General features: G+C 38.4%; 3 protein-coding genes across 3 annotated transcripts; 2 read left to right on the top strand and 1 right to left on the bottom strand.

Annotated features, from left to right (window-relative positions):
• The first annotated feature begins 24,995 nt into the window (after positions 1-24,995).
• ccdc28a (coiled-coil domain containing 28A) lies at positions 24,996-29,103 on the top strand. Its single transcript, XM_014976541.2, has 6 exons — positions 24,996-25,239; positions 25,453-25,686; positions 25,781-25,959; positions 26,035-26,189; positions 26,914-26,936; positions 28,262-29,103. The coding sequence occupies exons 2-6, from the start codon at positions 25,523-25,525 to the stop codon at positions 28,314-28,316; spliced, it is 576 nt and encodes a 191-aa protein (XP_014832027.1). The 5' UTR covers positions 24,996-25,239; positions 25,453-25,522; the 3' UTR covers positions 28,317-29,103.
• Positions 29,104-30,344: 1,241 nt separating this feature from the next.
• Positions 30,345-35,976, top strand: ect2l (epithelial cell transforming 2 like). The gene is given in 13 exon segments (XM_014976538.2): positions 30,345-30,568; positions 31,416-31,528; positions 31,618-31,780; positions 32,139-32,394; positions 33,234-33,435; positions 34,623-34,747; positions 34,830-34,848; positions 34,850-34,920; positions 34,993-35,178; positions 35,252-35,355; positions 35,436-35,549; positions 35,630-35,639; positions 35,642-35,976. Coding segments are annotated over 13 exon segments (1,707 nt in total). The 5' UTR covers positions 30,345-30,424; the 3' UTR covers positions 35,842-35,976.
• A 10,678-nt stretch (positions 35,977-46,654) lies between these two features.
• filip1l (filamin A interacting protein 1-like) lies at positions 46,655-63,902 on the bottom strand. Its single transcript, XM_014976539.2, has 2 exons — positions 63,744-63,902; positions 46,655-53,720 (listed from the first exon to the last, which is right to left on the bottom strand). The coding sequence occupies exon 2, from the start codon at positions 53,603-53,605 to the stop codon at positions 50,885-50,887; it is 2,721 nt and encodes a 906-aa protein (XP_014832025.2). The 5' UTR covers positions 53,606-53,720; positions 63,744-63,902; the 3' UTR covers positions 46,655-50,884.
• Positions 63,903-72,089: the final 8,187 nt, after the last annotated feature.

The raw sequence follows: 72,089 nt of genomic DNA, 5'->3' as shown, positions 1-72,089 counted from the left end.
CTTAGTGTCTGAGTTATTACGCCACTTTGTTCTGCCTCAGTGGGGAGGCTGCACCCTGCACACACACACACAAATTATTATCAGCTATCAACACTCAAGGTGCAGATATAAAAGGCTTGATTTGATAATGGATTGAAAGAGATGAATAAAAGAATGGGGATGAATAAATGGTGGGGGAAAGGGTCTGTTTGCCGTTTCTTTGCATGTGTGCAGAAGTTTGCAGCTGCTTGGCAGAGCCGCCTTTCTTTCACTCTGCTCCCCCCCATCTCTCCGTCCATCTAGCCACGAATGCTCGACAATGGCGCGAAACATCTGCGGCTGCCAGGTAATTACGGTTGAGGCGAAAACGGTGGGCAGTGCCACTCGAACGTGCTACGACACCCCGCAATTAGCCCCGTATCTCCATCTCTCTCCGCGCCGCTGCGCGTCACGCCAATGCCTCCATGACCGGTGTATTATCTCTCCGAAGAGAGTGGAGAGTGACCTCAGAGGGGATAGGCAGGACGCTACGCTACCCATCTGAATGAAACTACTGTAAATAGACATGAATGTTTTAGGGCCAGCTTTATTAAAATATTTGGGTAATTCAACAGGAAAAGGGACTTTGTGCAGCGTCGAAGAACATGTTTCTGATGACTAAAAATGCATTATTTTTTTTTTTAGCATTTTAGCTACAGCTAAGTGTTACAGGTAATAATAACAGAATGCGAGAAATCGAAACTATTTGTTGGTCTTGTACACATACGCTAGGATTAGCATTGCTAGCTAGTTTGAAAAGTAGCAGGTATTATTCATTATGGGGTTTTTTTCTCGATAATTTCTAGGTATAGGTTGTTAGAGAGTTATAAAACAAATGAGTGACAAAGTCTCTAAGTTGATTTGCTATTTGGTCTGGAGTCTGGACCTGCTTTGGGTTCAGATTGTAAGAATCAGCAGCCAGACGATCAGAAAATCTGCCTGTCATAAACAATATGTTTATGACATATTTATGACATAAATAATATAAGTTTTTTAAAATTCTAAAACTTTTCTCTCAGATGTCAGAAAAGTTAGATAAAAAAATGTCAAAACTTGCAGTAAATCTGGTCAAGTTGAGTAAATATTAAAAGGTAAATCTCAGAGAGTGATGCTACAAGATGCTTTGTTCTGCAAATAAACAAGTGAGGAGAAGCAGATGCTGACAATTTTTCTTTGTCTTCTCCAGTTGTTTTTATCTCCTATCTTGAAACATAATTGGGCTGAGCAGAAGAAGATTTGTGAAGGACTCACCTTTGCTTATGTTGTAGTGAAATTCAGAGAAGCAGTTCAGGCTCAGGTCAAACTCAGTTCTATGTGATTTCACTTTTGATTTTCATTAGAAACAGTAATTACAACATTTTAGCACTGGAATTAAACATTTTAAACTTTTTGCTGAGTTTCATCTTTTTTAATCTGTTTAAATGTTTTTAGTTGGATCATTTTAACGATTAGGATATATTATTTTATTATTCTGAAATAACAGAACAATGAACAATAAAACATTTGATATTACAAGTTGCACATTTTGAACATTTTAAAAAGAATAGAATTACATGTTAACATGCGTCCCTGAGTCTGTGTTAGCTTTGTGTAGCTGTGTTTACTAATGGATGTTCCCCTAAGAGAGTATGAGTGTTTTTAACTGCGGGTGGATTTAGCAACTGCTGGAATCTTTTTTTTTTCTCTTCTTAGTCCAGGAGTCCCCCGTCAGGACCCCTAGGCTTCCCTGTGCCTGCCTGCCAAAAACGTCTGCATCTCTTGGACCCCCTGGAGGCAGAGGACAGCCAAATGTCATTTGGACCCTCTTATAGAGTGACGAGGGGAGGACAGGAAGCGGCCACTGGGAGGAGTGGGGGGACAGGAGTCAGGGACTGGAATGAAAGAGAGATCCAAGGATGTGGCCAGGGAGTGTTACACAGTTTGAATGAAATATTTAATTTTACTTTATGGCTCACTTTATTTTCAGACCCTTACTGTTTTGCTTTTGCTTTTCCAGATATGAAATATTAACCAAGTCAAAACACAGCAGCGTAAAAGGAGCATTCCTGTTTTCCTCTGATTCCCATTTTGAAGAATGCAGCCTCTGTGTGTCACATCATATTTACTCCCCAGAACAAAAAGGAAGTTATTCATGACTAATTTTAAAATCCTCATCCCAACTCCTGTTGATGAATTTAATTAATTTCAGTGACTCACTTGACTGCCTCAATCCCTGAAAAATATTAAAATCTGACAGATTATTTATTTAGGGAATATTATTTGTTTTACTTTCTAGATAAATCCTCAAATTCCAGTGACACTCTCGCTCATTACTGAAAAGAGGCAGAGCAGAACTGAAGAGAGAAGGAGAAAGTTCAAATGAGGAAGAATCATATCCCTGTCACCAGACGGAGATTTAAAGAGGAGTGATAAAAGAGCTGGATTAGCGGTTCTTGTTAACAGCTGATGATGATGTCATGCAGTACATGTTGTTTAATATCGTCTCTGCTGCCCGATTGTTGAGATGTTAGCATGTCATACAGCAAGAGTCTTCAGTCAGAATCTTCTTCAGATTTGTTGCACGACTGACTGATCCATCATCCACAACTCTCTGGAGATGCTTGGATGATATGAGTTATGGCATTTAATTTTCCTTTGGGATGATTAAAATTTTTTTAATGAAGCTAGCCCAGACATGGGCAAACTATGGCCCCCGGGCCATATATGGCCCGTTAGGCTTTTTAATCCGGCCCTCCGAACTTTTCCAAATTATCGTAAAAACTCATGATTGTGTAAAAACCGCATTCATTTCCCTTTCTCCTGCAATACCCCAGTTGCCCCGATAGATGGCGCACTAGTCAGACACATTTATCTTTATTGGAGTAACTTTCCAGCTGCCATCCCTCCCCCTTCAATAAAAATGAGCGGACCAAAGAAAAGAAAAGTGGACACGGAGTGCCGAGTGTTTAAAAAAGAGTGGACAGTAAAATATTTTTTCGCTGAAGTCCAATTAACGGCGGTATGTCTGATATGCCAAGAAACGGTTGCAGTTTTCAAGGAGTACAATATCAGCCGTCACTTTGCCACAAAGCATGCTAACTACGCTAGCAAGAAATCAACACAAGAACACGCGGCTATTGCTCAGAGGTTGGTAGCTATTTTAAAGACTCAGCAGAATTTTTTTCACCGACAAACTGCGATTCAAGAGTCAAGTACAAAGGCAAGTTTTTTGCCGGCATTCAAGTTAGCAAAGGCTAGCAAGCCTTTCTCTGAAGGTGAATTTTTGAAAGAACGCATGTTAGAGACAGCAGATCACTTGTGTCCGGAAACCAAAGGCAAGTTTGAAAAAATCAGCCTATCACGCAGGACAGTGACTCGCCGTGTGGAGCTGACTGAGGAAGATATAGTCAGCGAGTTAAACAAAAAGGTGGAGTCTTTTAATTCATATTCACTAGCACTGGATGAAAGCAATGACATAAAAGACACTGCTCAGCTCCTAATTTTTATCCAAGGCATAAATGACAGTTTTGAGATTATGGAAGAACTTTTGAGCATGGAATCACTGAAGGGGAAAACGTGTGGAGAGGACTTATATGAACAGGTGTCTGCTGTTATCGAGAGAATGAAGTTGCCTTGGAGTAAACTTGTCGGTGGATCACCAAATTTAACTGGAAAAAACGTCGGGCTGCTGAAAAGAATTCAAGATAAAGTGAAAGAAGAAAACCCTCACCAGGATGTTATTTTTCTTCACTGCATCATTCATCAAGAGTCTCTGTGTAAGTCTGTATTGCAGTTTAATCATGTCGTCGATCCAATTGTAAAACTTGTTAGCTTCATACGAGCAAGGGGGCTTAATCACCGTCAGTTCATAACTGAACTCTATGAGGATTTTTATCCGCATAGAGCAAACCGATGCGGATCACCAGGACTTACTTTACCACTTTAAGTTTGGGAAAAGTGTGTTAACGAGTTTGGGAGCTCGAAGAGGAGATTCTTTCATTTTTGGAGCTCATGGGGAAATCTGATGAATTCCCTGAGCTGAGAGATGAGGACTGGCTTTGTGACTTTGCATTTACTGTGGACATATTGTCACACATGAATGAGCTGAATGTTAAGCTGCAGGAAAAGATCAGTTTGTGCACGACATGTATGTGAGAGCCTTCAAATCCAAGCTGGCTTTATTCTCCAGGCAAATGTCAAACAAATCTTTCACTCATTTTCCCACACTTGCCATGCAGAAGCCCACCCAAAACGTGAAGAAATATTGCAAATCACTGGAAGACATGCACAGAGAATTCTGCCGTTGGTTCACTGATTTTGAAAAAATTGACAACTCACTTCAGCTGGTGTCCTGTCCCCTGTTACAAGACCCTGAAACAGCACCTCATGAGCTTCAATTGGAGCTGATCGATCTTCAGTCTGACTCCATCTCAAAAGAAAATTCCAAGTCTCTTAAACTGAATGACTTTTATGCTTCAATTAATGAAGCCATGTTTCCAAACCTCCGGAGGATTGCCAGAAGATGGCATTGTTTGGTTCGACCTATGTCTGTGAGCAGACTTTCAGTGTCATGAACATCAACAAAGCCCGTCACAGATCCCAGTTAACTGACCAACACCTCAGATCTATTTTGAGAATTGCCACAACAAAAATAACCCCAGACTTTGATGCGCTGGCAAAAAAGGAGGACAACATTGTTCCTACTGGAATGTGTGTTTCTCTACCGTGTTATAAAAAAATAGCAACTTGCGCATTTATGTACAGCAGCAGTACAGTAGCTAAATTAACATGCTGCACATCGCTCTCAATTCATAGACCCTTTTCTTGCTGGGCAATCATATGTTTTGAATGTTGAAAGTGATTTCATTGATCTTTTTCCACTAAATGTTGATTTCATTAAATTTGCACCTTTATTTGTGTCTGTTTTTCTGTAAATTTTAACCCCCAGGTTTGAGAAATTACATTGCGTGTCCAAATGGTCCTGGGCCGGCCCCTCTATCAAATTTTAGAACCTATTCTGGCCCGCAAGTCAAAAAGTTTGCCCACCCCTGCTCTAGCCTCACCTGCCTCATCAGTCGGCGCCTCCGTCTCATCACCCTGGATCTATCAGCGCTGGATCAAGCCACGCCATGCACTCTAAAAAGTGTTTTTGGCTGTAGTTCATCTTATGGACTTATTTACATTAATTTAACTTAATTATTTTGCTTTTGCTATGACAACTTACTTTTTTGTGTTCATTTAACTCAAAACTTACAAATCTTTAACCTGAAGGAACTTTTCACTTTGACTTTACTTAAAACAATTGAGTTCAACGCCAGTTTTGTATCCTAAGTCTGACCAACTCAATTTATTATGATCATCCAACTCAATTCACTAAGTTCTTCCAACTCAATTTGCTAAGTTTTTATAACTTAATTCATAAGGGGGTTTAACGTGACAAATTTAAGTCATTCTTACTCAAATCATTTATTTTGTTCTAATAAACATTTAAAATCTCTTTGATTTAATTCTACAGAAAGTCAACTCAAACTTTTAAGAAGTTCCAAACTAAATTTAAATAATCTTTTTACAGTGTCATCTAAATACACAAATCTTTTCCTTAAATAACCTTTTTCACTTTGACTTTACTTGAAATAATTCACTGTCCCATGTCTGACACAATGACTCAAGCTTACAGGGACACATTCCCAGTAAGTGACTGTGGCTCTGTGGATAGAGCAGTTGCCTTGTAATCGGAAGGTTGACAGTTCAACTCCAGCTTCCTCCTGCTGTATGTTAATGTGTCCCCTGGGTACTAAATCCCAAGTTGCCAACCAATCTGAGCATTAAATAAATGTGTTAATATGTGCTTTCAGTGGTCAAAAGTGCTATTTAAGTTTATTTACCATTTTTGAAGTAAACTAAATGATTTGAGTAAGACTGACTTAACAAATTGAGTTGGATGATTATAATATATTGAATTGGTTAAACTTAATAAATTTAGTTGGATAAACTTAATTGAATTGCTTGTTACTGTTATGTGCTTCGGGCACATTATGATTTTTGTCTACTTTTTTTTTGTTGTTTTTTAATAGACCTTGATTAAATGAGTTTCGTAAATATATTTTGGAGTTTGGATAATTTCTTTTTGGATATTTAATTACGTTAATTTGTGGGGCTGTTGGTCCGCCTATAAATAGGCTGGCTTTCAGCATGTAGGGAGCCTCCCCTCCATTCCCGCCTGGGCTCCGCCTTTCCGCACGCTAGACCAGCCGCTGTGGGCCGCAGCTGAGGCTTCCAGCCTGCCATGTGGTACCTTTTGTTTGTTTTTTCCGTTGTGTGTTTGGCCTGGTGGGACCGGTTGTCCTGTTTTCGATTTTTCTTTTGCATTAGGTTCTTTTGTTTCTAGTCCGGTACTAGTAGGGGCTTCGACGGCCCTGTATAGGGTTGGCCCCCTGCTGTACCGTTTTGTTCTGTTTGACCGGCTCACCAGGTCCAACTTTCTGTTACTACTTTTGGGGTTTTGTTTCTTTATTTTTTGGGACACGGGATTTGAGGGCTCGAACTTCATTTTCTCCTCAGGAAATCAGAAGATGCTGACCCGAGAAAATCAAAGTTAAGAGAATTTATAAATAAAAACATTTTGGTTGAACCCTCATCTGTTGTCTCGTGTCCTCAGATATGTTGTGCCCTTGGTGGACGTAACATATTTATGGGGGCTCGTTTAAACAAAATTTACCTTTACAAACTTGTCGTGTCCTAAGGTTGTTTCATGTTTTGGCGATTATGTTGGGTTTAGTGGGCATTTTTGCGCAGCTGGCGCGCGTTGCGCTGTTTAATTAGGACATTCGGGTCTGGTGTTCTTGTGGCTTTGTTTGTATATGAGTGTTCCTGATTAAGTGTGGCTTGATTCTAAGGGTAGATATGGAATTTGACCTGGATGAGTTTGTTCAAAAGCCCACATTGGATACTTTAGGTAAATGTACAAAAGATCAGTTGCTGTTAATAGCCGAGCATTTCAAGGTTACAGTAGATAAACGTGTTAAAAGAGGAACAGTTGAAGCTGAGTTGTTAGAAGCACTGGTTCAGATAGGAATTTTTCCTGCTACAGTTTTACCAAAAAGTCCTGTTGGATCGCTATCGAAAGCTTCGTTGCCAGATGACCCGGTTCGTTTGAAGGAACTTGAAGTTGAATTAGGACGGCTTGCTTTGAGAGAGAAGGAGCTGCATCTTGAACAACGAAGAATGGAGATACAAGCCGAACTGCGTTTGAAAGAACTTGAGCTTGGTGCTGGGTCTTCGCAACCCAAATCGAATGATTTTGATGTTAGTAAAAATGTTCGTTTGGTTCCTCCATTTAATGAGCGGGATGTTGATAAATATTTTACATTGTTTGAAAGAGTGGCACTCACACTTAAATGGCCTAAAAATGTGTGGACTTTGTTGTTGCAGTGTGCATTAAGTGGCAAAGCGCAAGAGGCGTATGCGTCTCTTTCTGTGGCTGATAGCCTTGATTTTGAGAAAGTTAAAAGTGCTATTTTGAGGGCGTATGAACTAGTACCTGAAGCTTATCGTCAAAAATTTCGTAAATTAAAAAAACACTACAATCAAACGTATGTGGATTTTGTTAGGGATAAAGAAATTCTCTTTGATCGTTGGTGCTCTGCTAAAAATGTTGCTGACTTTGCACAACTTAAGCAGCTCATTTTAATGGAAGACTTTAAAAACAGCTTGCCAGAAAAAGTTACCACCTACTTGAATGAAAATAAAGTGTCGGATGTGTCAAAAGCTGCAGTGCTCGTTGATGAGTACATGCTGACGCACAAAGGTAATTTTGAGCGCTCACATGTCTTTAATAAATTTGACAAATCTGAAAGTAACGGGAAGGAGTGTGCCAAAACTGTTTCACTTGAATCAGATATACCTGCTGCGCTCGGTGGCATTGAAAGCAAATCGGATAACAGGTTGGATTTAAAAACTAATGTAACGTGTTTTTATTGTAAAAAGAGGGGACACATTGTGGCCAATTGCCCGGTTTTACTGAAAAAGAACGTTAAGCCGGTCGCTCTAATTAAAACTGTAAATCGCGTTACTCAGTCACTTTCAACAACAAAGCCTTGCGAGCATGCTGATTTTAAGCCTTTCGTTATGGATGGGTTTATTTCCGTGTCTCTGACTGGTGAAAAGATCCCTGTAAAAATATTGCGAGACACCGCTGCCTCTCAATCTTTTATTTTGGAGGGGATCTTGCCATTAAATAGTGATACTGCGATTGGTTCTGTTGTGCCAGTTCGTGGTTTTGGCATGCAAGACATCGGTGTTCCGCTGCACAAAGTCGTGATCCAGTCTGAGCTGTGGTCTGGTGACGCTGTGGTTGGGGTGCGTCCTAGTTTCCCAATAGCAGGCGTCTCCATGATCATGGGCAACGACTTGGCTGGGGGTCGAGTGTTGGTTACTCCAGACGTTACACCTGTTCCGGTGCTGCGCGACTGTCCAGATGAGCTTGCTCGTACCTACCCAGATGTGTTCACGTCGTGCGCAGTTACGCGGGCAGCACGTAAACGTCAGCAAGAGGAAAATAAAGATGAGTTTGACTTGAGTGAAAGCTTTTTGTTCAATACTGAATCCGACCATGTTCCATTAAATAAAACTGTGGGTGATATGTCTGATACAAATACACTGTCATTCTCTAGACAGCGGTTGATCGAGCTCCAAAAAACTGATAAAAGTTTAGCGCTGCTGTTTAACGATGCATTAACTGATAAGTCTGACTCCATTTCTACTGGCTATTTTTTAGATGATGGGCTTCTGATGCGTAAATGGACGCCGTTAAATGTATCGCCTGCTGAAGAGTGGAGTGTGGTGAAGCAGATTGTGGTTCCGTCTCCATATCGTTCAGAAATTTTGCGGTTAGCACATGATAATCCCTTAGCAGGTCACCTCGGCATAAGAAAAACCTATGATCGCATTTTGCGTCATTTCTTTTGGCCGGGTTTAAAGAGTGATGTCGTGCGCTACTGTAATTCGTGTCATTTCTGTCAAGTATCTGGAAAGCCAAATCAGACGATTCCTCCTGCTCCTTTGTATCCCATTCCAGCTATCGCTGAACCATTTGAAAGAGTATTAGTTGACTGTGTGGGTCCGTTACCTCGAACCAAAGCAGGAAATAAGTTCCTGGTAACAGTAATGTGCACTTCTACTCGTTTTCCAGAGGTTTTTCCGGTGCGAAAAATATCTACGCCTGTAGTGGTAAAAGCATTGACGAGGTTTTTTTCAGTGTTTGGTTTGCCTCGGGTGGTGCAGACTGACCAGGGGTCTAACTTCATGTCTAGAGTATTTGCGCAAGTTTTACATCAACTTGACATAAAGCACTGTCACTCTAGCGCGTATCACCCGGATAGTCAGGGCGCACTCGAGCGTTTCCATCAAACCTTGAAAACAATGCTTCGCACCTACTGTTTGGAGTTTGACAAAGACTGGGATGAAGGGGTACATTTACAACTGTTTGCTATTCGGGAGGTGGTTCAGGAGTCTCTCGGGTTTAGCCCGTCGGATTTGGTTTTTGCTCACACTGTTCGCGGTCCTTTAAAGCTATTGAAAGAGAAGTGGTTGTGCGAAAAATCTGACCAAAATTTATTGGACTACGTCAGTAAATTTCGACTGAAGCTGAGCCGTGCGTGCGAGATAGCTAAAGAAAATCTTAAAACTGCACAGGCTAAAATGAAGTCTTTGTTTGACAGAAATGCAACTTTGAGAGTTTTTCAGCCTGGGGAAAAAGTGTTGGCTTTACTTCCGGTTCCTGGTTCCAGCTTACAAGCACGCTACAGTGGACCTTATACGATCACCAGAAAGGTTGGAGATCGCGATTATCTGATCTCTACTCCTGATCGGAGGCGGACTTCACGCTTATGTCATGTTAACATGTTGAAGCCGTATATCGAGCGTGCGCCCACTTTGAATAAATCTGTCAGTTGTGTTTCCAGTGAACGAGATGACGCATGCGTCGGGGCAGGTGCGGACGCACGGGAGGAGCTGTCCAGTGCTGAACCTGAAGGTGACGTTTTCTCCCCGGCTGTTACTGAAGGGAGGGTTCCAAATTCAGAGGGGTTGGAAAACTTGCCTCTCTTGTTGTCTCACCTTGATGTTTCCAAGCAGGCTGATGTAATTTGTTTGATCCAGTCTTATAGGTCACTGTTTGCAGATATTCCCACTCAGACTCGTGTGCTCAGCCATGATATTGATGTTGGTGATTCCAAGCCTATTAAACAACATCCTTACAGAGTGAATCCAGACAAGCGGCGCCGTTTGAAGACGCAGGTGGAGTACATGGTGAAACATGGACTTGCTGTTGCCAGCAGTAGTGCGTGGAGTTCGCCATGCCTCCTGACTATTAAAGCCAATGGAGAGGACCGTTTCTGTACGGACTTCAGGAAGGTGAATGGGGTGACTAGGCCGGATTGTTATCCACTCCCTCGTATGGAGGATTGTGTGGACCGTGTGGGGGCTGCCCAGTTTGTGACAAAGCTGGATTTGCTGAAGGGATACTGGCAGGTACCCTTAACGGCACGAGCCCAGGAAATTTCCGCTTTTGTCACACCCGATGATTTCCTTCAATACACCGTGATGGCTTTTGGGATGCGCAACGCCCCAGCGACGTTTCAACGGCTAATGAATGTTGTTTTGTCAGGTTTATCATTCTGTGAGGCTTATTTGGATGACTTGGTGATTTGTTCTTTTACATGGACTGAGCACGTTGATCACTTAAGGACTGTGTTTGCGCGTCTGAGTGAGGCTAATTTGACAGTTAATCTCTCTAAATGCCAATTCAGCCAAGCGACAGTGACCTATCTTGGAAAAAGGGTGGGGGGAGGTCAAGTGCGCCCCGTTGAGGCTAAAGTAGAGACCATTTTGTCTGTTCCAGTACCCACCACTCGTACTGAGCTACGCCGCTATCTAGCGATGGTTGGTTACTACAGGGGGTTTTGTAAAAACTTTTCCTCTGTGGCTGCTCCTTTAACAGACCTACTTAGCCCTAAAGTAGCTTTTATATGGTCTGATCAGTGTCAATCTGCTTTTGAGCAAACTAAACATTTGCTAGTTAATGCTCCCGTGTTGTCTGCCCCTCGTTTTGATGTACCATTTAAGTTGGCTGTTGACGCATGTGACTCTGGCGTCGGAGCTGTCCTTCTTCAGGATGGTACTGATGGGGTAGAACATCCGGTTTCTTATTTTTCAAAGAAACTTGACAAGTATCAGAGATGGTATTCCACCATTGAAAAGGAGGCATTAGCGTTGGTTCTGGCATTAGAACATTTTGAGGTGTATGTTGGAGGTTCTAGCGGATTTGTGGTTGTTTTTACGGACCATAATCCGTTAGTTTTTCTGGATCGCATGCGTAATAAAAACCGCCGTTTGATGAATTGGTCTCTGCGACTCCAAGCATTTAACATCTCTATCCAGCATATTCGTGGTAAAGACAACGTGGTGGCCGATGCACTCTCCCGACTTTAGTCCTGTTTTTTTTCTGAATGGGTTGAGTTTTTTTTTTACTTCAATCCCCATTCAGAGTCTTTGGGTGGGGGTGTTATGTGCTTCGGGCACATTATGATTTTTGTCTACTTTTTTTTTGTTGTTTTTTAATAGACCTTGATTAAATGAGTTTCGTAAATATATTTTGGAGTTTGGATAATTTCTTTTTGGATATTTAATTACGTTAATTTGTGGGGCTGTTGGTCCGCCTATAAATAGGCTGGCTTTCAGCATGTAGGGAGCCTCCCCTCCATTCCCGCCTGGGCTCCGCCTTTCCGCACGCTAGACCAGCCGCTGTGGGCCGCAGCTGAGGCTTCCAGCCTGCCATGTGGTACCTTTTGTTTGTTTTTTCCGTTGTGTGTTTGGCCTGGTGGGACCGGTTGTCCTGTTTTCGATTTTTCTTTTGCATTAGGTTCTTTTGTTTCTAGTCCGGTACTAGTAGGGGCTTCGACGGCCCTGTATAGGGTTGGCCCCCTGCTGTACCGTTTTGTTCTGTTTGACCGGCTCACCAGGTCCAACTTTCTGTTACTACTTTTGGGGTTTTGTTTCTTTATTTTTTGGGACACGGGATTTGAGGGCTCGAACTTCATTTTCTCCTCAGGAAATCAGAAGATGCTGACCCGAGAAAATCAAAGTTAAGAGAATTTATAAATAAAAACATTTTGGTTGAACCCTCATCTGTTGTCTCGTGTCCTCAGATATGTTGTGCCCTTGGTGGACGTAACAGTTACCTACAGAAGCAATTCAATTAAGTTGGTTCAACTTTTTTCTTTTTAGAGTGTGGCCAATCATCGATCAAGCTCCAGTTGATAAGGACCTTCATCCATGGCCTCCTCTGCTTACCAGCTGCGATCAACCCACCTCCGCCCCATCTGCACCTTCAGCTCCCGGCTCTTCAGGCCACATCCGTCTTCGACCTCCGCCACCAGTATAGGTCCTGGGGGGATTATATATCAAGCTTATTGAAGTTCCAGCCCCACGTCCTCGGCCGGGGCCTGAATGCCAAAGGACTTTAATGTTTATTTGTCATTAAACTTTGTAATCACTTTCTTTCTCAGATTGAATTGAATTATAAGGAGATACACAGAGAGAAACAATTTTATTTCATTTAGAAAACTTTTAAAATGAGCCAATAGATTAAATCAAAAATAAAGTTAATTTATATTTGGTAAACAGACGAATATAAACTAGGTGGGGGCTGTAATAATTGGTAATAATTGAATGTTTTAGTGTTTGCTTCTCTTTCTAAGTACGAAAACAAATTCTTCAAATCAATTCTAAAAATGCAGATTAATGTCTGGGCCATACTGGCAATGTTCATCACATTCTTTGAAACATTTTTATCAACGTGATGAAAATGTAAAAAGAAGTAACTTAGAATAAATATGAGCTATTTTGTTTTACGTAATCTGAAGAGTTTTGTTAGAGTTTTAAGTTATGCTGAGTTTCTCTTTCTGAACAGTTTTTATTTGTCTGTATTGCTGTATTGAGATTTTTTGCAAATGCAGAACAAAAAAACACACATTTTGTGAATTTCTAGAATATCTTGACACCACAGTAGTAATAATACATCAGAGTTAAAACACCTGGTCAGATATGCCCAACTCAAATTATTTTTAATACAAATAGATCTTTAGTCCTACTTTTACCCACTTTAAAAATTTCCAATTTAAATCAAATTTAGTCATATTCTGAAAGTGTTTTTCACTCCGTGCATGCTTCCGTTTGAGGAGGACAAATACAATCCAATACCTCCCCATTTATTCACATCATTATATATACTTTCATGTTTTAATGGAAGAATATTGTATTTGGATGTAAATCCTCCAAATTCCCTCTGCATGCAGGTGAAGGCCACATCAGGCCCGCTCCCCTGCTTTCACTCCTGACTGATTTGACATTTTCTTGCACTGATTGCAGCGCAAACCTGCAGATTTCCTGTGTGAAAATAAGCAGACTGTGCATCGAAGATTCATGTTTTTATTCCGTGGCTGTTGAAAAATGCAGAGATAATTCTACATGAGCATAGCAGAAAGGCGAGGTGTGTAATTAAACATGTTTCCAATCCAAATGCATCATTATAGCAGCCATGCACACGAGGATAGAATGCACTAGCAGGAAGTAGCAGGAGCAGCAGCAGACTCTCCAAACAGCACCTACACTGCAATTACTGACGAGAGAAAGGTGTGTGTGTGTGCGTGCGTGTCTCTGTGTGTGTGTGTGTTTTTGGCAAGTTAATGGCTGTATGGAGGTGACGGTCTAAATGTTTTCATCTGTAACATTTTATCCTGGTTCACCTCACTCAGCGGGAAATAAACCACCAATATCCGACTGTTCAGCAGGAAATCTAGAAGCTCTTCAGGTGTTTTTAGTATATTTACCATTGTTTTCAATTCACAAAAAATATTTATGATAGATTATTTGGATACATTTTTACATTTAAACCCCTCTGCATCCCACAAAAATCTGTCAAATTCATATTCACTATCTCCATCCTATACAGCTAGCAAAAATATGAAAGGAATTACCTTTTTCCCAGACATTTAAAGTCATGTTTGTGCAAAATGTGTTAAATAAATTCTATATTTTTGTTTAAAAATGCAGGGATGTCTAAAAGTGCAGCCCCGGGGACCTTTGTGGTAGGGGTATCAAATTCATTTTCATTTTGGGCCATATCAAAAACCTGAATGTTCTTAAAAAGCCAATTGTGCCAGAATGTATTGATAAAACCCATTACATTGTTAAAATACCAATAAATAGCTGTTCCTCCAGGATTTTGTAATTGTTTTAGTGGATTTTTTTTCAGTCAAAATTTCAGATTTTGTGGTGACAACTTAGAAATGTTTGCAAGGGATTTTTAGGATATTTGCACTAATGTATGATGTTAAATGCAACTTTTTATTACTTGCTGTATCAAGTAATACAGGAACTTGATATATAACTTAATATCAAGTAAGGCTGCAGTCACTTAAACTCAATGTTTCTGACCAATTTTGAGAAAATTTGCAGTAAAATTGGAAGAAAATGTGGAGATTTATTTATTTTGTGTGAATTTTGCAGTTATGTGAAAAACTGGAAGAACTTATTGATGTAATTTGGAGTTAGAGGGCCACATCAACAGCTAGAGTGGGCTATATTTGGTCCATGGGCCTTGAGTTTGACACATGTAGAATTTACTCAGTTCTAGGTTTGAACAAATCTGAAAATGGTCGATGCAGATGGAAACTTCTTCACCTTTTGGAGCTACATTTTACAGATAAAAATGATCTTAAAAAGACAAGATCATTCAAGATCAATATAACAAAGTGTTTTGTTCATCTTAATTTTGAAGTTACTAGAATCACAATTATTACCTGCTTTCACCCAAAGCAAATCCTGCAGCCCAAATAAGAAAAAAATATAAACCTAAAAAAAGTAGAAACTGTGGACCTCTTATACAAATTTTTCAAAGACATTTTCTTAGTTTTTTTTTTTTTTATATATTAATAATTTTTTGATCCATTTTCTACAGCAACCAAAAAACATTTTCAATTCTGTTGATTTCAATAAATCATTTTTTTGTGGTGTATTGAACAGAAAAAAAAAGTCAGGAAACCATTGCCCTAAGTCTTTGCCTTTGGACAGACGGAGGTTTCAATCACATTTTATCACTAAGACAAATGAAGAAAATTACTTTTTAAAATGTTTGAAATTGTACTAATAATTTAATTTGTGTTTATAAAACCCTCAACTTTTATTTCCAAGGTTTGCTTGGTTCAAACCACAGATACTGAAAAGTTAGGACCACTCCTGACTGTAGAAGTGACAGTGAAACACAATGGTTAAATTTATCATCATGAGTCTGATTAAGAGGTCATAAAATACATTAAAATTAGCCTAAAAATATGTAAAATGTTTGGCAAATGGACAAGAACTACTGGTGAAACTTGTCAAGGTTTCCCAGAGAAAACGTACACAAAGAGTTCTGGAACAATGTTCATTGAATAGGTGAGTCTTCCCATCCAAAACTCCTGACATATTGAAGTTATTTGCTACTTTGTAATTTTTGTGCACTTTTAATTTGATTACTTAATTAAGTGTTTCAACTGTAGTTATCTCTTAGTTATTAAAGTACATAAAGGAGAAATTAGGAATCTCTATTTTATGTTCGTATGGCGCCCTCTAGTAGTGTCTGAACACCACTGCAGTCTATTACTAGAATTACTACACATTCTATAAAAAAGTAGATTCCTGTTACATTTCTCAAGTTTTGTTGTCCACAATATTAAAAAGGACATTAAAATCATATCACGAGAGCTTCTCAGTTAATCAGAATGAAACTAAAACGTGGTATTTCAGTAGATCTGGAACTTCATCTCCAAATAAAAAGCAATTTTTACTTTCACATTAAAATAGGATTTTGAACCACTGAACAAACAGTCCACTCCTTTTCCTAAGCCAGTTCTGATGTTGCGTTTGATTCCAGGCGCCCTTGAGCATCTAGGCTATCATTAACGTATTGAAACCTCATCTGCTTACTCAATGTATCATGCTTACAAAAAGCCTATCTGATGAAGTCTAGAAAGTAAGTCTGTTTTTTTTTGGGGGGGGGGAGGTGTGAATGAAACAGGTAAACAGAGAATGTTGGGAATATGGTCATAACATCAGGAGTTTTGGATGGGAAGACTATCTATGCAGATCATTTGGGGATAATTAATATAGCATGTTGTAAAACTGTAATTAAATCAAAAATTTCTACATGGTTATTTGAAGTGCCAATAGTAAATTTAGAAAATAAAAAGATAGTACAGTCCTCTGGTGATTTTTGCCAGACTATTCAGCAGTATTTAGAAATGACGTATGGAAATATATACAATGCATCAAAAGAGGAGACTGGTAAATATTCCTAAACAAGACATTTTTATAAAAAAGAAGTACAACAGATAATTTATCAATTTTTTTCAGCAGAGATGTTGGCAATTATTTTGGCATTGCCACTTTGTTTCAAGATATTGAATCTGTTCAGATTCAATATCTTACTTAACTAGTATTCTAAGAGGAAAATCAGAAAGCCGTCAAGATCTTTTAGATAAAGTTAGTTAATTGATATATGATATAAATATCATATATCAATTTACATATAAGTATTCAATAAGTATTCAATAAGAATAAGTATTCAATTAACAAGGGTTCCAGCACATAAAGGAATTGAAGGTAATGAAAAAGTAGACAGGTTGGCTAAAGAAGCAGTTAAGCCAACTGAAATTGGATGTAAAGTTTCACTAAATAGAACAGAAATTATAGTAATTATTAAAGATAAAATAAATAATATATGGCAGGAGAGATGGAATTAAGAGGAAAGAGAAAGGCATTTACATAAAATACAAAAAGAGGTAATAATAAATAGTAAAAGTATAATGAAAAGAAAAGAGGAAATATGGATAAAAAGGTTGAGGATTGGTCATACTAATTTAAACAGTGGTTTAAAAAATTATAGGAAAACATCCATCAGGTGATTGTTCTTATTGTGGGAAAATAGACGGAGTAGAACATGTTTTGATTCATTGTAGGAAATATATGAGAGGAAAGAAATGGAAACAGTAATGGAGATTTCAGTAACTATGACTAATTTATTAGGGAAGCATCAATCACAAGATATAGTTCAAGGACTTATTAAATATTTAAAAGACACAAAATTAGCTGAGAGGATTAAGTAAATATGTGTGTGGGTGTGTATGCATGTATATAATATAGTTTTTTTGTGCAGATATAGGATAAATTACATTTCTGGATTACGCCTTGGTAATGCACCAAGTCAGTAAGCTACCAGTAAACGCTATAGAAGAAGAAGAAGATTATTTTGATTTTTAACAAAACATTTATTTACAATGATGAAGTGCACAAAATACAATTGAAAACAAAAGATATCACATCAGGACAAACTTAAGAATAATTTAAAAAAGGTGCTTGTTAAATGTCAGTTTTCCCCGAGTTGATATATTGCACAAAATCCCAATGAAGCCCCATAGCTGCAGGAAATCCTCCATATCCCCAGTGGCTCTGTGGAAGCAAAACTCCAGCGTCCGTCTGGCCTTGACGTTGCACTTCCACAGAGCCACAACATTGAGTTGAGGTCCAGTCTGGAGTTTTTCTCTGTGAGACAAATAAATACCCATTATGGCTTTGGCAATTAAGAAATTTAAAATCTGGTACTTTGGCTTTGTTAAAACGCAGTCCATATATAAAAATAGAACTGGTAAAACAATGCCAAAACAACTACAAAACACTCATCAGTAAACTAAAAAATGTCGTCAGTCTTCTACAATCAATAAAAGTGTTTTTCAACCACTGTTCCGCGGCACACTAGTGTGCCGTGAGTGATCGTCAGGTGTGCCGTGAAAATTATTCAATTTCACCTATGGTACCGTATTTTCCGGACTATAAGCTGCTACTTTTTTCCTAAGCTTTGAACCATGCGGATTGTAGCCCGGTGCGGCTTTTCTGTGTATTTTTCTTCAACCACCAGGGGGCTCTCTAGCAGGAAGTGAATCATTAGAAGTCAAAATTGTAAATCAAAGAAGAACCCCTTAATTTTCATTTAGAACAACCACGTGTTAACAGCAGGCACGACGGAGAAATGTTTTCAAACTCATATGATGCAGCGTTTAAGTTGAGGGCTGTAGATCTGCCACTACAGGAGGGAAATAAAGCCGCTGCACTTAAGCTCGGTGTGAACGAAACCATGGTTAGTAGTGGCTAGCGGCTTAATCATATAATTTTCTTACCTCTAGATGGCAGTAGGTACAGAGCATTTTACATTAAAACAAGAGAATTAGTGACGCATGAATGTTACAGGTAGCGGTGAGCATAGACATTAATACGTAGACGCCTCATGGAGCGGGTCAGCCCGTTGCAGCGATACGTAATCGCGTCCGGCATATTGAATGTGGCATCTCTGCCAGTAAGCTAATACAAATGAATGGACCGAACTTCAGAAAATGCCATTCCACAAAGTATTTTTAGCTAATGCTCTTCATCGACCCACTCACATATAAATGTGAATATATTTGGAAATTAAACAATCACCAAAGACAACATTTATGACTTTTCATTATATTTTAATTGTAATTTCTGAATAAAGAAAATAAATGTGAACCTATAATACAATTGATTTTGATAAATCGTTTTTATATATACAGTAATCAACATTTATGAACATACGTACACACAGACGTCAATATATTAAATAATAAAATATATGTATATATAAAATATATATCTAACTTATTAGTTAACAAATAAAAAATATTATTCAAATAAATATATGAATAATATATAAGAAATTATATATATATATATATATATATATATATATATATATATATATATATATATATATATATATATATATATATATATATATATATATATATAATGTGTGTGTGCATATTTACTGAATGTGGAATATGTGCCAGTAAGGTAATACAAGTGAATGGACTGAACTTGATAAAGTGCCGTTCTACAAAGTATTTTAAGTTAATATCTGCCATTGACACATTTTCTCACACACATTAATATACACTGCTCAAAAAATAAAGGGAACACTCAAATAACACATCCTAGATCTGAATGAATGAAATATTCTCATTGAATACTTTGTTCTGTACAAAGTTGAATGTGCTGAGAACAAAATCACACAAAAATTACTTTAATTAAATTAAATTACTAAAGAGAGCGTTTCTAACTTTAAAGAGCACAATTAAATTAAAGAGCACAATGTTTTATTTGATAGAAACGATCTGAAAATTTTTATGACATAGATGAACAGACACACTTTTACAGTGTTTTATTGAAGAATATATTTACATAATTCCATAGTTTAATGTACATTTAACATTTCAAGACAAGAAACAAATAATTTTCCTGTATTTATTTTTATACGTTATTGAGAAATGACTTTTGATTTATAAATCAGTCATTGTCAAACATTAAACTACATATTTTTCTTACTTTTTTCCAGAGAATTTACAGTATGTCAACTCTGCTATTGACAGCAAAGAGTGAAAATAATTCCAACAGAGTAAATTATTTTTTATTTCATTATATAAGCTACATTAATACACTAATACTTCAGATTGAGATATTTAAAAATACACAAAAAGTGAAAGAATAAAACATTTATTTATTATACTGGGAACACTGGTCACAGGCTTCAGTCTGCTGGTCACATTGGGAGAACTCAATGACTTCTGAGACGTCCTGGTTCAGACTAAAGCCAAGGATAAAAGAGAAATTATCCAAAAGTGTAATAGAAAATACATACGATATGTTTCGTATGTTTCTTTCACATTCAGAAAAATACATTTTCAGCATGTTGGGCTCTGACTCGTAGCATCTTTATAGCTAAATACCGACATGGTGAAGCTGAGCTGGAAAACAGACTGAAGAACAGCAGCTCCAGCTCTGATCCAGACTGATCTTCCCTCACTAAATCCTCTGGTTTTTAATTAACTTCTCTAACAGTGGTTTTTCATCAGCTCTCATAAGAAAACAGTGTGAAAACGTTAGCTGCTAAGCTAACAATCAGCGGTTATTTCGGGCCAATTTAGCTATATAGGAAATATTTTTTGGTTGTTTAAAAGCGAATTTCTGGCTGCAAAGTCAAATAATTCTGATCTTTCATCCTTACCTGGGGAAGGTAATCCTAATGAATCCCGTTAGTTTCGTAAAACGGTTGAAACAAGTCCACACAGCACAGGACTTAAGGAGCTCCGATCGTTCTGCTGCCACATAGAAGATGGCGGACGCTGTTACGTACGACTCAGCGCTCCATGAGGCGTCTACCATAGGATAGACGCCTCATGGACCGCTCTCGCCTATTGTCGCTGACGAGATTTAGGGCGGCCATCTTGGAGCGGTACACCACTCCACTCAGCTTTTTTTTTTTTTTTTTAAAACAACAACAGGATAGCGGTTGACATGAACTAAGAAAAGAGGCACTGGTCCCATGGCTCTGGCCTGTATGATAGACTAATTGACACATGAAATTGTGGTAGGAGGAAAGTAGGAACTGCGGAGTATCAACTCACAGCTATGAAGCTTAACTGACTGTAGAAAGAACCCCGAGTCACATGGCTAACTCACATATCAACATATATCTACACACGCGCACTCTCCCGGCAGTTCTCCTGTTACACATGGCGCATCGAGTTATTTAACGGTGGCGGGATACGCGAGGCCCTTCATGTCCTTCCAGCGTGGCGACCTCAATGGCGATACTGGGGTGGTATGCTGCGGCAGTTTGGCAGGCTTTGACGGCATCCTCCTCTTCAGGGGTAGCGTCCCTACGTAGGTCCGCATCGTCATCCATTGCCGCCATATACTCAGCTATAAGTCTGTCCACCACCCCCTCTCGTCTCTTGTCCGGGGTGATGCCTCTATAGCCAGTCAGCTCATGATCTCCGAGCTTTGTGAGGAGTTTATGCGCCACCCATGTGATTGCTCTGAATCGAGGCGCTTTTACTGCACCGAGATCATTACGAAATCCGTAATAGATCCTACCATCCACCTCTTGAAAGGCCACCATCACGTTTAACCACTGATCCGGGTATATGCGGCGGATGGAGACCCAGTTGAAATTTGGGTGCAGGTGGACTGCCCGGGCCACTAGATCTAGTGCAGTGATCCCGGATCCGGCTGCTTGGGCCAAAAGGACTCGCAACCTGATGGCTGCTTGGGGCACTTCGCGGAGCCACCGGGCCATGATCGCGTGCGCATTGTTCTCATGGATCAAGTAGCCAAAATTTTGATACGTGAGGGCAACATCCGTGTGCTGAAACATCTGAACGACTGTCGGCATGATTTGCCGTAGTTCACCCATAATTCGATCAGCCTTCCTGTTACTGAGGTTCCCGCGAGTTGCAAATGAGATGAGTAAAATGAATATGCCGTAAAGACAGCGTTGCCGCTCGCGGCATTCTGGGTGTGAAATCAGTCGACTGATACCACTCCACTCAGCGTTATGTGTTTAGCAGGCACAATGACGTATCAGCGCATTTAATCGATCATAACAAACTTTTTTGTTACTGGAAGCCATATTCAAACATCTATCAAAACAACATTTATAAACAATTGTATTTTTTAAGTATGTTTTTAATACATAGTTCATCATATTTAAATATGCTTAGTGGCTACAACAATAGAATAGGAATGGAATATTCTGATATCGATGAATGAAGAGCATATTACAAAGCACACAGCCGTTCATAATTTATTTAATAAATTATTTAGTAATATCAATATATATATAGCTATACAAACACTAATAAATAAAGATTAATAATGGCACAAATAAATAATGATTAATAGTGAATCATATATATGATTCACTATTAATCATTATTTATTTTATATATTATTAATATATATATATATATATATATATATATATATATATATATATATATATATATATATATATATATATATATATATATATATATATATACTGCTCAAAAAAATAAAGGGAACATTTCACTTTAATTTTGTGTGTGGCTCCAAATCCAGGCCTCCATTGGTTAATAAATTTGATTTCCATTGATGATTTTTGTGTGATTTTGTTGTCAGCACATTCAACTTTGTACAGAACAAAGTATTCAATGACAATATTTCATTCATTCAGATCTAGGATGTGTTATTTGAGTGTTCCCTTTATTTTTTTGAGCAGTGTATATATATATGTGTGTGTGTGTGTAGGTGTGTCTGTGTGTGTGTTTGTGTGTGTGTGTGTGTGTGTGTGTGGGCGTGTGTGTGTGTGTGTTTATGTTTTTCAGCCGACGAGTTCAAAATCCGATGTGAGATTCATCCGTGCTGCAGTGAATCCGTCTCTCTTTATAGATTTCTCCCTCTTCTTCCTCATATCGTGTCTTTAGGAAACTTTCAAAACAAAAACGGAAGATTTAGGATGTATCTTACTTTGACAGAGTGAAAGAATATAAATAATAGTCTTTACCACCTGTGTAAACTATGCCGGTGAATGTTATAACACATAATATAAGTTTTATAATATGTGTTATATTGTTTCATTTCTAATATAGGCCCTTGTGTCAGATAATCTAAGTCAATGTTAGAGAATAATTAATTTTTTTAGCTTTATGGAATCTCAGTTAGCCTTCATAACGGGGCTGAACCCGTATTACACAAAGCACTGTAGCTAATATTAGCTGGTATCTCGCCGGTGGACATAAATACAGTAAAGTAATATTCTAATCACAATATATACACAATAATATGTCCATCTTACTTGTGAAATGTTGTCTGTGGAGCCCTCACATCAATAATTCATAGATCCGAACAACAATATCCCTCAGTGCTGAGGCATCTTCAGCTGTTTTGGTTGAGCAAAGTAGGAGGGTATACCGCTCCAAGATGGCCGCCGTATTTCCTGCGCTGGAGCGGCCAATGCGGGGTCTACTCTTATATTATGTCTATGGCGGTGAGAGTATCGTATCTAGCAAGACTGTGACGACAGTGATGGAAAAGACAGTGAAGCTCAGCAGTAGTTGGAAAGAACATGGGTCCATTTCCCACAACATGTCTGGGTGAAGTGAGCTTCTCAAGCCTGGTTACTATAAAAACTGAAACCAGAGAGAGAGACTGAGAGCTGTTGAGGAAGAGCTTTATCTTTTTCAATTTCTGCCAGGAAATCGGCTGTTTTCATCCAAACATGCACAGGTTTCACACTAGATGGGTAAAATATACAGATATTGACATTTTGTATGCAAATCTTCATATTGTAACAGTAAAATCTTTCCCAAATATTATTGCTTCTTTCAGAATAAGAATTATTTTCTGTATTCTGGCTAAAAGAATGCTTGTGAAATAGTGTGTAAAACACTTTGAAGTTTTCTACAATTTCTTTAAATTTAAGACCACATTGTTGTGGCACTGTTCAGGTGTATTTTTGAAGTGGACATGTTACATGCAATTTGAAATAAGAAATGTAAAATGTGATAAAAGTACATTTTTGTGTTTATTTGATTCCTATTCAAGACACTTTGATAAGAATGACTATATATGTAATATAGGCGACTACAGAGTATCTTTGTTTACATTTTTGGTTGGTGGTGTGCCTTGAGATTTTTTCAATTAAAATAGTGTACCTTGGCTCAAAAAAGGTTGAAAAACACTGTCCTAACCCTAACCCTAACCCACACGCTTACGGCTCTGTTCTGCAGGGTTTTCTCATTAAGGACTTTGACACAGGTTTTATAGAGTACTTTTGGGCCCGTACTCCGAAGGCTCATCTGTGGGTCTTTGCTAGATAACAGAAGACCACTGCCCTTTGTAAAACCAGTGTTCAGGGTCAAATCAGGTACCAGATCTGTTGACTTTGCAAGGCAGTCACTGCTCTTCCCTATGCATTGCTATGGGCAGGCCCTAATAAAAAAGAACAGTCACAAACTAACTGTGAGGAAAGTGAAACAAAATATCACAAATACAAGACAAATTTCAAATCTTAAATTAAGATATTAACATATAGAAAACTTTTGTGATGTTGCAACATCTTACCTTACATAAAATTTATTTCACTTTAAAAATGGAGGTGCTTTTTAGAAAGCAGTATTTGTGAATAAAACTTAGCCAGGTTAAATATATCATAATTTAAATTTTCATCCCCTATTAGAAGACCAAATTTTGTAATTTAATTTTATATTAAAATTTAAAGATAAAATAGATTTCTTGTACATTATCCACTCTTGAAAATCTTTCTAAAAACATTAATGAAGTTGCAATTGAAACAAATTTGTGTTGTCTCAAAATCTCAGCCACAAAACACACAGGAAATGATATATTTTGAATTTCTTTTGCAGAAAGTCATAGGGAAAACTTCATACATAATTATGAAATTAATATCTTAATTATTCTGTGGGAGTGAAATAGCTAGATTTTTGGTTCTTATTTTCTTTAGAGATATAATGATTTTTAAACAAATGTTTTCTTCTCAGATGAGAGGGGAAGAAAACTGATGTCAGAGTTCCTGATGAATTTCTTGTTACATTTGTGCATTTTTGATTTATAAAGTCACAACTTTTATAGTTTCATTTAAAAAGGATATTTTAGTTACCTTATTTTTCAAAGGTAGTATCAGGCATTTATACACATACAAATACATATCTACATATCTATCTATCTATCTATCTATCTATCTATCTATCTATCTATCTATATATATATATATATATATATATATATATATATATATATATATATATATATATATATGTAAATGCATACATATATATATGCATACATATATATATATATATATATGTAAATGCATATATATATATATAAATGTAAATGCATTTAGACATATATGTCTAAATGTAAATGTGGCTCATTTGTTTTGTTTTTCCTATGAGCCACATTTGCCAAAATTTGACGTGGGGATATATAAACAGTTTCGTAATGGACTTGATCATTGGGCAGCATTCTACGTCGTCCTGCAAGACTCTTTTCATCATAGGAGACAATCGTCCTTTACAAGTGTACAAAAGTTATCAATATAGTTTTTGAGTCAGTAATATCAACATTTAATGCCTTCATTTTCAGAACACATGATCTGTACTAAAACAGATTGTAAATTTACGCAAAAAATCATCTGGAACGAATTGGAACGCAGCTTGATCACGTTTGCAGCATCCAAACAGGAAGTTTTCACGAGTTGCAGCTGTGAGCTACATAGCTTGCGAGGTGAGTGCGAAATGTTTAAATATTTGGCCATTCTTTTAATTCTCCGTATATAGTGTCACTCCTGCTTTTATTTTCGTTATTTTATTGTTGTTTTTGTATCTAATAGCGTTATTCGGCGTGAGTTTTTAAGCTTTAGCTTAAATGTTACTCCATGTAAATTTGGAACTAACAGAGCAGCTACATGCTAAGCTAACCTATCATCTGTTGGTTTAGCTCAGCTAACTGGTTGTTGCTGGCTGTCGGTGTTAGCCGAAGCTGGTAAGAGAGAAAGTAATATGAAGCTATGGAGGATCGGAAGCTAAAGCGCAAGAGTACCCGAAGTGCCATCAACCCCGGGGCTCAGACCGGAGGCTTATCCCGGAAGAACAGCTCCTCCTCCAGGGGAAGGAATGTCGGCTACAACCACAACACGGGGAGCATCTCCAGTCAAAGAAATAGGAACAGGAGGTCGTCTTCCATAGATTCATTCTCAGAAATAAGAAAAAAAAATCAATATTAACGTCGATGTACGTTTTATTATTATCAATGTAATGTTTTGCAGGGGAGCGAGAGATAGTAAGGCAAGATATCCACAGGCTGTGGGAGGGAATAAGAACCAGGGCCAGGCAGCACCCGTCATCCAGCACTCTTTTCTGACTGATGTCTCAGATGTTCAGGAGATGGAGAAAGGTCTGCTCGGTCTGCTCAACGACTTCCACTCAGGAAAACTACAGGCCTTTGGTAAGCTCACAGTGGAAGCACTTTGCAGGATTTGACACAAATATAATATTATGCTATGATCCCATCATGTCTCAGGCAATGAGTGCTCCATTGATCAGATAGAACACGTCAGAGAGATGCAGGAGAAGCTGGCACGGTTGCACTTTGACCTTTATGCTGAGGTAGAGGAAATGCCTGAGGATCAGCGGAAAACGGCCTCTGACACCAACATGGACAAGCTACTTTTTAATGTAAGACTGCTTACTTTATAATAAAGCACCTAATTATTTGAAGTTCATTTCAGTTTGCATATTAAACAGCTCAAATTCAATGCATCTAATTTTAGTCTTCTAAATATCTCTAAAGAGCTACTGCTTAAAAGTTTGGGATCACTGTGGTGTACCAAAGAAACTGCAGAGTTTCAGAGGAAGGCATACATTCAATTCAAATTCAGATATAATTTATTAATCCCAAAGAGAAATTAAATGTTGTAATTCACTTAATTAGTTATTGCAGATAACAGAAATCTTTCCTGTGTGAGCAGGAAAAATTTCCTGTAGCATCTGTGTTGCAGCGAATTTGAAGAAGCCTCTGACTGAAGACACCCGTTTTTTCATGGTGGTTAGAGTTGATCAGCTGCTCCCTGTTATAAACCACCCTGTTGCTATGGTTATGCATCCAGGGTTTTCCATGGTGTATTATAAGCCTGGTGGGCCACCAGACTTGTGCCCCCCACATATTTTCTCCTAATTTATTGCTTTTTTTCAGTGTAAAATAATTATAATTCAACTTGATCCCAAGCAGTGGTGCACAGAGGTGTTCAGCTCCTGAATTATTACTGATGAAGCTCTCAAATTATTCTGCCTGGTAATGGATAGCTATGCCCTTCAAATTTACTTATTCATCAGCAAGTGCAAATATTTTTGTTTCACAATATCCATTATGTAAAATCAATAATATTCTTTGTCTCCACAGCTCGAGGAGCTCAGTTCTTCCATGTATCCTTTTGACATGAAAAACTCTCGGATAAGTTGTTTTTATTCTTGACTTTTAAAAGATTTTAATTTGACAGGGCTCGTTACGACCAAAACTTAACATCCATTTTGTGGACACAGAAAGTCAATTCTTGAATGAATTTGCAATGGTTAGAAACAGTTTGCTGGTCCTTCTTCCTTTTGTTGAAATAAAAATATTTATTTCAACAAAACTGAACTTGAGATTTTACCACCTCAAAATAAAGAGACAGTTAAATATTAATCTTAATAAAAGGCATTAAGTTATCTCAATATATCAAAACAATTGTCTCCACAACAAAAGGTACTTGAATACTCATCATGAGGGCATAATGAAACTGATATGGCAAAGGAAGCTTAGTTTTTGTAAACTCAAGATGGCAATAAGGATCTCCAGCCATTTTTGAATAACTAAAATGCAAGAATAATTCAGAAGCCCTGTAAAAATGCTTATAGCTGCCTAGTTTCATAGGTCAGACACCAAATATACCTTAATATGTGTTAATATGAAACCATTTTAGTGCTACCATACAAACTAGCATCCTTAGTTTTCCTTCTTTTCCTGTTTTGAGGCTCAGCCAATCAGTGTAAAGGGAAATATATGGCACTCCTGGATTGGGTGTTTTACAAATTTCACCCAATAGCTTGTCTAGTGTCTAGTTATTATGGCTTCCCCTGATGAATTTTCTTTCAGATATTTTAGGTATGTTCTACGAATAACAAATTTACCAAAAATAATTTGTAGCTATGTTCCACAGAATAATCAACGAATCAGTAGCCAAGTTTCTGTCGATGTTTTTTTGTATGCATATTTTTGAAGTATTGCATTAGAAAAGGTTGATGGAAATGGCAAAATTAAAAATAACTTCCTAGATTTTGCAAAAATGTTTTTTTTATTTACGCTGTCTTGAAATTATTTTTGGCTTTCCCGAAAAAACATTAATGCGCTAAAGCGGATCTGGAAACAGATTTTCCAAATAAGTTGTAACGTAGCAAACACTTACCTCACATGACTGATCAGCTGTTTCTTCCTGTCCTTTCTCTACGTCTCCAAGCAGCATGTGACATCACCAACACTAGTTGACAATTGTGAATAGGTGGAGGTCCACTGCATAGGCAAATCTTATCTAAACATTCTACTTACCATATTTCTAGTGGGTACTTGTGGCTTAAGTGCTAACATAGTATTTATACTAACTCTAGTTTCGTCTGAATCCATTATCTTGCGTTAATGTCTGGTCTAGAGTAGAGTGAAAGGAAGACAGGAAGTTTTTGAGAACCTGTTCCTTTACTTGATCCCGCCCCTCCAGCCAGAAGCTGAATCTAGCGGACACTCAAGAAATCCCAAGGATGGCCACCGTGTGATGTTCGTTCTTCATCCTCCTTCCACATTACCTCTCCTGAAACCACGTGTAGGCAATCTAACAAGGTGGAGTTGGAGGAACTTTACCTGAGGTTGAATGTATTTTCAGATTGGCTTCACTGCAGCCACAGAGTTAATCAAAGATGGGTTTAACAGTACTATGTCTCTTATATTAAAGATAAGGTACTTATCTTTTCTGTTATTGTATAATACTTGTAAGAAAGTGGCATGGAGGCTTAGGTCAAGATCTCCAGGTTCATTATATTTTACATATATTTGGTGCATCCTGTCATTTGTGAAAGCAGCATAGGTTTATAACCCACCAGATTCTTACTTTTTATTGAAAAATACAGCAAATTGTTGTCATTTCATCTTCAGATTTAACAACAAAGATAATATATAAAAATAGCTCAACTAAAATTCAGTGAGCAGCCCTTTAGAGTTTGAATGGAACATGCAAAGTGCACACCACATTGTTTCTGACGGGTTGGTTTGATGCTGGAAGAAATCCAAATGCTAACATCACAGCCATGCCTTATTTTTTTTTCTTTTTGATTTAATCATACTTGCCTTATTAGTTAGCAATGTTTAAATGACTCTATCTGATTTATTATGTCTAATTTTAGCCGCTAGAGGGGGGTGTTTTCACACTTAGCCTTTTGCTTGATTTTACTTTTGTTGATTTAATAAATGTCGTGTATTTGACTTTTTTGGGTGTTTTTCTCTCATTTACAGTAAGAAAGTATTTTTTTCTCAAAGTCAGTTGCAATAAAGATCTTTTAAAAATAATGGGTAATTTTTTGTGTGTGTGTATTTCATGCCCTGTATAGTGCTGGACAGAAAGTAACATACATTATAATGTTAAATGTCATAATAATTTGGTGCTTTTGATTAAATACTTTTTCTGTGGTAGAATGTTTGTACTATTACAGTGATTTTTAAGGACAAGAATTATGTGCACAAGTTTGTATTTACTGACAGTAAAATTCACCAGCATCTGTAAAATGCAGATGTAAGCATTTCAATGTCTCAGTACTTCTTACAGGCATAAATTAACCTCAGTAATCACAAGTCCAACTAATTTTGTTTGTAAATAGTAATTGAAGCGTGAAAGTGAATTATATAACAAATTAACAAGTAAAGTTTATTTATGTACATCTTTGAGTGTGACAACAGATCATAACATTTAGTTGGAAACTACTTGGCCTACAATCAAAATTACTTGATTGAAATGAATTTCAAATCGTGAGTCACTAATCAGCATGGAACCCTTTAAGAATAATAGATTATTATACCTCAGCAGTCAGCATATAAACTTTTAAAATGTCCTTTATCAGATCTCAGACAAACTTCACCAGCAAGATTTTTTCATAATTCTTCTTTTAGAATGGGTAAAGTTAATCAAGAACACATATCATTCCAAAATACTCTTGGTGTGTGTTTGGGATTGCTCACCTGGTGGAACCCTCAATGGTGTTTAAAACCTTTAATTGTATTACTGAAGAAAATGTTTTCTGTTTCAGTCACTTTAAGAAAAATACAGTTTCACTTATAGCTAAATAAACCCTCAATTCGATACTCCCACCACCATGCTTGACAGCACCCTACTGGGTCCCCCTGGAATTCAGAGGGGTTACCATAATTTGGGAATATTTGAGACCCCCGGTTAAAACGCGTACAACCTTACAACCTGTTTTAATAGTTCAAACACAATGAAATTTGGTTGGAATTTACAGTCGTGTAAATCATCCTAAACATCAAAACTAGTCTGAATGAGTTAATGAGATTGCAGAAAGGACTCGACCTCAGTCTTTTTAAAACATTGTGAAATATACTGAAAATTGTGCAGGAAACCAACTACTTGAAATAAACTTGACTCTTTTTAGTAATAAGTTTAAGTTCCATTTAAAGTTTTAATGTTTGCTGCTTTAGCTTCCTGAGCCAGTTTTACAAGAGATACTGTTGGTTATTAAGACTCAGGATGGGACGGGCTGTGTGAATGCCCTCATCCTTTGTTGACACGTCTCCATGGTTACTCCCTGCACACAACGGTCCATCTGAAACAGATCTACTCGGCTTCAGTAGGCCTGTAGGAAACAGCGTAGCGGTGATGGACCTCAGAGGCACTCATCACTCAGTGAAGCTCTGGCAGCTCAGTGGGTTGGACTATGAGTCGCAGCCGGGCCCCAAACTGGCAAGAGAGACCCGCTTCAGCACCTGGACCCCACTGGACAACAAGCAGAGCAACCTGCAGGTAGTTCTTTCATTTCCTCTCATTGTTTCAAACAAAGGAATGACTACAATATACAGAAGCAAGAAACTAGTTTCATAAAACCCGTTTCTGAACCGCAAAATTAATTTGTTCAATGAAAACCAACTACTTTCTAAAAACCATTGCTGAATTGGATATTGCTGTAATGACTTAATGAAATCAACTTGGTTTCCTTACTGAAGTTTAGCATTTTAAACTTAGCTGGATGTATGTATCAAACTGGAAGGGATCCATTTGAATTTGAATCTGACTAAATTATTATATTGACTTATATTATTTTGCATAGAAATTGAAACAGTGTGATTATGTAAAAATTGGAATTGAGTAAAATTTTGGATTCTTGCCTGGAGTAAAAATGAAAAATGTGATCCACCGTCTAACTCGATTTATGCTGGATATGAAGATGTAATAATAACTGGGTGATAATTAATGTGTCGCAGGACATACAACAAACAAAAAACACACACAAAAAAAATCAGAAGTACATTTTGTGAAAACAAGAATTTTTCTCAGTCTTAGATCTTTTGTCCATGATGTTTATTTCAGTAAAGCATAAATTGTTCTATGTTATGTTTTTTCTTAGCAATATACATGAGATTACATTAAAGTGTAATTTAAAACTCTTGCTTAAAATAGCCGGTTCTATAAACATTATTATGGGATTAAAACGTCTCACATTTCACCTCATAAACCATGGATGCTCAGTTCAGAGTCTCATTCTTCCAAATAATACAACAAACGGTGCAGTCAAAGTACAGATTCCCCTCGTTAGAGTACTTGGCAGTGATTAGATGTCCTCATTTTCCATCTGCTTCCTGTTTGATCTGAGCTGTTTGAGGAGCGTGTGAAGCTGCTGTTGCACTGGTTTGATCTGTGGACGGACTCCCAGAGGAAGCGTCTCCTGCAGGCTCTGCTGGGTCGCTGCACCAAGGCACAGCTTAAGTAACGTTCTTTCCAACACTTCATTCAAGTTATTCTAAAGTCCTACCCTGAGCCTGCAGTCTGGTCCTGTTGCACATTGCTGAACCCAGGCACTGCAGAAACCTGCTCAATGACATGGTTCCTGTAACCCGGCTGGACTTCACGGCTGTACTGCCTCGGTGTCTATCTCTCTACATCATGTCCTTCCTGTCCCCTCGGGATCTCTGCAGTGTCGCCCAGGTCAGTTGGCACTGGAGGGTCCTGGCAGAACAGGTGAGTAATCCACCTAGACTGGATTCCAGGATTGAAGCGTTTCACAAGACACTTGAAATTAAACAGAAAGTCTTGAAGAATAGACGTTTCTAGACTTTGATACCAAACTACCCATCAGTCCATCTGTGCATGTGCAACATCCATTCTGTTGCTGCACATGAATGGATGTGCAACAACATCCATTCATGTTGTTGCACATGAGTGCAACAAGTGTTGTTGCATGTTATTGCACATGAATGCAACAGCATGCACATTAAAATGTGCATGCTGTTACATTCATGTGTAAATAACATTAACATGAATGCAACATGCATGTTTAGCTAATGGGTAATGTACCTTCCCTCCTGTCTCCTATCAGGACTGTCTCTGGGCCAGCCGGTGTGTCAAGAGAGGTTGGTTCCTTCCCTACGCTCCAAGAGACAAGGAGTTTGGAGCCTGGAGGAACCACTACGTCTCGTGCGTCTCCACCTTGGACCGGCTATCTCCTCAGCAAGCAGCTGAGATATATGGGACCCTCTACCAGCCATGCCTAGGGGTGAAGGAGGAGGAAGGGGAGAGGAGCAGGGAGAGGAGGATTAAGCAGAAACTCAAACAGGCCCTTAAGGAGGAAAAGAGTGAGTCAAGGTTCTGGGTGACTGAAGGAAGTGGGTGTAATGTGAACACAGGTGCACAGGTGGCAGGATGAGACAAATTTAGTACATAGAGTAGATCGCAACAACTTTATTATATGAATCATTTTGTTTTTCGGTCCTGTCAAACATATGTTACATGCCTGCCAGGCTGTTTCTCTTTCCCCTCCCCCTTTGTCTCTTCACAGGTACTAGGGAAAGCTGGTATCAATCTCCCCTGATTGATCCTCATCAACCATGGGCCAATCAGCATCCAGGGAGGCCTTATTTAAGCAGTCCAGCTGGGGAGATCTGGCGACATCTGGCTTTGTTACCTGACGCATGACTGGTTGCTCTTTGTGTGAAGGTTTGTGGTGGGAGTTAGAGGGTGAGGTAAGTTTGGGGTACCCTGTACATTTCATCACGTAGGTGTTTTTTCTGTTAGACACACTAGGTAAGTAGGTGGGTGCCACCCATGTAAAGTTTTGGTGGAAACTTTTTGTTAGATTAGATAGGCAGGGTTTTTGTTTTCTTTTGTTTCTTTAGCACAGATGGTAGTTAGGCCCTGTTTTGTTTTATTATTTTCTTTGATTTGGCACCACCTAACCGCCCCTTTCTCCCCCACAGTTTGTGTGAGCCTTCTGGGATTTTTATCAATAAATCCCTTCTTTTTACAACATTCACTCGGACTCTGTCAAGTTTTTATGGTTGTCGTTACTCCCCTCCTCCTCACGAAGGGGGGGCCGTAACACATAAAATTACTTGTCAAACTGAGCTTTGTCTTGACATGTAAACATCTCACCTCATCAGCTGTTCTAACGGCTTAGGTCTGTGATATCTAACAGGACTGGCCTTGATTAGCAGGAGTCCATGGGGTTCTAACCCAAAGTCTGACAAATCCAGAGGTGAAAGGTCACCAGCCGTCCTGTCCAGCTCAGAGTTGATGGTTAGGTCTTGGTCTTCTCTCTCCTCTCCAATGAAGACAGTTGAGTCTCCAACTGCCAGTCTCAGTCCACACAGAGGACAACACCCGGATGAAGTTCACAGGTGATGAAGTGCTTTGGATATTACAGTCAGTAACTGTTGGTATTTTAACATTTTTTACCATAGATTTACGGATTTTTTTTGCAGTGTCGACTTACTGTAATTCCATGTATTTTCTACGGTAACAAAATGTTTTGGATATTACGGTCAGTAACCGTTGGTATTTCATAATTTTCTTACTGTAAATTTACATACAGGGTTTTTTTGCAGTGTTGACTTACTGTAATTCCATGTATTCTACAGTAACAAAATGTTTTGGATATTACGGTCAGTAACTGTTATTTCACAATTTTCTACCGTAAATTTACTGACTTTGTTTGCAGTTTTGCCTTACATTTCGCCTTCCATGTAATTTCTACGGTGATGAAATGTTTTCGGATATGATGGTCAAAAACTTTTGGTTTTTTACTGTAAATTTACTGACTTTCTTTGCAGTTTCGACTTATGGTAGTTCCATGTAGCTTCTACAGTAATGAAATGTTTTCGGATATGACGGTCAAAAACTGTTGGTTTTTTTACCGTAAATTTACTGACTCTTTTTTTTACAGTGCAGAGCAAAGGAATTACAGATGCCTATTTTTTGCTTGACTTTATTCATCTAGTGATTTCATTATTAAGGCTTTATTCAAATAGAGTTAAGGCCAATCCATTTAAAAGCCATTCTGGTTCCTTTTCCTGGCTGACTTTTTTGTCATCCAACCATCTCAGTGATATTGTAGCATCATATCACCATTAAGGTGTTTCCACACCTCCTTCCACACCAGTTTCAGCCTCACCGTGGAAGAGGAAACATCAGTATCTTGATGGAGGTGCTGTGGAAGGTGATGCTGTGGAAGGATCTCCGGTAGCAGTCAGTTTTACAACAAACAAAGCCCACTGACTGAAGACTCTGGCTGTATGACAGGAACATGTTCGGGATGACACCATGATCTGTTAGCAAGCACTGTTAACAACCACCATCAGTTTCAGCCCCACTGTGGAGCTGATCACTGTGGAGTTGCTTATAATGAGTCAGTAAGCATATATTGCAAAATTATGTCACTCATTTACCTCATCTCTACCCGCTGCAGACTTACTCTCCTAGGAACCATAGGAGTGTGCTTCTTTCTAGCTGCTACTAATAAAGAATGAGTTGTGTTTTGAGTGGTATTTCTTTGTACCTTTTTCTGATTTCCATATCTTTTAGGCAGTGTTCTGTCTGAGAGGACATCATCATCCCCAGATCACCGGGAATTCTGAGAAAAACTGTGTGCCTTGGTGGCACCTGGTCAGGAAGGAGGCGGGGTTGATATTTTCTGCCCGCTGGCTGCATCTGGTACAACTTCTGTTTGAATTTTCAAACATTTCGATTCTTCAAGTAATTCTAAGATGTAAGCTCGTGGTTAGACTTGTCACAGTGTCGGGACTTGCTCTGACGTGGAATCTCTGATCTGACTGGTCTGGAAGTTCGGGCTCCTTTGGGTTTTGCCACAGAAAGTTTCCAGAACAGTGAGTTACTCCTTAAGACGAGTTCTGCTTGTAGTTTCTTGTAGTTGGTGATGTATTTTTGGTTGGCTGCAGTCCTAAGCGAGTGGTCTGGTGGCGACCAGGACCCAGCAGCTCCAGCTCTATGCTACGTGACTGACAGCATGCTGTTGGGCTGGTGTAGACAGGCCCGATGGATTGAAGAGGTTCTGGTCCGGCTGAGGAAGTCCCTGGAGCTGCAGCTTCAACAGGCTAGTCTACAAGCCAGATGCAGAGCTCTGGGTCAGTTCTGAGCTCAATCAGTCTACAGCTTTACTTTGATTAAGCTTTAAACTCATGTCTGGTTCATTTCTAGGACTCTTCCTGTGGGAGAACATTTCCCTGGATACCCTTGGTATGTGTGGGGAACTCAGTGAAGCGCTGACAGAAGGACTTGCAGCTCTCAGCAGACAGAATGAGGTGAGGACTGCTGTAAGACAGGAAGGGAGGAGAAAAGACAAGGTGTAAACTTGAATCTTTATCTGTCCTCACTGCTTCAGAGCCGACCAGTTGAGTTCCTGTCCAGCTTCCTGATGAAGTGGAGCAAAGAGGTTGGAGAGATGAGCCAAGGAGGTGGTTCATCATGTCCAGGTCTACCACCAGGGATACCACAGGTGTTTCCCTTCTTACACCATTCTGTTTAGATATGACTGAACAACAAATATAAACCATGTCTTATTGTTTCTTTCTTTAGACAACTTTAGATTGAGATGTTCAGTTGGAAGAGAGCTGCTCCACAGCGAGCGCCTTTATCTGGGAAGAATGAGGGCTGTGCTGAAGGTAGAACACCAGGAAACTTTAACAACAAACACAACAAACAATGCTTCAGTTCAGAGAGTCAAAGTTGGTCAGGTCATTATGATGAAGCAAAGATTGTTTGCTTCTGATCCAAAGCTTGAAACTTAGAAATGAGAACAAGTTTGATAATAGAAAATGTTCATATCTTCTGTGTTTCTGTTTTTTTATAAATATATTTGACAAGAATTTTAGAGTTTTGTTTCTTTTTCCTTGTTTGATTTCATTCAAAATTTAGTATCTAATATTTTAATTTACTTACAGAATTATTATTGCTGTTAATTAATTAACTGATTAAAGAATTTGCACATTTGTTCACTTATGTTTACTTTTTTCATTTATTCAGTCATTGTTTAGTTACTTCTGTACTTACTGTATTTTCATTTCAATCTGGAGAGACTCAAACGGAGAAAGAAGGCGATTAAGAGTTTAATGACAAAATGAACATGAAAATAAACAGTCCATTGGCGTTCAGGCCCCGGCCGGGGACATTGAGCTGGACTTCGATAAGCTCGATGAACATTCCTGATGCAGCATAGGAATGTAGACCCCCTGGGGCCTGTACTGGTGGCGGCGGTCGGAGGAAGATGAGGCCTGAGAGCCGGGAGCATATATATATATATATATATATATATATATATATATATATATATATATATGAAAATTTCCTTCTCACTCTCCGCGGGTGGTCTCTTTCATCCTCTGAGCTCGGGTCCTCTACCAGAGGCCTGGGAGCTTGAGGGTTCTGCGCAGTATCTTGGCTGTGCCTAGAGCTGCACATTTCTGGACTGAGATGTCTGATGTTGTTCCTGGGATCTGTTTGAGCCACTGCTCCAGTTTGGGGGTGACTGCCCCGAGGGCCCCGATGACCACAGGCACCACTGTGGTCTTCACCTTCCAGGCCTTCTCCAGTTCCTCTCTGAGGCCCTGGTATTTCTCTAGTTTCTCGTGCTCCTTTTTCCTGATGTTGTAGTCACTTGGTATTGCTACATCCACCACAACGGCTTTCCTCTGTTGTTTATCCACCACCACAATGTCCGGTTGGTTCGCCATTACCATCTTGTCTGTCTGGATCTGGAAGTCCCACAGGATCTTAGCTCGGTCATTGTGACGTCCCCCTCCACTTTCTGTGGAGGGATCCGTCAGTTATTGTGTTTTGTCCTGAGGCGGAGCAGAGTGGGCGGGACCAGGATTCACCAGGCCCAGCGCGTCATCACTATAGAAGCAGCCTGCTTCAGCGCGTGAAGAGAGAGGAGTTGAAGCTGGTTGGAGGGAGTCAGCTTCTTTACCCAGCTCTGCTCTGCAGAGGTGGCTCTTCCCTTACCTGTCTGGCCACCCCGTCCTTGTTAGGTTTTGTTTGTTTGACCTTTCTTTTCTTTTGCAGGACTTTTCATCACTGGCTTCAGAGATGCCATCGACCACAGGGGGGGCCACCCGCTTGTCGCTGTTTGGCCCTGTTTATTTGTTTGGGTTGTTCAATAAAGAGCGTATTCTTTTATTGAAGGCAGTGTCTCCCTGGCTTTTTGTTGCGGCTCACGAGCCGGGTCGTAACAGTCATTCTCCACCACCTTTGGGGGTGTTCCCCACTTTGATCTCGGGGCTTCCAGTCCATATTCGGCACAGATGTTCCTGTACACTATGCCCGCCACTTGGTTATGTCGTTCCATGTACGCTTTCCCTGCCAGCATCTTGCACCCTGCTGTTATGTGCTGGACTGTCTCAGAGGCCTCCTTGCACAACCTACACCTTGGGTCTTGTCTGGTGTGGTAGATCTGAGCCTCTATTGCTCTGGTGTTTAGGGCCTGTTCCTGTGCAGCCAGGATGAGGGCCTCTGTGCTGTCCTTGAGTCCAGCTTTTTCCAGCCATTGGTAGGATTTCCTGATATCAGCCACTTCAGTTATTTGTCGGTGGTACATCCCATGTAGGGGCTTGTCCTCCCATGATGGTTCCTCCAGCACCTCGCCCTCTGTTCCCCATTGTCTGAGACATTCGCTGAGCACATCGTTGTCCAAACAAGAACAACTCAGTCCTCAACTGCAGATGTGCGCCACGCCTTCATCCTGGACGGGCCGCGCTGTTCGTGGGTTTGTGCGACAGAGCAGTGTTGAGAAAATAAATTTGAAATAAGCTAGTTTTAAAACTTAACATGTCTTGATTCAAATGGCCTAATTGTGGTTTTGAAAATAGTAATGTATTCTGGCCTATTGACCTTTATTTTACTTGTAGTTACAGCAGATGGTTTGCTAGGATCGTTTGAAATGCCTTTTGTCTGTGGGAAAACAATACAGTAGAAGTTGTAGCTTTTCACACTCATCTGTGAAAGGCCGTAAACACGGCAAGGGTTTCTGGCTTGAGAGAGGGTCAGAGATAGCTCCTGGTTGGATGAGCAAAGATACGCCTTATTTGAATAAATTAAAGATAAGAATACGCCTTTTACTATAAAACTTTCTACACAGAAGTAACAAATTAGATTTTGCTCTTGCAACTTCTCCAAAGACGTCTTTGCTTTTTGTTTGTCGTTTCCATCTTTTGTCTTTTTCTCTCTCAGGTAAATTCATGTGTTTGTGCTCTGAGGTTTCTGATGTTTTGTGATGTGTTTGTCTGGTGATAGTATGCATCTGTCTTGAATAAATGCTGATTATTGTGACGCTGTTATCTCTGCGTGATCTCAGTCTTTGCGCACAGCATTTTTCTGAACCCGGGCATAAGAGAGGATTTAACAAGTCAAAAGGTTTTTAAAGTTCAAGAATTTTTCCTCTCAACAGCAGGAAGAGGAGAGGGACAACTTCCTGTCTGCGCTGCATTTCACTATAAGCTCCTCCCTGACAGAACATCAGTGAATTTAAGGCGAAGATATCTGCAGCATAGCACCTGACTCCCTGAATAAAGGGCTCCTCTGTACACATTTAATGAAAATATTCCCAGTCCTTCCTATAGATCGAGACAATTATGCAAATATGAAATCACTTCTCTTGGAGGGTGTTTGGTTTGTTTTGTTTTAGCAGAAGATTATCATTTTTAATGATATTCACCAGCCCACACTGTCTACATTGCTTTTCTGAACCGTAATCATGTTCTGCATCAGCACCAAGATCACATGACCTAACAAATACCATATGACCAAATCCCTCTTGAAATACAAACACCATAAATAGTGTTATTAATATCAGCCCAGATTTATTATCAGACCAATATGTTAAATGACAAACGTTGGCTGATATTAATGTTTATCTTTATGTATGACATATCACTATGTTTTTCCTCAGCGTCAAATGACTACATTTTTTTCGTGATATTGTGTAACATTCTATTATTTCTCAACATGTTTTCATTAAATTATTTCACTTTTTTTTTTCCAAAATATTGAATGTCAATATTTTGGTGATATTTGTAGCCAATAATGAGAATTTTAATAAGAAAAAAATCCCATATGTGTGCCTCAATATTGTTTTCATTATTTTCTTAGCAATGTTCAGTGATTCCATATTTTTACTCAACATTAAATTATTCCATAAATATTTCTAAGTTAGTTATTGTTGTCATTTTTATCAAATAGCCTGACATTAAACTTATCTATCTTAAATGATCAGTATTCATCCATGTTTGACTTTTAATTTCAATAAAATGTATTTTGAGGTGCAGGTAGTAAACATTTTACGCATCAAAGTATAAAAGGCTTTTATTGTAATGAAAAATAACACACATGTCATATTTTAATGAAATAGCTTCATTAAACTCATCAGTTCTGTACATTATTGCCACTTTTTCTGTGTCCCAGATCCATCTTCTTTATCTGCATCTCACAAGAAAGACAAATATAAATACACATAAAAATATACATAGAATCTTTTATTTAACACATACATATATCACGCCTTTTAATCTAATATTTTCATGTCATTGCTGTTCTCATGGACATCTTCAGATGAGTAATTCGGTTGCAGCACATAATTTTCAGTAGTTAGTGTGTTACTGGTCGAGCCAATAGAATAGAGTACAGACAGTAAACAGCTGCATGTAGCCACTGTTAGAGCACCAACGATGAAAATTTGGTGAAATTGAACACTTAATTCAGCACGACAGCTACATGGGTCAGTGACGTCACAGTCTCCGGTTCAGCAGGTTTGGGCTGTTCTTCATGCGTGAGGCTGGCTCTCTCCCAATTCCGGCAGCTGGCGGCGGTCCCTGGTTTATCGCCGGGTTGTTGGCGCTTTTCTGGGAGCCGAAACCCTTTGGTTTGGGGATCCGGGTCGGTCCTGGACGTCGGAATGCTTCGAGAGGTATCTGACGGAGAAACAGAGAATTTAGTGTGGTACTTTTTGAACAAAAAAGGTGGCATACTCTAAAATGACAGGCTAAATTCTAAGCTAGTTGAAGACCCATTCAAAAAGTTAGAATATTACTGAAAAGTCCATTTATGTCAGAAACTATCACTAAGTGAAACACATTATATCTGCACAACATTACGGACTCGTTCATTCGTGGCTGTTTTCACGTTTATTGCGCTGTTCATATCAGTCTCGATGTTTGCAGTTTTCTGGAGCACAACGCGAAGCTCAACATCATTCAGAAGTAATATATTAACTTCACATTAACAAAGACACAGTGGGACGGATAATCTAGGAAATGATGGACGGGGAGAATCTGACTAAAATTAACTGGATGTCAGACAAATTCTGGGGTTTACGTCTGCTTATTTGCTAGCCCAAAAAGCGCAACTGCGACTCATTAAATCAGCAAGCGTCTTTACAAAAAAATAAAAAATAAAAAAAAAAGCCCAAAGGTCCTTATAATAATCAGACTTGGCGAGCGAAATTCAAAATAGATCCTGTTTTTCCAGCAACAAAATGCGCATCTCTCTCCTCCCTCCATTGTTTATGTTTCTGTCGCTGCTGATACTGTCGCATAGACACAGCGATCAATCCCCAAGACTCGTAGAGAATATAAAATTAAACTACAAAAGAAAACGCACAGTAACGCAAAGTGATTTCGATAAGTATCTGCAGTCTGACTACTGGATTCGAAATAACAATGCGTTAGATTACTGGAAAAAAGTGGGCCGACGTCACTGGTCACTACACAAAGTTTGATGTTTGAAAACCTTTATTTCTGTTAATTACGATAATTTTCCACTTACAGCTAACTAAAACAATTTCAAATTAAAACATTGGAACATTTTTAATACAGAAATGTAGCTTTAATAAAAAGTATGTTTAATGCCTGCTTAAAGGTTGTCAATTTTCAAATGACTCATCACAGCGTATATTCTAAATTGTTACATTTTACAGTAGTTTTCTAAATTGTTCTACAGTACCTACACAAACCCTACACAAACCACTAGATCACATTTGTCAAACTAAGGCCTGAGGGCCAAATCTGGATTTTTATGTGGCCCTCTAGTCTCCAAATTACATCAATAAGTCCCTCTAAATCCTCAAAATTCACACAAAATCAATAGATCCCCACATTTTTTCTTATTTTACTGTAAATGTTTCTCAAAATTGGTCAAAAACATTGAGTTTGAGTGACTGCTGCCTCAGCCGTACTAAAATATCATATATTTAATAGTTCAGATATATGATGTTTGACATATCAAATATCATATATTTGAGCTATATATTAGCTCAAATATCATATAAATTCCTGACAAATATTCCTAAATTAGCATCACATTGCAAAAAACAAACAAAAAAATACACACGCACATGCACCCCCCCTCCCCACACACACACACCAAACAAACACAAACTCCTGGAGGAACAGCTATTAATATTTTAACAGTTTAATGGCTCTTATCAACAGATTCTGGCACAACCAGGCCTATAGGAATTCAGATTTTTGATATGGCTCAAAGTGAAAATGAGTTTGACAGCCTGGCACTAGATGGAAGCAAACTGCTTCCAAATCCCAAGAAAAAAATAAACAAAAATTATAGCAAAATCTAGACTTATTTCATGTGACTGAGGTCAAACTGTTGTGTTCACAGCCAAAGAGAAAAGAAACTGGAAGAAGAGTTAAAAGGAAATAATAATATAAAAAAAATCTAAGAAAGAAGTGGCAACAATTTATCCAGAAGTTAAGTTGTGATCAGGTTTAATAAACTAAAGTTTATTAAACCTGATCACACTTTCTGAATGATTGCTCCTTATACAGCAAAAATAAGCTTACTGGAGCATCATGTGTGACAGGGCCAACACAAATAGTGCATAATAGTGATGTGGAAGAAAAGCAAAACTTAATTTTCAATATTTTTTATAAGAAATAGGAATGTTCAGAGCATATTTTTAATCTTTTACACCTAAATTAAAGCCAGTGTGACCAACTGAGAGGTTTGGTCATGGATGATCACAAAGGGTTAAGTTTTGAATAAGTAATGTTGAGGATATAACAAAACATAGAAGAAGATAGTTTTTCAACAAGAGACCAGAATTGCATGTGAATATTTCATTAACACATCATGTCTAAGGTGAAACACAGCAGTGGCAGTATCATGGTAAGGGGATAAACAATAGGAATGTGGATGCTTGTTAGAGTTGACAAATGGAGGTGGTGAAAAAACATGTTAGTGGATAAAGAAGAGTTGAGACTGGAGTGAAGGTTGCAAAGTTGAGCACAGAGATGTTGGAGTTGGGGAGAAGCTTCTTGTTTGCTATGATAGATGGAAGCAGTGTTGTGGTACTCGAAGTTGGTCTTGGTCTCGATACCGGTCTTAAGACCATTTTTTGATGGTCTCGGTCTCGTCTCGGACTCGACCGCATTTGGTCTCGGTCTTGTCTCGGTCTTGGTCTCGGACCCTAAAAGTCTTGGTCTTGTCTTGGTCTCAATACACTCTGGTCTTGGTCTTGTCTTGGTCTCGGGTTAGGTGGTCTTGAACACAACACTGGATGGAAGAGACAATAAAAGATGAAGTCAAGAATGGTACAAACTTGGTCCACCAGGACTTGCAGTTGTTTTTGCCGCCCCTCTTTAAATTTCTTTCTGGTCGTATGGTTAGAAAGTCGGGCAGAAAGATGTTGGAGCAGTAGGGGATGTGATCCTTGCCCTTTACAATTGATGGAAGAGATGGTTTGAACTTCCTCCTCCTCTTTCTGCTCTATATTCAGGTATTATTTAAGCTTCTGGGATGTTCCTTAACTACTCCCAATTGTAAAGACAACACCCTGTTGCCATGGATATGCATCATACTATATAAACATTTTAAAAAAAGTGCAAAAAATCCTCCCAGCTTTACAGCATCTAAAGCAGAGGGAATAATTGTACATTCAATGTCTCCACCAAACAAATGATGAACAAACATCCTCAAAAAGAACACATTCAGTCTATCTGAACTTGATTTATTCTCCAAAGCAGAATGAGCAAAAAATAAAAAATAAAATAAAATAAAATAATAATAATAATAATAATAATAATAATAATAATAATAATAATAATAATAACCTGCAGCTGAAATAAATTTTAGTAGCAGATACAAGTCCTAATGGAGAAAGAGTCCATTTCCAAAGAACCCTTTAATCTGTCCCAGTGCATCAGTCTGCTCAGAAACCATTTGACCATTTCTGATGTGTGGCCGAGCAGCTCATGTCATCAAACTAGCAGCCGCTTCATTTAGCTCACAATCACATCTTAATCAGCGTGTTTACAAGTGCAGCCTCATGCCAAGATGCCAATGGGAATCTTTTTTTTGGGACCATTTAGAGCAGTGGTCCCCAAACTATGGCCCGCGGGCCGGATCCGGCCCGCCTCCACATTTGGTCCGGCCCCCTGAACAATACCAGAGAGCATTCAGATTTTTTTTTTCATATACCGATTTTCCGGACTATAAGCCGCTTATATGTGGATTTTTCTTCAACCACCAGAAGAAATGAATCAAATGGAAGTCAAAATTGGAAATAAAAGAAGAAAGCGCCCATTAAAACGGAATTAGGTTTTAATAGGGAATTGAAATTTGAGAATGATGTTGATCAGTTAAATAGCATTGAGGGGAAAAAGAAGATTTTTCGGGGTTTTTTTAAATAATACTGGGATCATTATGAGAATTTGAGGTATAGACATTAGGATCCAGTATATGGCAGTAGTGCAACAATAATGGATGCAAGCTGCCGTTGAAATCTAAAGAAGAAGAAGAAGGCGGCGCCTATTTTCATTTAGCACATGCTAGTAGCAGACACAAAGGATCAGCACTTTTACTGTTACAGTTACCGTTCGGAAACAACCGTAATCCGTTCAGTTAAATCTAATCTTGGCAACTTTTTCTTCTTCAACCGTAATGTGATATTCAATTGACCTGTTATTACTCAAATTTTGGGTGTCCACCCCCCTCTGCTGCTGCTGCATCGTTGTGGAAGACCTGGAGCAGTAGAGATATCTGTGGCTTATATGTGTATGTTTACTGTTTTTTTTTTTTTACTTTGGGGTTGTGGCTTATAGGCTGGTGCGGTTCATAGTTTGGAAAATACGGACTATAATCCTGCCTGGATTTTTTCTGTGAAGAACCCAGAGAGGGTTATTTGGCTATTATTTATTTCATTAATAGTGTTATTATTTATTTCCTGACTTTTGTTCTGTGAAGAACCCAGAGAGAGTTATTTGATTGTGCTTTCTGGAAAACAATACATTTTTACATTTAGGCACTCCTGCAATTGTCACACTTTTTCTGTTACAAACTGACTCCAGCCCCCCACCAGGGAAGGGAATAGTTATGTGGCCCTCACAGGAAAAAGTTTGGGGACCCCTGATTTAGAGGCTATCCTGTTTGCAGTAACCCTGATAAGATATTTGCACAGTTACATGGCTTTGCACGCTCAGCCATAAACAGCCTATGCACTACTTTTTGCATTTATTTAATCCTGGCTAATTAATGAGGAGTTCTACGAAAACAAATTGGTTTGCTTTATGCTACAGAATAACTCTGGGTAACTTTAAGAAAACAGTGGCTGACAGTCATTTTAACGGTTGTCAGGGAGTGTAACTGGCACAAAACACAACTTCCCTCTTAAACAATTGATAGCAGCCTCTTCCTTTTCCTCTCCTCAGTCCTTTGGAAATATTTCAGTCTTGTACACAATGCTCAAGACTCAATCATGGTGCAGAATTCTAAGGAAACTGAACGTCTGTGTGTCCAGGCGGGAAGAGGGGCACATGTTGTCCGTTTGCTCTGAGACATTTCCAGCGGTTTCATCACACATCCTCAAATCAAAAGCTTATGTTCACTCATACGTACCATGAAATTCAGAGGAATTGCCAAAAACCACCTTGGAAATTCTTAAATATTGAAGAAAATTTCAGTTAATAAAGTGTTGGTTAATGAGCCATTTGGCTTCACTTGTCATGAAGCCAAGTGTCTTCATGACATTGCTGAGTTTTCACCAAAAACAGAGAGCATGAGAGAGAGGTTCTGTTCTATGGTGTCTCAGTGAGTGTTTCCTCTGCTGCTGCTGTAGCAACCAAACACAAGCTCTGATTGGTGCTTGTCTTGCAGTCTCTATGTCGCATTATTATGTTTTTTTTTGTTCTCAGGATGTTTGAGATATTTTTATTAATAACACTGTGAGTTCCTCTAGAGCAATGGCCTTCCAGGAAGTCACATTATCACTCTCTGCACACATTTATCTTCCTCGGCTGAACCTGATGAATCAAATAAGTGGTGAGTGAGTCAGGGGGTAATTGAGGTCGCAGACGGACGGCTCAGCTGCTGGTGGTTTATCAAGTGGTTCTCTAATGAATAGCATCTTGTTTGGACCCGGAGTGGTTTCATCGCACCCAGACAGATGTTGGATCTGGTTTTCACAGCTGCGCCTCCTCTCACTTGTTTAGTTTAATGTTTTATTTCATCATCTTGTGACCAGTGCGTGCGTGTGTGTGTGTGTGTGTGTTGTGTTGGAGCTGGAATTTGCTTCACAAGTCTTTCCAACAGTGATGCATGTTTGGGATCTTTTACAGCCTTAGCAGCGCTGTGAAAAATATTGGCCTCCTCATGGAGTTGTGCTGTGTTCAGGTTTGTTCTCTGGCTTAGAGAAGTTTGAAAATGTATGACTGAGTATTAGAACCAGGCTACGAAAAAAAACCCCAGAATGAAGTCATATGAAAATAAAATCACATGACATGAAGTCATAGTGTTACAGAAGGAAATTGTAATAATTCAAGAATAAAGTTGTAATAATATGAGAATAAGTTTTTATATTTCAAGCATAAAGTCATATTACCAGTATATTACCAGAACAAAGTTGTAACAATATGAGAACAAAGTAGTAATAATTTGAGAATAGTCTTAATAGCCAGAACAGAGTTGTTAAAATATGAGAAAAAAGTTTTAATAATTTAAGATTAAAGGAGGAATAATATAAGAATAAAACTGTAATATTAGGAAAATAAAGAAGAAATGTTATAACTTCTCCGTGAAGAATAATGACAAGCTAAAATGAGGGATGTTGAGCAACTTGTGAAGTTATCCTTTGGTTTTACAAACAAAGAACTATTTCATCTTTTTGTACATCAGCATTAAATTAATATCAGAACCAGGACTTTGAAACAATTTTGCCCATTTCAAACAAACAATGGCATGGACTTGCTGAGCTGGTCACATCAGTTCTTCATAACTCTTTTGAAGCTTTTTTTTTTCATTAAAATAACTTTTCTAGCAATTTTACAGCTTGTGTGCCATGAAAATTATTCAATTTCACCTATGGTACCGTATTTTCCGGACTATAAGCTGCTTCTTTTTTCCTAAACTTTGAACCATGCGGATTTTGTTACTGGAAACCATATTCAAACATCTATCAAAGCAACATTTATAAACAATTGTATTTTTTAAGTATGTTTTTAATACATAGTTCATCATATTTAAATATGCTTAGTGGCTATAACAATAGAATAGGAATGGAATATTCTGATATCGATGTATGAAGAGCATATTACAAAGCACACAGCCGTTCATAATTTATTTAATAAATTATTTAGTAATATCAATATATATTTATATAACTACACAAACACTAATAAATAAAGATTAATAATGGCACAAATAAATAATGATTAACAATGACACAAATAAATAATGAATAATACTGAATAATATATATTGAATACATGTTTATATGTATGTATGTATGTGTATACATACATATATATAGATATGTTTTTCAGCCGACGAGTTGTAGCTTCAGAGTGAGTCAGCAGCTGAGATTGAGTCCAAAATCCGATGTGAGATTCATCCGTGCTGCAGTGAATCCGTCTCTCTTTATAGATTTCTCCCTCTTCTTCCTCACATCGTGTCTTTAGGAAACTTTCAAAACAAAAACGGAAGATTTAGGATGTATCTTACTTTTGACAGAGTGAAAGAATATAAATAATAGTCTTTACCACCTGTGTAAACTTTGCCGGTGAATGTTATAACATAAGTTTTATCATATGTGTTATATTGTTTCATTTCTAATATAGGTCCTTGTGTCAGATAATCTAAGTCAATGTTAGAGAATAATTATTTTTTTTTAGATTTACATAATCTCAGTTAGCCTTCATAGCGGGGCTGAACCCGTATTACACCAAGCACTGTAGCTAATATTAGCTGGTATCTCGCCAGTGGACATAAATACAGTAAAATAATATTCTAATCACAATATATACACAATAATATGTCCATCTTACTTGTGAAATGTTGTCTGTGGAGCCCTCACATCAATAATCTATAGATCCGAACAACAATATCCCTCAGTGCTGAGGCATCTTCTGCTGCTTTGATTGAGCAAAGTAGGAGGGTATACCGCTCCAAGATGGCCGCCGTATTTCCTGCGCCGGAGCGGCCAATGCGGGGTCTACCCTTATATTATGTCTATGGTTACAGGTAGCGGTGAGAGTATCGTATCTAGCAAGACTGTGACGACAGTGATGGAAAAGACAGTGAAGCTCAGCAGTAGTTGGAAAGAACATGGGTCCATTTCCCACAACATGTCTGTGTGAAGTGAGCTTCTCAAGCCTGGTTACTATAAAAACTGAAACCAGAGAGAGAGACTGAGAGCTGTTGAGGAAGAGCTTTATCTTTTTCAATTTCTGCCAGGAAATCGGCTGTTTTCATCCAAACATGCACAGGTTTCACACTAGATGGGTAAAATATACAGATATTGACATTTTGTATGCAAATCTTCATATTGTAACAGTAAAATCTTTCCCAAATATTATTGCTTCTTTCAGAATAAGAATTATTTTCTGTATTCTGGCTAAAAGAATGCTTGTGAAATAGTGTGTAAAACACTTTGAAGTTTTCTACAACTTCTTTAATTTTAAGACCACAGTGTTGTGACACTATTCAGGTGTATTTTTGAAGTGGACATGTTACGTGTAATTTGAAATAAGAAATGTAAAATGTGATAAAAATACATTTTTGTGTTTATTAGATTCCTATTCAAGACACTTTGATAAAAATGCCGTATAGGCGGCTACAGAGTATCTTTGTTTACATTTTTGGTTTGTGGTGTGCCTTGAGATTTTTTCAATTAAAATAGTGTACCTTGGCTCAAAAAAGGTTGAAAAACACTGTTCTAGAGGAATGCATATTCTTGGAAGAGCTTTTGTAAGCTGTGTAGATGACTCACTTTGTGGGGGGAAGGAAAACAAAACAGATGGTTTGGGTTACTGATCAGTAAACTGCAAGAGATCTTCAAAGACTTCCAGTTCTGGGGATAAACATGTTGGGGAAAAAAGCATCAATTTGTTTCAAAACTAAATATACTTAGTCTAGTGAAGGGTTGTCCTGAACGTAGAGCACCCCAAGCTCCAGCAGAAGGTTAGGGGTAAGACATTATTAAAATATTTATATCCATCAAAGTTCTTTGCTTTGAATAGTTTTAACTTATTATATAAATTAAAGAGAGAATTTTCTTTATTTTCAGATGGATTAAAAATACCTCTACCAAAACATTTTCCTTTCATGTTCATTGTTTTGTATGAATGCTGTCTGCTGAAGAAAAAAAATATCTGATTTAGTCAAAATTTTGCAGAGTGATGAAATGGTATTAATATATTTACAAAAAGATGTTAAATAATAATACAAAATATGTTCTAAAGAATTTTATTTAAAATAAAACATTCAATTTCTGCTGCTAAATTGATATATCTTTTCAGTCTCTCCACTTTTTCACAATTCTGCAATCATAAAATTCACCCAAAATCATCAAATATATGTATTTTTTCAACACTAACACATTATTGTAAGTGTATTGCAATTTCCTCACTAAAGTGGTAGCCTGGTAAAAACACACCCTTGTTCTTGGTTTTGCTTCGTCCAGAGGCTCTGGAACTTTGTCTGTTGACAAACCATTGCTTCCTGGAGGCATGTTGAGGTTTTAAATGTTACCCAGTTGCTAACGTTCGTCTGTGATATATGTAATGCATCTGTTCAACGCTATAAAGCTTAATGGAAATTGGCTGCACTGTAAAAAAAAAAGAAATTCTCCACTGTAAAGAGAGAAGAGCTGCACCGACTGAGGCGGTTGATAATAATAATTCAGTATTTGGAAGTGTGGCCAATACAGCCTGAACAGCTTCGCTCACTTTTTCTGCTGCCATTGCTAAAAGTACAGACAAACTTCCAAAACAACGCACAAAATCAACATCATTGTTCACAACTTCTCCTGTTTGCTGATTGGCCAGTTAAAAGTCTGACAATAAAATCTTCTTCAATGGGTGAAATTCCAGATGGAGTTCTAAAGTGAGACTCCAATCGAACAGAATTCCATAGAAGGCAATAGCCAAGCTACAAAATTGGTCTTAAACACTGGGCTTAACACTCCCACCTGCAGGTGGCACTCTTTGTTACTTCTACTACACTGCTGCCTCAACCTTACTGGATTGAAAGAGATCAAAACTATATCAAATTAGTGAATAACAAAAAGTCACATTTACCGTCTCTCATCATAGGCACAAAAGATCCACAAAAGCTGTTTTCTCCTGTTCTCCATGAGAGTGGGGGAAATTATTTTTCACACATCTCTCAATATTCCTTGCAAATATTTCTTAACCCTTGTTAAGAAATAGGGTCTAACCTACCCCACATACGTAAAACTTGTATCATTTGCCATAGTCCTCTATGTTTGCCTCAGTCCTCGCATGCACAAGGATTAAGTTGCACCATGAAAATCAGTTATTTTGATTGCAAAAATAAAATAAAAAAAAAACAAAAAAAAACAAACTATTGCATAATCCTGGAAGGACTGACTATTAGATGTTAGATTATTTATTTAGTTTTATTTTGTTTATGATACATGGACCAAAGTAAAAATACAGAATAAAAACATTTAGTAGTAGTTCTCATGTGCCTGTGCTTTAGGAACACATGTAAGTCCAGAGCTATTTTTGGGCCAAGCAATGTTTTCCCTCCACCAGGAGCTTTATGGTACACCATGTTAAGGTCTAAAGGTTTAAAACCAACTTTCCATTCAGAAAGAATTCCAACCCTGCTTTTCATTTTCAGTCACTGGGTTTCTGGGCGCTGGAAATATTTAGAAACATGACATCAGCCTATGATTTTAGGTCAAGCAAGCAAACACGTGAGAGTCCAAGAGAGTTTCTTTATCTGTGTCTGTGAAAGAAGGTTTTAACTGACCACACAGGACTGTAACCCTGTTAACATGCAGCAAAAATGAGTAGAATTAAATCTGCAGACAATTACCTTCAGCTTTAATCTTTAATTGAATTCAAAGCATGCTTGTTTTATTGGTTAAATCAAATCAGCAAGCATGGATGACAAACTAAAACAAAATCTTTTTTTTTTGCACACTTTAATTATCCAAACAGAAAAAAATCAAACAGCTCAGACATAATGTAGTTTGTGAAATATGATTAATAAAAACTGGCACGATACAACAGTGTGAATCAGACTACATAGCGAATGGGTACAATACAGTAAGTGCACATGAATTAGAACCTGGTGTCAAGGCAGATTTAACTTATTTTTTCATGCAGGCAGTTATTTGTTGTCTTGTTGTTGTTTTTTTTAATCATCTTTTCGCACACCACAAAACAAAACAAAATTAAACATCCAACATTCACCTGTTCAAACTCATACATGAAGGGAAACAGACAAGGTTCTAAGACTAGTTAGCACTAAAGATGAGAGAACTCAGAACTAAGGATGGGATGGAGAGTTTTGGGAACTGTGAGGTCACTCATAGGCATTACTTACTGTAATCTGTGACGGTCTTTGGATTGGGGTAGATGTGGGCTTAATCATGATGCTACTTGTGATTTTACTGATGCCTTTGGCAGCGGGAGTGCTGCAGTTTCCAATAATCTGAGTCCTTTTCTCCTGGAGTCCAGGCACTTGTGAAGGGGTGCTGACAGCTTGAATGAACGGATTTCCTAAGTGAATGTGGATTTTGTTATCCTCCGTGGTGATGACGTTTGACCCCGAGCTGTTGGAACTCTGCACCTGCCAGCTGCTTTGCCTTTCCGGGGTGACACGGAATACGGCGTGCCCACCAATGACTTCCACAGGCTCTGCGGAAAGGGAGTGATCCTGCGCTCCTGTTGTCACTGATACAATTTGTATTGGCGACATAGCTCGGTCTGGTGTTACAGAACCACATGAGTCTGGGGTCATGGCTCTGGAGTAAGTAGTCATAGTGAAAGGTGATAGGGCCCTATCTGGGGAGCACGGTTCATCTGAAATGGAGGAACACTTAGATTTAGTTGTCGGAGAAATGGATTTTGTAGTAGGGGAAATTGAGGCATTCTGAATGATTGTAATTCTCTGCTTCGGGGGTCCTCCACTTGTGGGTATGACGGCGGTGCTGGTGAATGACTGAGGGGTTTCTGTGTTGGGACTGGTTATCTCTAGTGTTGCCATGTTGTGTCCGTGGTCAGGAGTGACTTTTATATGCAGTGGCTGCCCAGGACAGTGGGTCAACATCACATCTCCAGTCTGGATGTGGTTGCCGTTATGCTGTGGTTGCATTTTGCCGTTCACCTGATGGACGTCTTTGGTTTTGAGGAATGGGCCTCTTGCTCGCCTCAGGTTGTTGTTTAGATTGTTGACATTGTTCATAAGTGAAGGGGTATATTTGGTGAGCTGTAGTTCATTGCTGTAATTTGCGCCATCATCAGTCTCGCTTTCGTCATACAGCTTCCCGTTGACCACCGCTCTTTCTAGCTGTACCATAGTCTTGCTGTTAGGAGACATGAGGTCAAGCGGCTCGGTCTGAACCTCCTTGGTCAACACATGAAGGTCTGAAAACCGCCTTCCATTCATGCCTGGGCGAAGACTTTTGCTGAAGCGTCGGTATCTCTCCAGCTCTCGAGTTAGCGCCTCCATTTCTCGGGCCAGTTCTTTGTTTCTCACCTCCTGCTGGGTCAGTTTTCTCTGCAGAGTGGAGTGGTCGGTTTTCATTCGACAGATAGACTCCTCTGTTCCCATGTATTCATGAATTTTCTCCTTCAGAGCTGTCACCTCTCTGGACAGATGACTAGACTTTGCTTCCTCTTCCTTCAAGCGTTTATAAAGGACATGCTCTTGGTTACACTCCTTCTTTTCATTCAGTTGGTACATTGTAAGCTCTTTTCTGGATACTTCCAGTTCCTCCATCAAGGCTTTGGCTCTTTCTTGTTCATTGACAAACCTTTTCTCCAGTGTTTCATACTCTGGTGTTTTTAATGAGTCTTCCTCTGTCACTTTCATATCCTTTAGTTTACGTCTTAGATGTTCAACCTCCTGCGTCAAATCTTTGACTTTGTTGTCTTCTTGCTGGAAACGATTTGCCAGAGGTGTCTTGAGTTGCTCTTCTTTCGCTTTGCTTCTCAGGTATTCCCTCTCAATTGTCTCAAGTGACTGCAGCCGTTTCTTCATCATATTGACTTTAGATTCCAGATCTTTATTCCTCTCTTCCTCAGTTCTTAGCTTGGCCTTCAAGTCATCCCTCTCCTTTGTTGCAAAGCACATTTTCTCCTCCAGCTCTGCCTTTGACCTCAATGCCTTCTTGCTCTCCTCTATCAGTTTCTCTGTGACTGATGTAACTTTGTTCTGCTCAGCCTGAAGCTTGCCTGTGCTGTTTTGTACCTTGTTCTCCATCTGTTTCAGCTTATCGGCCATCGCTTTCCTCTCATCCACCAGCATAACCGTCAGAGTCTTTAACTTGGTCAAATCTTCCTTCAGTGTCTGCTCTGTCTTGACCACCTTGCCTTCAGCGGTCTCCAGTTCTTTGACTCTGACTTTCAAAGCTTCCAGCTCACTGTTCAGAACCTTTGACACTGTCCTCTCCTTCTCCAAGTTACTTTTGAGTGAGATGCATTCTTGTTTGCTTTTACTGAAAGCATCCTCCAGTTTTTCCAAGTCTGTAATTCTGTGGTTCAGTTGATCAACTTCGGCTTTCAAGCACCAGCTCTGTTTGGTCTCTTTCTCCAGTTTCTTATTGAGGTCTCTGCACTGGTCTTCCATCCTGATCAGCTCTTCATCCTTCCCCTCCATCTCAAGCACTCTTTTTTGTAACTCTTCAAGCTCTGACATGAGGCTTGAGTTTCCACACTCGCCTCGGCTAATTTTGTCCCTCAACTCCTGCAGTTCCTCCTCGGCCCTTCTCAGGGTCTTATTGGTCTCCCCCAGCTCATCCAGCTGCCGGCTGAGTGCCGACAACTTCTGGCGCAGATGCCTGTTTTGGGCATCCTCGCTGGTCAGTTTGGCAGTCATGGCTTCCTGATCTTGATGGTGTCGACTTGCCTGCTCAAGCAGCTCAGCCTCTAAGCGAAAGACCTTCTGCTCCTCTTCCTGCAGACGAGCATTAGCCGAGCTCAGCTTATCCTGAGCTTGAGAGAATCCGGCCCTGAGATCTTGAACCTTGACTGATTTCTGATTAAGCTGTTCAGTGAGACGCTGCTGTTCATCCACAACCATCAACGTGAAAGACTTGAGTTTAGTCAGCTCTTCCTTTAGACTTTCTATCTTTTTGTTGTTTTCTTGGTCTTTTCGTTCTTGGTATACCTTTTCCTGATCAATTAACAGCTTTAACCTGTGAAAACAGAAAACATTTGATTTAAAGAAACTGATTTCAGAATGAGCTGTTTACAGCCTATATGTGTTTTACTTCACTTAGATAGAAATCAAAATATATATTTATAGAAACAATTTATCAACTGGATATTTGAGTATGGACAAAATACCAGCAAATAGAGATCAACTGGACCCAAATGTCCAGTTGATAAAATCTATCAATAAAATGTTGGTAAATTCGATCACATCTCTGATAACTGATACACTAACACTGTTATTTTCTCATCATGGCTGTGGAGGATGTTGAGAAAATAAATTTAAAATAAGCTAGTTTTAAAACTTAGCATGTCTTGATTCAAATGGCCTAATTGTGGTTTTGAATTTAGTAATGTATTCTGGCCTATTGACCTTTATTTTACTTGTAGTTACAGCGGATGGTTTGCTAGGATCGTTTGAACTGCCTTTTGTCTGTGGGAAAACAATACAGTGGAAGTTCTAGCTTTTCACACTGATCTGTGAAAGGCCGTAAACACGGCAGGGGTTTCTGGCTTCAGATAGAGGGTCAGAGATAGCTCCTGGTTGGAGGAGCAAAGATACGCCTTATTTGAATAAATTAAAGATAAGAATACGCCTTTTACTATAAAACTTTCTACACAGAAGTAACGAATCAGATTTGCTCTTCCAACACGTCTTTGCTTTTCTTCTTCTTTCCATTTATGTCAGGTAAATGAATGTATGTCTCCGTTGTTCTGCAGTTTCTGGTGTAAGTTTATGCATTGTCTTATATTGCATTAAACTCTGTAATTCTGTGACGTCAACACACGTTGTTTTCCTTGTGGCTACACGTGGCCCGCCGAGAGGACCTGGGATCCAGAGGAAGAGAGAGCCAAACTTTTTTCCAAAGTTAACTAATTTAAAAATTCTTCCTTAACAAGGAGTAAAGTCTTTATGTCACAGAAAATTTAACACATCATAAAACAGCAGAATTTTGGGGGTCATGGTTTATGCATGGTTATTATTTTCTCTCTTGTTGCCAACTACATCTCATATGAAAAGAAAAGCGGATTCAACTATAGGATGTTTGAGCAGCTCAAGATATGCTGCCATGATCAAAACAGCAAATTTTTGCTTTTTCCATTAAATTTGAAGCAAATAGTAGAAGTCAAATGTACTTGTCAATAGTAGAAGTCAAATGTACTTGATTAGCCTGATCATGTTCAACGTGAATACCTCTGAAAAAGCAGGAGTATTCCTCAGAAAATACAAGATGTGAAGTATTTTAGGGGATAAAGAGGAAATTCATCATTCTCAAGTTAGAGATTTTTCCATTTTAAACATTTAGGACAGTTTCTAATCTTCCTAGGAGTCAACAATAAAGGATGTTCACCTCAAATGTTCAAAGTAATGAAACAAATGGCTCCCTCTCAGAATTTCCAGGCTTCAGCCGTAATGTTCAATGCCAAATTTAAGAAAAAACACAGCAAGCCATTGAAATGGCTTAAAAAAAGTAGGTTGCCAACAACACAGTTGAATGAATCCTACAACCACCAACAGGACAATGATCCCAACAGAATAAATCAAGAACCTGCAATGCCCCAGTCAAAGTCCATACTCTATATTGGAACCTTCGCAAACCCCATGGAACTAAGGAAATATTGTGGATGTGATAAAACCGTAAAGTGATTACTAGCAGTTCCTGCTGATGGGGGTTCCACCAGCTGCTAAATCACAGGACGTAGTTCTTTCCATGACAGCAGCAGCGTAAGGGCAGCAAGGCTTGGTGTGAAAATTAGACATTATCCAGCATGGAGTGTTGTGTTGAAAACACAACATGAGCAAGTTAATTTTGACACTTTAGCTCACCAAGGTATAGGTTACCGATTTCAGCTGAGCACATTCATCCCCCAGGGGGAAGCAGCTGCCAGGCATTTCCACACAGACAGCCCTCTGGCATGGAACAATCCCATAATTGAGGGGTTCCTCTTGCACCGGCCCCTCACCCTTTACCGCTGCCGCCTGCCCTCCCTGTTTCTTCTCTTTCTATTTTTTTTCCCTTTGCAATTAAAGGAATTCCTCCCTGCTCCACAGTTTAAACAGAAACCTCCTCAGAGAAGCTCAGTGATATATGATGTCAGGGCCGTGGGTGCAGTGTCATGTCTCTCACTGACGGCTGCCAAACGGGGAAATAAGAACTGGATATTCAAAAACAGCGAGTAAAATATTATATTGTAATGTTTACTGCCAAAACGGAGCTCATTTGTACAACTAGTGTGGGGTTTATGTTTAATTTGTCGCCATTTAAAAATACTTTTACTCTTCCAAGCTTCATTTTTCAATAGTGTGATGTTTGGTGTATTTCAACCCAATAATGCCAAATGCATCAAAGTCAGAACTTTCTTCAAAAACCATGAGTTGTTCAAAAACTTGTATAAAAATGGCTACAATCACCTTCTATAACACAGATCAGGGCCAGCCTAAGGCATAAGCAAACTAAGCAGTGAGCTTATTATTATTATTATTATTATTATTATTATTATTATTAGTAATAATTTCTATGTAATTATAATATCAAAAACACACAATTTCACTATGAAGTGATTTGTTTTTACAATAATATATATTTGATAATGTATGTAGAAATCATTATTTTATTGACAAAAAGAAAAAAAAAGCTCTTTGGGGTCCCTGGTGGTGGTACCGCACACTTTGCTGGTATCATGAGCTGCTGTGCAATGTGCAGAGCACATTCAAACGTCCTCCGGTCAGAAGTCAAATAAGCAAAACAATGTCTCAAAAAAAGACTTATTCTTCAGGGAGGGAGAAAAGAAAGAGAAAGAACAGAAAAAAGCCAAGATAAAGGTTTGTTTTAATGTGCCTTGGTAATGTAATGTAAAAAATTTGTAAAGCTGGTATTAGAAAATTAGCTAGAACTGTTCAACAGCCAAACATTTATGCTAGGGTCTTTGTGTTTGTGTGAAACTGAGTTTAAACTTTAAATGAGTTAATTCTCATGGTTGGCTCTGTATATTTCTGAGGTATTTTTTGTAGCTTTAAAACACCGTATTTGATAACGTTTGATAATAATTAAAACTTCTCAATAGGGCTGAAACAATTCCTCAAGTGATTCGAGTACCTCGATTATTAAAATTCCTCGAGGAAAATTTACCTGCCTCAAAGCGACGTTAATTTATATTTTATTATTTAGCACAGGAACACGGCTGGAACACGTGTATTTTATCCCAAAAAAATTACTTTTTTTTGGATAAAAAAAAGTTATTTTTTATCCAATTACTTGAGCTCTGACTTCCACCTCTCCGTTGTTAACGAAAGCTAAGTGTTAGTGGCATAACGTCCAATCTTCAAGTTCGATCCATGGGGATTTTATTGATTGATGATAATGCCCAGATTATCATTGTTTTTGGGGCACCTATAAGCATCCTTTAAATGATTGGAGCGATGCCTGGAGTTTGGCAGCCTTTCTCCTCTGGGCACTGTGGGTTCAAAGTGAATGTCGGGAAGAGCACTGCAGGAGTATTTATACAGGTAAGCAGATAGACTGAACACAGCGGGCAGCTGAGCAGTTGATGCTTACAGTGTAGTGTAGCTTTATGGATGAACTGCACAATAAATTTTATATCACCCCGGTCTGAACTAACGGGTGGCGGAAATCATCGTGGCAATACATCGCTGGTAGATGAGTTTCTGAGTGTGATGAATGAAGGTGCCGTAAATATCCCGTATTGCTCCCCCCCATTCTTACTTTCGTCCCCTGGTCTATCGGTCCTCGGACTTACATTCGTCTGCCCTCTGGTCTATTTCCTCCCCTCCACCCCATCTTACGTTTGTTTGTTCACCTGCCCCCAACCCCCACAACCCCAAACCCACTCCAAGCAACATTCCCCGTATTCTCAAACCCAAAGCTTGACAGGTAAGGGGCAAGGTGAGAGTTCATCTGTTAAACTCACTGAAGATGAACACATAAACTAAAAGCTGGATTTTAGACATTTTTTATAAGTGTATTTGTGAACCTGGCTCTTTATTATTAACTTGAATATAATTTAAGATTTTTGCATAACTTTTCTTCAGGTTAACTTAGAAAGTGAGCTATTATTGTTACAGGTTAATTTTCTGAACTACAAAAAAGTAACTCTTAGGGAAGCTCAAATATGAAAAATTGGACTGATATTGATATCCGATAGTAACAGTGGTGTTATGGAAGATTTACCAATATTTTATTTTGTAATTTTTTTATCCAATTACTTGATTAATTCTAATAATCAATAGATTACTCGACTACTAAAATATTCGTTTACAACAGCCCTACTTCTCAATGTTTGACATTGTCTAGCAAAATGTTTTTACGTCAGGCTACATACAGTGGGGAAAATAAGTATTTAGTCAGTCACCAATTGTGCAAGTTCTCCCACTTAAAAAGATGAGAGAGGCCTGTAATTGACATCATAGGTAGACCTCAACTATGAGGGACAAAATGTGAAAAGAAATTTGAGAAAATCATTTTGTCTGAATTTTAAAGAATTTATTTGCAAATAATGGTGGAAAATAAGTATTTGGTCAATAACAAAAGTTCATCAATACTTTGTTGTATATCCTTTGTTGGCAATGACAGAGGTCAAACGTTTTATGTAAGTCTTCACAAGGTTGGCACACACTGTTGCTGGTATGTTGGCCCATTCCTCCATGCAGATCTCCTCTAGAGCAGTGATGTTTTGGGGCTGTCGGCGGGCAACACGGACTTTCAACTCCCTCCAAAGGTTTTCGATGGGGTTGAGATCGGGAGACTGGCTAGGCCACTCCAGGACTTTGAAATGTTTCTTACGAAGCCACTCCTTTGTTGCCCTGGCAGTGTGCTTGGGATCATTGTCATGCTGAAAGACCCAGCCACGTTTCATCTTCATTGCCCTTGCTGATGGAAAGAGGTTTTCACCCAAAATCTCACGATACATGGCCCCATTCATTCTTTCATGTACACGGACCAGTCGTCCTGGTCCCTTTGCAGAGAAACAGCCCCAAAGCATGATGTTGCCACCCCCATGCTTCACAGTTGGTATGGTGTTCTTTGGATGCAACTCCGCATTCACTTTCCTCCAAACACGACGAGTTGTGTTTTTACCAAATAGTTCTACTTTGGTTTCATCTGACCATATGACATTCTCCCAATACTCTTCTGGAACATCCAAATGCTCTCTAGCAAACTTCAGACGTGCCTGGATATGGACTGGCTTAAGCAGGGGGACACGTCTGGCACTGCAAGATCTGAGTCCCTGGCATCGTAGTGTGTTGCTGATGGTAGCCTTTGTAACATTGGTCCCAGCTTTCTGCAGGTCATTCACTAGATCCCCCCTTGTGGTTCTGGGATTTTTTCTCACCGTTCTTGTGATCATTTTGACCCCACGGGCTGAGATCTTGCGTGGAGCCCCAGATCGAGGGAGATTAGTAGTGGTCTTGTAGGTCTTCCATTTTCTGATTATTGCTCCCACAGTAGATTTCTTCACACCAAGCTGCTTGCCTATTGCAGATTCAGTCTTCCCAGCCTGGTGCAGGTCTACAATTCGGTTTCTGGTGTCCTCCGACAGCTCTTTCGTCTTCACCATAGTGGAGTTTGGAGTGTGACTGTTTGAGGTTGTGGACAGGTGTTTTTTATACTGTTAACGACTTCAAACAGGTGCCATTAATACAGGTAATGAGTGGGGGAAAGAGGAGCCTCTTAAAAAAGAAGTTACAGGTCTGTGACAGCCAGAAATCTTGCTTGTTTGTAGGTGACCAAATACTTATTTTCCACCATTATTTGCAAATAAATTCTTTAAAAGTCAGACAAAATGATTCTCTCAATTTTTTTTTCACATTTTGTCTCTCATAGTTGAGGTCTACCTATGATGTCAATTACAGGCCTCTCTCATCTTTTTAAGTGGGAGAACTTGCACAATTGGTGACTGACTAAATACTTATTTTCCCCACTGTAGCTGCTACATGGATGAGCTGTAGTTGGGGATATGCTGTTTGCTGCTGAGCATAATAATTTTGTGGGTAAAACAAACATTATTTTTACATCAACGTCGAAGTTATGTGAAACTTCTGTTAAAATCATTTGAAGGCACAGAATCAGTCCCGTGCCAATCCACATTCCAAGGCAGAAAGACTCACCTGGTATAAATGACATTTTTAGTAATTGGAATAACTCTTCAGAGAAATTTATTTAATCAAAGAATGTCATGAATATGTGTGTAGGGCTGCACCGATGGCAGTTTTCTGGCCAATTACCGATCTTTAAAAAGCCTGACCTGCCGATTTTGATTTTGGCCAATGCCATTTTTTTTTTGTCTGAAATGTCACTAAATATAGCAAGAAAGTCACTGAGTTGGCAACAGTGGGGTGAATATTCTTAACTGCAAATGTGCAGACCTGACCTGGTGGGCCAGTCTGTCAGTCACACCTCTCACTGTAGAGTAGAAGAGGACAGAGAATGATTTTTAAACCTTTCCTGATGAAGATAAGATTAGGGGATAACATGGGCTTCACGTGTAAATATCAGCAGATTACGATCCCCCAAAATTAAGGAAATCGGTGCCCAGAAATCAACTGGTCGATAAATCAGTTGGCCAATAAATGTATCCTATATTATACATGTGTGGAATTTCATTTGTATATCCAATGCCTGTTACACATATACATAATGTAAACAGCACTGCCAGAGATGCAATAAGTTTATAGCTGGTGTGTGAATGATCAGACTGCTGATTGCAGCCAGTCCACATTGTTAAAAAACTAGAGGGCCCCAAAACCAATTTTGCTTAGAGCCCCATGGAGGCTTGGGCCGGCCCTGACTCAGATTCTTCATTTGACATGAAATGTAACAAAACATCTAACTTTTTTAAAATGAGTGTCAAAAAATTATTAAATATTTTATAGAAAAACTGGTGAAAATGTGTTAGTTCTGGTATTTTAGGCACTACTTTATGGACTGGTACAAAGGCAGTTTTTTGTGGATTAATACAATATATATAAATACATACAACCTTGATCTTTTTGGTCGACAAAACTCCTAACATATCAAATATGACAAAAAAATATGTAGAAAAAAACAAAAAAAAAAAAAAAAATATATATATATATATATTTAAAAATCCTTCAATGTGTTTTTTATTTGTACTTTTTCCATTCCCTCTTACATCTGGGTTTAAATGGTAAATGATTATTTCATACATTTACATGACTGGCAAAAAATAAAAACACTGACAATTTTAGCATTGGGTGAACTTAATAAAGCCATTTTTTTTAATTAGCTAAATTTGACATTTAAAATGTTATTTTAATTTGAGATGAATTTCCCAGTTTCCAGGATTTTTTTGTGACTGTCTTGTGTGACTTTGTCACCATCATATTGATGGTGACCCATGAAGATGTTTAACAAAACATCTTCATGGGTCATAAATCAAAGAGTAAACTGCAGCTGTCTCATTCAGGGGCAAAAATGCTAAAAAATGCTGCTTTTGAAACAGATTGTATGCATGGTTGCTAGGGAGAAGTTTAAAACAAACATGTCTCTGGGGTAAACCCATCTGTAATCACTGTTTACTCAAAGCCTTATCTCAGTTCCTGCTGGTTTTTTGGGTGATGTCATCGGCCGAAATAGAAGGGGAGATACGTTTTGCTCCAAAGGAGGGCAAAATTCTTTGCTGATTGCTTGTTTTCCAAAAAAGTATGTTTAGAGCGAGATCCTGATCTAGTGAACATCATATTTGGCCATTAATGAAGAGCAAATTTCTGTTGGTCCTTCACTGGAGTAGAGCTTTGACATAAAACAGCACGACCAGTTAATCTAACAGTCATGTTTTTGACCTGTCAGAGGAAACCGAAGCACCCAGAGAACATGCAAACTCCAGGCTGGGATTTGAACCCAGGACCTACTTGCTGCTAGGCAACAGTGCAACAACTCTGAAGCCTACATGACAAGCTCCATGCATGACAATGTTAGCAAGTTTTCTATGTGTTTGCCAGTAATATCTGAACTAGTCATCTTTGCAGCAGAAGTATATAGATGATGCCAAGAATAGTTTTGTTTTTTTCAGTCATTTTTCTTCCTTAAATATCACACCATCCATTCATGAAGAAGAATGTTTTCTTAGATAAATATTTGGTTCTTAAATTTAACCATAAAAACATTTTATCTAAAGAAGCTATTTACAAGCATCTGTAGGTTTTGGAACTCCAGACTGTTTTATTTTTTGGCTCTCTAATCGGAAAGGTCACTGACCTCTGGACTAGAACACGCACTGAGAAGCTGATCTGGATTTTAAGCAGAGCAGAGTTCCTCTCATATTGAAAGCATATTAGCATGGAGGAATACATAGCATAGCATCATGCCTTTACCACCCACTCTGCAGCTGCTCCAGCTCCCTTGAAGGAATCTTTGACAACCACCCTGGGTCTTAAATGTGTCATGGAAAAATTATTTGCACGGAGCGATTTGATGAGTTTGTGGGCTGCACTGGATTGTTTATGGCTTTGTTGAAAATATCAAGTTTTCCCTCCCCCCCCTAAATGTGAGCTTAGCAAACATTAAATCCTATTAGAGAGGGGAAGGAGCATCCAGGCGGGAGCAGTTCTCACCAGCAGGCTTCCTCTCTAAAGGACTTCTGAGGATGGAAACTGTGGCTCAGCCAGCAGCTTGGAGCGGCACTGCGTACGCCATAGTCCGCCCCTCACCACAGCTCCTTAGGTCATATGACCTAATATATATGTTCTTCTCTGTCTTGGTTATAGAGAACGGCTAATGATTGATGCTGTGCAGCGGCTACATTTAAAGGCCGAGCACATGAAGGATCTGCCTCCAGAGTGCAATCAAAATGTATGAATTATGTCCTACTTTTCATTAAATGGAGGAAAATTTTTACTGAAATACAAACACTTCCTTGTTAGTGACAAGAAAGTGTCGCTAACAAAGACAAAATGCATTTGTCAAAAATACCAAATAAACATAAAGTTAAGAACTATTACATTAGTTTTGTGCAAAATTCCTCCAAAAATGACAGTAATTAGTAAATGAAATTGACATGAATTAGACCAGTGACATAAAATATACAGTCTTTGTATTGTCTAAGTATTTCTGAAATATTTTTATCTTTTCCATAAAATACGAAATGCATTGAAATAAATGTGATGTAGTTTTAAAACTGAAAAAATGTGATGAAGGTAGTCATTTTTTTCTTATATAAAAAAACAGAAAAATATATCTGCTTAGAAGTTTTAGTTATTATAATTACAAACTAGGCAAATGTCCTTATATTTTTTTATGAAAACTTTCATATAAAGCATGAATGTAAATGTCAAACTTCTGGTTACACAATTAAAAACTCAAATTTCATTTAAAATACACTAACTAAATATTACTTTTTATATGTATTTTTAAAAATACGTTTGGTCAAAAATGTGTTGAGGAAACAAAAACATGCAGCATTATTTTTCATCTGAATAGGTAGATATTAAAAAAAATTTTTAAAGGGAGTTTAAAAACGTTTCACAGCAAAATGCAAAATCTTTAGTCGTTTTCTTTCATTTTGACATTTTAAACTTCACTTCTGTGACTCCAAACTGCTGTTAGTTTTTTAACTTTTTCAATCTGATTAGCAGCTGAACATAAAACATGCCAAACAAGCCTTTTTACTTGGATCAACAAATCTCTAACATGACGAGGTATTTAAAGCAAAATTCAGGTTCTGTGCTTCTGTGAAAGTTGAGTTTGATTTTTGCGTTCAGAGAAATGCTGCCAACTTGTAAAATTTACAACCTATACTTTACCATTCCATATTTAGTTAAAATATGACATCAAACTACACATAAACATCCTCCTGATATCCATATTTACACCCAAAAAACTATAAAAAAAAAAAAAAAAGACTTTCTCCTGAAGCAACACAAAACTACAAGTACATTTACAGGAAGGTAACTAACTCCCGATTATCAGCTTGTTTAGAATAGTTCATTTTTAATCTTAAATATAAATGATAGCATCCATTGTGCCTACCTGCTCTCCCAGCTTTACTGCTATGACTTTATTATCTCGCTGTAAAACAGCCGACCCCTCAGCTCCGTCTACAGCTCTCACTCTGAGTAGCTGTAATGTAGGCATTCCTACAGTTAGACCAAACAATATGTGCTCCCTGCCCGCGGACCATTACATCATCAGCATGTCCTTATATGGGACTTTGCATTGCAAGAGCTCACAAGAAGGGGGTGTGCTGGTGTGTGAGTGAGAGCAGCTTTTAAGCGTTTAGCTGAGGAGGTGAGCTGTGATGTGTGAAGTGTGGGCTCCGGAGGCAGAGCAGGAGGTGAAGAGAGAGGACAGAGTTTGGGTTTCAGTGTTTCCTTCTGGCTCCCGTCAAATCCAGACATTTATGGAGCTAAAAGAGAGAGGAAATTACAAGAATCATTTTGTAAAGTTAAGAAAAGTCTTGGATAGTGGGTAGTTGAAAGTGGAGTTCTTATATGTGAGGTTTAAAGAGTTTTACTGATTAGGTTTATGGGGAATCTTGATGCTGTACACTAGCTCGTCTGCATTTTGCAGTCTGTGATGACTGTGATATGGAATCAGGTTTTCTGCACGATCAGCCAAAGAACAGCCAAAGAAAACAGCAATACACATCTATCTAAATGGCTCAGTTACACATCAGGAGTCATATTCAGTTAAACTTTGTGATTTACAGATATTTTAATATTACATAAGCCATATGATACAAATGATTTTCAACCTTTTCATATGAAATACTCCACCTTTCTTCTGGTTTTTATGCGTTAAATTACAACCATGTTCTTTGATGTTTGTTTTTTTTTTACCTTATTAATGGCTATGATTTCTGTCGTACTGCTGTCCCACCATTAGTTTCTTTATCAGTAAATGAACACAAACAGCTAACAAAGTATGAAACTTTTAAGGAGAAAGAAATGTACAAACACCACCTGTTTGCTCTTTGTATCATAATTGATACATTAGGTTAAATAAGTATCTTGAGTAAAAGATGATATTATGAAAACATTTGACACACTTTTATCACCACTTTCCACTGACTAGGTTATTATTTTTTATCATAATTGATAAATGACAAACTGTATTGTCCTTCAGCAGAGTACATATTGAACACATTTTTTGCTTGCAAGGTTCCAATAATAATAAAACAAATCAGTAACAATAAAAATGGGTTTGATTGACATCAATATGATGGGTTTATAAATTCATATTTTCTCTATTGAAAAAATAGGAAATGTATGTGTTAAAAATGTCATGGTAAGAATTAAAAACACATTCAACCCATAAAACCCTCAAGTATCATATTTAATGCACAGCTGTTCTATAAAATATTTTATAGTGATTTCTTCATTGTATTGACTGTACTAAAATCAAATGTATTTAATGTTATGTCTTATGACAATTTAAAAAGAAAGACTTTAAAAAGTTTATAAGAAATTTAAAAAAATCCTATGGTATCTTAGAAACTGTAAGTTTAGGCATTTTAAGAGCACTTTATGAAAATTAGAAGAAACAACATTCATGTTAGTTATGTGATAATCAAATATCATATAATAGTATGATAGTTGATTATTGATGCCAAATTGATGGTTTGGGCTTTAAAATACCAAAAAGTTATTGAACCACAAGGTGTGGTCTTTAACAATTTCTGGATAACATTTCTGTTCATTTCAGCATTGTTTGAAAGACAAACTTTTATAAAAATGGGACACTTTCACTTCCATAGTTGAAGTTTGAAAATGAAAAAAGTAAACTGCAACTACCAGAAGATTCATTTAGTGTTACTAGCTGCTTGTAAAATAAATATAACTTGAATGGTGTCATTTTGTTGGTTGTGTAATGATTATTGAAGAAAAAGAATATCTATCCACTTACTTGCTGTTTCATAATGATCACAAGTTCTGTTTACGCAGCACATAAGTTCAGCAGATGGTGAATGGAAAACAGACAAAAATACAAATTAGTTTAGCACTACAAATCTGCCTAATTTAAATACGCACCACTGTGTTAGTGCTGACTTTCTTAACATGGGTGGGTAATTTTGTAAAGCACATGCTAACATATCACCATTGCTAATGTAATAGCATTTTCTGGTGGATTGCCATTGGTTTTGATAAGAAATTCATGCTGGAATTACAGGTCTATGGTGAATCATACTTAACTAAAAAACCTTTTAGCTAAAGAAACATGTTTTCTCTTAAAGAGATGCAAAATTATGCTAGTGGTAATGTAGGAGAAGATGAAAGCAAAACAGTTAAATCTTTAATTGTTCTTCCTTTTTACCTATAACTTAGTTTTAGTATTGCTACACAGCTAGCTGCTATTGAAAATAAGACAGCTGAAACAGTAAAGCAGAAGAAAATAACAGTTTAATGAGGAAAAATACGACAAAAACATTTCAATCTGGAGAAACTCACATGGAGAAAAAACCTCAGTTAGAAGGATTTATTAGACTGCGTTCTGTTTTGGCGCTCGGGTCCGGCTGAAGATGTTCGTGCTAAGCATCATCAAGCTATTTGATGATCGGCTCGGGCCGGAGCTCAGGGTAGTCTTCTCCCCCGGGCCCGGACACTGGTGGTGGAGAAAAGCCTAGGAAGGAGGGAACACGGAGGTGCTCGTCTGGATGAAGGTGGAGATGGGGAGGAGGTGGGTCGAAGCGCGGCTGAAAAGCTGAAGAGCCCGGCTTTGTTGGTGCTTTTGAAGGAACTCTTGCGAGGTGATTGGCTGGAGTGGCTGTTGATTGAAGCGTGGGCGTGGTAATGGAAGAGGCCGGCGAGTTGATTTGAGTCTTCCCAGCTTGAATTTACGCTTTTAAGCTTCCATAACTACAGTGTTGATGTAGGAGAGGACTGAAATATAGTTACTAAATATTCAACTGTTCTCTCTCTGTAGGGACAAATTCATTTTAGCACTGCTAAATAGCTAGCTCCTGCTGAACATTAGATGTTTACAACACGAAAGCAGAAGGAAATAATATATTGTTTCATATGCAGGTATGCTAACGTAAATATTCCTAGCAGCAGCTCTGAAAAAGAGGAAGATTAAAATTTGTAATGTTTCTATTTAAGGATAACTTGGTTCTAGCATTGCTGCTCAGTTAGCTTTTACAAGAAGTTAAAGAAGTAGCAGTTTGCAGCTAAAACAATAGCTTCAAATGTTCTCTTGTTCTCTATGCTTTATGCAATATGATTTAAGTTAGTTATTTGTGATGTTTGGTGAAATAACAAAATAAGAACAAGAAAACCAGAAGTATACAACCAGAAGGCATATGATACTATTCAGTTGGTCTTATTTCATTTTTGCTTTTTCAGCATCACAGCCACTGAGTTGAGTTGTGGTTTATTCACAATATCACAATGTCATAGCTTTGAACAACTAAAATGATGTTTTCAAGAGTTTGTGAGTTAGAAATATTACATTTTAACATTTGAGGTTGTTAAAATAAACCACAACAAATTCAAGTCATTTTACATAATTCACACTGGCTCATGTTTTCTTGCAGAACAAGTGGAAATTGATTTAATTCATTTTATGTCATTATTAATTGCTGTAAATTATACATGGCCACTTGAACTTGCTGGCTACTGTTACCTTTCTAACCTTTCCCAATGATGTTAAAAATGGATGGTAGTGAATAAGTTCACAAACAAAACAGGGGCAATCCTGCCAATTCATAATCGTACCTTAAGCTGGCTGCATCAGTGCTTCATCAGTGCCACATTGTTAATCCTTCAAAATGCTTTCACCGAACTCTGTCCATATGGCTGACTAAATCCACATTTGGAAAATTCTTCCTACCGTGAGTCACCTTTTGTCATATAACAGGCTGGTCTTGTATCTGTCAGTGTCTATTGTTGGATGAAAAACGGACCCATTTCAACAAACAATGGGACCTAATGGTGCAGAAGCAAATGAGCAAATTGTTCTTGAAAAACTGGCAGTTGAAACAGCAGCAGCTAATGTTTTGGTGTGCTGTGATATTATCGAATGGTAGCCAGTTATTCCCTCACACTGAACAGCATGTAAAAAGGCGCCGTTCTCTCTTGGTGTTCTTTAGGCTGAATGTTGAGCTTGGACAGACGAGGCCGAAAAGTCTTCCTGTCCCCAAACCGCTGAGCGGAATATGTCACAGCTTCACAATGGCTGAGGTCATTGTTGCTAAACGTTATGACTCTTACCAGGCAAGCTGATGGAAATAGAAACTCCTGGGATTTATCTAAAATGACAGGGTAAGACTGTTATGTAAAGCAAAAAGCATTATGGGTACAGGAATTCAAGTGAAGCCCCCACATCACAGCTCAGCAGGGCTAGACCAGAGATGACTCAATGACTGTCTTCTTCAATCATTAATTCTTTCTGATGGCAGTTAAACATCAGGCACACCATAATGAGAGGAAACAATAGTGAGATAATAACAGTCATTCAGGTTTAAGGCCAAATGCGTCAAAGATGATCCTTAAAGTCGAAACTGCAAAATTTCATGTGGTCTTCCTGAGTATTGTTCCAGATTCGCTTCAGAAACGAATTGAAGCTAAACGCATGTGACCTGCTGGCTTATATAAGAAATTGGAATTAATCACGATGCTTGGAACCAATTGGAGGAGACAGTTACTGGAGGACAATGAATGAGGCAGTGTGGAAAATGTCTTCATAGGCAGCAAGAACAAGACCAAGCCAAAGATAGCAGGAACTTCCCAGAGCTGGCTATGCAAACACATGGAGTTGGGTTTGGTTTGGAGATTGAGACTTGTTCTTTAAAACATAAAAAAGAAAAAAAAAACAGACGGATGAGGCAGACTATTTATTATGCTATATATGACAGCTGTCTTTTATTTAATACTGGTTTCTAGGGACTGGGAAAGAAGCATAACCATTCCAGCCTAACACCCTGCCCTGGTTCTCAGCCCTCCTGCCTATTAACAATTTTGATATTAAATGAAGTGTTCCTTCAAATCTCTCCTTTGCATTTATGAAACTGCTTGTGTAACACGTGTGTAATCCAATGCTTGATAACATTCACCTCAAACAAGAGTGCTGTGCCATGTTTGGAACCTCGCAATCCATCAACCCCGTCAATGAGGCTCCAACTCTAAACTCTGATGTTTGTTCCCATTCCTCTGCAACACAATGTTTGCTCTTGGAACAAACAGTTTGGTCATCCAAAGTTGGATTCTATTTCGGGACCTGGACATATTGAGGGCTCTGAGTAATGCACACTTGAAACAGATGTCAGGGATCAAACATAAGAGCAGGCCACATGAACATGTTTGCTGTGACAAGCCTCTGCCAGATGACAAATAGTAGGGAGATGAAAAGGTATTGTGTAACCACTAAGGAATGACTCTTACTCTGACACTGTGCAGAATAATGTGGAGGTTTGGGCTCTGGTTTGTAAAGAGCTTGTTGAATAACAAAACTTTTGTCTTCAACAAACTCTTGGTACAACCTAACGTGTGTCCAAATGACAAAAACAAGTCAAGTGGGCAATTCGTCCAAAACCAAATGCTCGGTTTTACTACAGTACAGTCATAAAATGCTTCATTCAGGTTTGACCTCATACAAAATACAATATTAAGTTCACGAGAATTACTTTCAAGAGAACTTCAACGGGCCTTTATTCTGCACTTTTAGTGATTTTTGCCATACACTCAACAAACGGTCTTTCTTTGTCCGATCTGTCAGTGCTTCAGCTACGCATGGTCAGCTGTACAACAGTTGTGATTGCCAGTTGCTATTGACAACGTGTGCTGTGATTGTGATGTAGACATTTCGCCTTTGGCTGTTAAAGCAGTGATGTAATCAAGGCATTTCCTTTCACAACTCCATCAGATATTTGCTGATGTTTTAATATCAAAACATCTTATGTGTCTAGATCTTCTTACATCTCTATGTTCAAACAGTTGAAGTCTGTTGTGGTCTAGTGAAGGTACAACCTTTGAGAAATTTGAGCTCAAAAATCCTTCAACACTTTGGAATTTTCGATAACACTTTATTTGAAGGGGTGTGCATAAGACTGGCATGACACTGTCATAAACATGATATAACATGTTTATGTCCTGTTATTAAAATGAAGGAGTCTTCATGAATGTTTTTGACTGTTGTCACGAAGTGTCATTCGGTAAATAATGACACTTTTAATGCAAAGTTGACACTTTTAATGGAGTTTTTATATACATTTTAATATAACTTTGTATTGAAAAGGTCATTATTGACCAAATAATGCAAATTTGACACTTTCAATGGACTTCTAATGCAACTTTTAGTGCAAATTTGCATTAATAGTGTAATTATTTACCGAAGGACACTTTATGGCAACAGTAATAAAGATTCATGAATGCTCCTTTATGTTCATGTCCTTTGTTATGTCACGTTTATTACAGTGTAATGTCAGTTTTATGCCCTCCCGCCCCTCCTTCAAATAAAGTGTTATCAAATTTTCTCTGTTGTAAAGAGTTGGAAAAAAAATCCTCCACAGCAGTTGAACCCGTCACCAGTTATCTCCTTTGCTGTCTTGGGTGGAGTCAATTGAGCAATAAGGTTTTCCACATAGGACCAGTTTGGTTTGGAAAGTCTATTTTTTGGGAGGTTATTTCTAATGTATCCAAGAAAAGAAAATCTCTAAGGATGCAAACTCTTTTTTTAAAGCTCTGTCCATGTTTAACACTGTCATTGTCAAGAGAAAGAGTGAAAAACAGCATGGCCACCTGCGTTTAACTAAGCAAGTGGGTAAGAGTTTCCACATGGCCAAAGTACCACAGTGATTAATAAGCTACAGCTAACAATGAGATATTTTCCCTAACTGATGCCCTGAGCCTGTTGTGTTCCTTAAACTCTAAAATCAGATGGGGCAACAATGCCAGCACCCATCACACTCACACTGTGTTTCAGTGAGAACTTGAACACTACAAAGAATCTTAGAATATGCTAGAAAAAAAAACTGATTAATTTGACTCATCTATCAGCCATGTTGGATTACGGCGGAAAAGATGATGAGAAAAGTTAATTCTTCATATCATCACCTTCCTAAAATATTGGCCTATATCGTTTTTTTTTTTTTCTAAAAAGTGATTTTTGAAAAAAAAATGATTTCTTTCCAAAACATGTATTGGGTAAAAATAAATAAATAAATAAATCTTAAAAAAGACTGAGACCATTATTTTAGAATGGTGACAATATGCTAAATAATGATTTTTATTGGCGAGCTTGCATGAGTTGAAGCATCAAAAAAACAAAATGTAAAGGAAAAAAAGTTAAAATTTTGCAATAAAAGCTGGGGTAAAGATGCACTGGAAGAGAGGCAAAGCCAAAAATGTGAGCCTCAAGTTAGCTTATATAAAAAAGTGTAAGTTTTAGCTAATGTCACATAAGCTGCATGTGACAAGTCATGTCACATGCAGCTTGTGACATAAGCTGTTGTTTAGACATGTTGTTCAATCTCTTTGATTTATTAGCATAATCTATTGAGTTGAACATTTAAATTCTGTGTGTGTGTGTGTGTACACTGACTGGCACCTGATATAAAGCAGCAATCTGATAAATCATTCATGTGTAAACCCGATGGAATGCTGTTATTTTCTCCTATCTGTCTGAATCAGATGAACGCTGGTCTGTCTGAAGGTCCCACCATCATCTCCTCTGACTGGGATCTCTCTTCCAGCGTCATCCCGGACAATGTCTGGTCTTGTTCAGTTCTCTCTCTGACACACACACTGGTGTGATACACAGCCCAGGGCCTGGTTACCTGACATGCATGTATGACATCATCGTCTTGTAATTGGCTCCACATGTCTGCTTCCCTCTTCCTCCTTGTCTTCTGACGAAGAGGAAGAGGGAGGAACACTCCGCTTTCCTCCTTTGGAGGAATATTCCGCTTTCTTTCATCCACTCCTGACTTTGTCTCCATGTTCTTGTATTTGTAATTTGTTTAAATTCTTGTCATCAAATTATTTTTCCCCTCTGTTTGCTTCCCAGATTTCCTACACTGCTACTCATCTGTAGTTTCTGATCTCAGCCTGGGCCTCAGCGTGTTTTCTTCCATTAAAATGGCTCATGATTTTGATTGCCAGCTTAGAAAATCTCATGAGGACGTTTGTTGGCCTTTTATGGCCAAGATTGGATTTTATGGCCATTCTCTGGCTGTAGACCTGTTGTGATGGTAACTTGCAAAGTCTAAATTACTTTAGAGGCATATCCAAGGAAGGCAAATTCCTCCTCAGTAGCCTATAGTACTGTTATGATATTCATAATTTCCCTTACTTTTGAAGTTCTCCATCCAGCTTTCATTATAACATCTCTCAAAATGAATTCAATACTCTAAAACAACTTCTTTGTTCGCTATCCAGGATA

Source organism: Poecilia mexicana, unplaced genomic scaffold, assembly GCF_051168715.1.
Source record: "Poecilia mexicana isolate PSO_F unplaced genomic scaffold, ASM5116871v1 scaffold_2, whole genome shotgun sequence".
Taxonomy (NCBI): domain Eukaryota; kingdom Metazoa; phylum Chordata; class Actinopteri; order Cyprinodontiformes; family Poeciliidae; genus Poecilia; species Poecilia mexicana.
The sequence above is the reverse complement of the archived record's forward strand: the minus strand, read 5'-3'. Positions and strand labels throughout refer to the sequence as shown.

Coding starts and splice junctions, on each gene's coding strand:
- ccdc28a (XM_014976541.2), top strand. CDS start 25,523: ATGGAGGATCGGAAGCTAAAGCGCAAGAGTACCCGAAGTGCCATCAAC. Junction 25,687..25,780: donor CAAAGAAATAGGAACAGGAG/GTCGTCTTCCAT, acceptor AATGTTTTGCAG/GGGAGCGAGAGATAGTAAGG. Junction 26,190..26,913: donor TGGACAAGCTACTTTTTAAT/GTAAGACTGCTT, acceptor TTGTCTCCACAG/CTCGAGGAGCTCAGTTCTTC.
- filip1l (XM_014976539.2), bottom strand. CDS start 53,605: ATGGTTGTGGATGAACAGCAGCGTCTCACTGAACAGCTTAATCAGAAA.